The 60,948-nt window shown below is 37.0% G+C and overlaps 1 protein-coding gene across 1 annotated transcript; it reads left to right on the forward strand.

Moving 5' to 3' along the window:
* Window positions 1-22,940: 22,940 nt before the first annotated feature.
* On the forward strand, window positions 22,941-60,491 carry PCNX4 (pecanex 4). The gene is given in 28 exon segments (XM_043980238.1): window positions 22,941-23,096; window positions 23,099-23,113; window positions 23,116-23,201; window positions 23,203-23,286; window positions 23,288-23,410; window positions 23,412-23,432; window positions 23,434-23,460; window positions 23,462-23,503; window positions 23,505-23,686; window positions 29,201-29,222; window positions 29,224-29,249; window positions 29,251-29,379; window positions 29,540-29,609; window positions 29,611-29,688; window positions 29,690-29,749; window positions 29,752-29,811; window positions 29,813-29,894; window positions 29,897-30,058; window positions 30,218-30,283; window positions 30,286-30,317; window positions 30,459-30,474; window positions 30,477-30,580; window positions 43,820-43,840; window positions 43,843-44,185; window positions 46,538-46,641; window positions 48,413-49,443; window positions 57,358-57,544; window positions 59,801-60,491. Coding segments are annotated over 28 exon segments (3,531 nt in total). The 5' UTR covers window positions 22,941-22,990; the 3' UTR covers window positions 60,053-60,491.
* Window positions 60,492-60,948: the final 457 nt, after the last annotated feature.

Raw genomic sequence — 60,948 nt, forward strand, 5'->3', positions numbered from 1 at the left:
TTGAATTCTTGGGAACCACCCTCCCTATAACACTGCTTGGCACGCCTGGTGCGTACAGACTCGAACCACTTGGCACACCACTTGGTGCACTCTATGCCTATGGACTCAAACTGCTTGGCACACCACTTGGCACGCTGATGCCTATGAACTCAAACCATTTGGCACACCATTTGGCACACCTGATGCCTTTTTCCCAGGGGCAAGCACCCAAGGACAGCCCTTTCCTCCCCTTTGGGACCTAAGGTTCTCCCTTGTTCTGATAAATTCTTACCCCCTTTGTGAGCACGCTCCACCCTGCATTTGTGATATCTCCACTGAGTTCCTTGGGCTCAGAAGTCAGGGCCCCATGCTCTGGGCTCTGACAATCCTTTGACCACTGATCCTGTTGAAGAGTGTTGGAACACAGAGGGTCCCCTGCAGCTCCTTATATCTCTCTGGGGCCTCTAAATTGTGAGGGAAAACAATCCTTTTCTCAATAATTCTTGGGAACTCAGCAGCAATGTGAGAAAGGGGCACCCTAGTGTGCAGCTAGTGGGTGACAAGAATGGGGACTCACAGGTCCTGTTTTAAACCCTAGTCCCTAATGCAAAAGGACTCTCTCCTTTTTCATCCTTGGTCCAATTACTCAAGGGTTACAATCTACGTGCAAAAACTAGCTAATTCAAACAATCAGTTGCTCCTTATATGGGCATAATTCAGGAGTGGACCTTATTCTTCCTTATATGGACACAACTCAGGAGTGGACCTTATTGAGACCAGGGCTCCTTGAACCATGTGATTTTGTTAGCTAGAGGGGAAGGAGGAGATCTGAGACCTTTTCCCTAAAAACAGGTCAGGAGGAGTATGATTGACTGTTATATCCTCATTGAGAGGAGACAATCACCTGTTTTCTCACAGAGATCAATTGAACTAGCTCAAATTAATGGGTCTTTGAGGATATTGAGGACTCAATTTATGTATGCTAAATTATTTTATGAATATTCACCACTACTGTTTACTGTACTGTTGTTGTATATGTCCTTGAAGAGTGCTATTTGTGTTAAAATACTCTATATATGTATTGTTATGGGGGAAATTGGTGGGAGTTTGGGAAAGGGGTTCTTAGGAATTCCTCTTTAAAGAATTACATCCTCTTGCACACGAATTCAATTAGAATAAAATAATAGTAAATTGTGGTCATCATTTCCTCCTCTTGGTCAAGACAAATTCTGGAATTCCATAGCTGACCAAAAAGTAGTGCCCAAAGTATCAAGGATCTAGTTACCTTGTCAAAGTTGACTCAATTTATAAAGGGGTTGATTTTATACACATTTATCAACTTTGAAGAGAAATTTGCTCATAGGAATAGATAATACTGTAAGAGTAACAGCTGGGCTAGATTCAGTATCTGGTACAGGGACAAAGTTTGCAAAAGTTTAAATTAATGTAAGCACAGAACACAGGATTCTCCAGGCCATGTCTACCTTAGAGAGGTATTTTTTATCTTTTTTTTCCTCCCTGAAAGGTATTGACATAGGGGTAGGGCCAACTAGCTAAAGGACAAGACACACCTGAGAAGGAAGGGATATAAGCCCATTAGGCATGGCTGCTGCCTGATATGCACCAGGGGCCAGAGATAACTCCAGAAGACTACCTCTCCATTGGCAGGTGGTGGTCACCCCATCTATCAGCTATAAAAGCTTTTGCCTTTCTTCTTTTTGAAGAGAAATTCATCTCAGTGAATCAAGTCTCAGCCATTTTCTCCCATTGAGGCAAGTCTTTGACTTCCCTCTTGGGGTCACTTTCTCTAAGCACCCAAATAAAAGACTTTTATTCTAATTGGATTGTGTTCAATAGGGTATAATTCTTTAAAGAAGAATATCTAAGGACCTACACCACCTATTCCTATGACAGCATGATTGTTGTGGATACTGGTGATGTGCATCTGGGGGCACCAAAAGATTTAGAGGCACATCATAAATCTTATAAAATAAAAGTTATTAGGAGAGAGAAATATATGGCATGGGGACAGAATCACTATGGAAACTGTCCCTCTTGAGTAAAAGATAACCTGGTCTTTTGTACGTTTATTGCACTGGTTTTGTTTGTTTGTTTTTTCAGGGCAATAAGAGTTAAGTGACTTCAGGATCACACAGCTAGCAAGTGTCAAGTGTCTGAGGCCGGATTTGAACTCAGGTAGTCCTGACTCCAGGGCTGGTGCTTTATCCACTGAACCACCTAGTTGCCCCCATGTATGTTTATAAAATAAAGAAAGGGGACGAAATTACAAAGCAACTAAGAAGGGATTTTTGAATAATGGGGCATCAGTGAGATATGCAGCACCCATCCATATCTTGCATATCATCTTGCAGACCTTGGTATTGTGTATAAGCATACAAGGGCGAGCCTGGCAATACCCATTCCTAAAGTGGGAGACAGAGCTGCTTTTCTCTTGGGAAAGTTTAAGGATTCCTTGGGGATTGGGGTCCCTCACCCCAAAACATGATTACTGTATAATTAGTTTCTAACGAAAATGTAAAAATATGCACCTCCCCACCTTTTAGGTCATGCATGACCTTCTCCACATGTAGAGAACTACAATTTAGTTCTCTCCCCAAAATGATATCCAGCTCTCCCTCTTTCTGAAAAGTACCCCACCTTCCCCTATACCCTGAAGAGACCTTCCTCTTCACCCCTGAAAGAAGTTCCATCCTCCTTCTGGATTGTTAACTCTTGATGTTGGAAAGGTTCTTAGTGTCTCTCCAATCCAGATTCAGTTGGATCCCTCTAAACTTCTTCCTCAAATCCCACAACATCCCTTTTCTAGAAGGAATTGAGGAAATTAGGCCTCTCATTAACAACTACCTATCCTTTAGCCTCTTAGTCACCTGCACTAGTCCTTTTAATTCTCCAATCCTTCCTGTTCCTGAGCCCTGGGGTTGACAGTGGTGTCTTGTCCAAGACTTCCGAGTTGTAAATGTGTAATTCCTAGAACACCTGTGGTCCCTAATCCCTATACTCTCCTGAATCTTGCTCCCATGATTCCCCTGTTTTCACCATTGATTCGTGTGGTACCTTTTTCAGTGTGCCCGTTGATGTGAATTGGCCGGTTGTTGTTGGATTTTTTACTTTTACCTGGGTGGGCCTGCAGTATACTTGGACTGTTTTGCCTCAGAGAGCCCTTCCTACTTTTCACAAATTTTGAAAGCAGACTTTGATGATCTTAATTTTCCTTTAGGCTCCATCCTCTACAGTATGTAGATGATTTACTCCTTAGTTCCCAGATCTCCAGTCTTCAAAAGCTGATTCCATTTTTCTCACCTTCTTGGCTCAAAAGCCATAAAGTATCTTGTTCTTAGGTTTAAGTTTTTAGGACATCTGATATCAGTCAATAGTCTCCATCTTGCAGGTTGAGAGATCTCTACTATCGAAACCTGATGTAACTCTCCAGGTGAAAGAGCTCTGAACCTAGCCACCTTCCTCCCTGACCAAGAGGATGGGAACCCTGACCACACTCAGGATTATGATTGTGTTAAAATTGTTGACTTCATTTTAATCCCCCATGAAGATCTCCAAGAAACAAAGAGAAAACCCAGATTATTCCTGGTATACTGATGGTTTCTGCCCCCAAAATGGTTAGGAAATGAACTGCAGCGTATGCTTTCGCCACCACTAAGGAGGTCATTGACTCCTTCCTTTGGCTCCCTTAGCACAACAGGCCTGACTCAAGCTTGTGAATTAGCAAAAGGAAAATGAGTGAACAGTTACACAGAAAGCAGGTATGCCTTTGGGATGGCACATGATCTTGGAATGTTATAGAAATATCAAGAGTTCCTGACGTCCTCTGGCAGTTCCATGAAGAATGGGGTAAAAATTTAGAGATTTCTTGACTCCCTTTTGTTGCCAGCAGCAGTGACTGTTATTAAAATAAATTTTGGGACTCCCCCCCCCCACAAGATTCTTACTGAGGTAATGCCCTTGGTGAACTGCTTGCAAAACCCCAATCACTATTAACCTGTCTTCCTTTATATCTGCTAGGATGGCCTCAAATTAACCTTGACCTCAACAGAGCTTGCCAAATTTATGGATTATTTGAGTCTGCCAAGGCCAAAAACATTCCCCTAGTTCTTTTGAACCTTAGGACGTATTCTCTTTCACCCTTTGAAATCCATCAACTGAGAGGCAGCTAGGTGGCACAGTGGATAAAAGCACTAGCCCTGGATTCAGGAGGACCTGAGTTCAAATCCGACCCCAGACACTTGACCTTTACTAGCTGTGTGATCCTGGGAAAGTCATTTAACCCTCATTGCACTGCAAAAAAAAAAAAGAAATCCATCAACTGGAGTCATTTCTCCCTCCAGCGACTCCTTATCACCAAGATTTCCCTTCTATCCTTCCTACTGTTGGGACTCACTCAAAACTTTTGAGACCTTAACTACCTTGTTTCTCAGTCGTTTTCTAGGGACTCAATCCGGAATAAGTCTACCTTGCAGTTGGAACCCAGAGACTAGGCCCAGGTGCAAAAGACACTACCAAGTCCTGCTGACCTCTGCCTCAAAACTGAAGCAGCAAAGTTGCCAACTAGAAACATCTCTCCCTTGAAGAGAAGCTCCAAATGGATCTCCCAGTAACCAGGAAAAAGAAGCAGACAATAGCAGGGAAGACCATTTTCCCAAGACACTGGATGTGGCCTGAGAATCCTGTGTTCCTTGCCCCAGCTTACATTAATTTAAATTTTTGCAAACTATGTCCCTGTACCAGATACTGAATCTAGCCTAGCTGTTATTCTTACTGTATTGTCTATTCTCATGAGCAAATTCCTTTTCAAAGTTGGTAAATATGTACAAAATCAACTTTCCTCTCTAAATTAAATCAACTTCTACAAAATAACTCCTTGTTCCAGTAAAATATTGGACTCTTTGTATTATCTTTTGGTTAGCAAGGTAATTCCAGAATGTGTCTTGACCAAAAGGAAGAAATGACAAACACAATTTGCTAAGACTTACTGTTCCTCACCAAGCCTATGAATTGCCTGGGGCCGATCAGACTTTGTCAATTCTAGCTTCTGAATATTTGTGTGTCTCCTAAACTCTCTCCTCCCCACCAAATCACCATGGCTTCTCTGAGATAGGAACACATACATGGAAACGTGTATCATATGAAACTCCAAAATATTACAAATAAATTTCCAGGAAAGCCTCTTAGTCAAATTCTGTATTACAGCCATTTTGGTGTTCACCAAACTATTTCACAGACTGTAATATTAAATTAAATTGAAACTGAAAAAAACAACAACAACAACAACCCTGCAACTTGCCCTTTGGGGCATGTGTTAAAAACCTCTAGCACCTGTTTCACACGACATTAATGGAGAAGAGAAAGAGCACATGGGTTTTCAGCAATGTATTCTCCAGTTAACATCTTGAAAGAACAAGTGCTTTACCTAAATACAGGCAGAGCTATTTGTATAGCAGAAAAATTAGAAAGTCATGCTAAAAAAAAAAAAAGGACAAACTAATTTCAAAACAAACATCAAACTTCAATTCTAGATTTAGACAACACCATTATTAGAAACAAGAGAAAGCACAGCTATTAATAGATCCGACAGGAAAAAGGCTCATTCATTCAACAAGAATTTCTGGAGCTCATACTATGAGAAGAGAATTGTGCCAGGAGCCATTGGGAGAAGGAGGGAGATGGGGAGAAAATGAACAAAAAAGCTGTCTTTGTCCTCAAAAAGGATAAAATCTTGTTAGATAAGACATAAATAACCTTGATGCAATGTGCAGTATGACAAGGTTTTGAGTTGTACAGATAAAGTTCTATGGCAATAGGAAGGAGGAAGAAAACACTTTCCCACTAGGATGTAAGCTACTTGAGAAAAGGGATTATTTATTCTGTGAATGTCTCCAGTGCAAGCCCTGTGCTTTTCCCATAGTATTATCTATTGACTGGGGGAGGGACAAGAGGGACCAAGAAAAGCTTCAAGGAGGAAGTGTCATTCGAGCTGGTCCTTAAGGGTTGAAGAAGAGTTCAAAGGCAGAGGTCAAGAAAATAGTGTGTTCCAGATGGGAGTGTAACGGTGGATAATCAACGGGATCTCTGATTTGCTCTGAACAGAACACACACTCCGTTTTGGTATAAAGACAAAATCATCACAGGATCAGGTTTAGTCTGGAAGAGATCTATAATACTTGTAAAGAGCTTAGCACAGTGCCTAGCACATAGTGCTACATACATGTTATTGTTATATGTTGTTGGTTTTAGTCCAACCTTGTTATTTGACGGATGAAACCAAAAGAGGTTAAAAAGTGACTTGCTCAAACTACGGATCCAGAATTTGGTTAGAGGCACAGGAATCTATTTGAGTAACGGAGGAAGAATGCAGCATGTTAATGTCACAAATTAAGTGGTATTTTTTTTTAAAAAGCATTTTTTAAAAATATTGCGTGGTTATTTTTTTTTTGAAAACCACTGACAAAAATCAGGCTATTCATCTTTCTAGGCAAAGACAAGTCGTCCGCAGTAGCTGCACCGCTCTGAGATCGGTTCCCGGGCAGCCACGTGACTGGCAGTGGGAAGGAGGGAGAGGGAGGAGGGAAACGACAGGAAAAATCGCGACTTGATTGCGGGGTGGGGGGAAAGGTACCATCGGCCTTTAGTCTTCGAGGCGATAACACCCTGAAGACAAAGCACTACTCCAGGAAATGGCAGGAATAAAGAATAAGACGCCCAAAGAATCTGATCAGCAGAGGAAAGTGAGCCAGAAAGATAGGAAAAAGAAGACAAGACGGGCGCACATTTACTCCGCCCGGCCACTGGCCCTTCCCCCCATTAGGAAAACGTCGCGGTCGTCAAGGCAACGACGTCGCGGCGCGTCGGGGTGAAAGGTCAAAGCTGGCATCATCACGGCCTCCTAGCCCGGCTGCGCCTCTTCTCCGCCCCCGTAAGACACCGTGACTCCCTCTCCAACCCCCCTCCCCTCCCCGATCCCTTGGGGCGGGCGCCCCACCGCGAGGCTGGGGGTGGAGGGCAGAGGGAGAGCCGGGGGGAGGGCAAAGGAGGGGACCCAGCGTGTCTCCTCAGCCCGCGCCGCCTCTGGTCCTGGGGAAGCGCGGCGGCGTCGCCGAGCTCGTTCCTTTGGCGGGGTCTGTGGGGCGTCTCCCTGGCGGGTGGAACGGGATGGGGGCGGGGAGCTAACTCGGACCCGCGCCGGAGCGTGGGCGCGGCTTCCCTGGAGGCTGGCGAAGGCGGGGTCTACGCCAGCCCCGAAACCTGGCAACGCTTGGACGCGGGCAGGGCCTTAGAGAGGTTCAGTTGACTTGAGCTATGGAAACGAGACTACTTTTGGGCACTGGCTACAAAATTGGGGGTGTCGTTTGGAGTGTATGTCTGTGTGGAGGGGAAGTCTTCTGCAGGTTTCCCCCACTCCCCCTCCTCCTTTGTACTGCAGGTCGTTGCTACTCATCAGGGAGAGCTCCCAGCCCATCGCAAAAGTTAAAATTTTAAAAATGCAGCCTCCCGGAACCCTTGGTTTATGCTTCTTCACTAAGATGAGATGAGGTATGTTCTCTTCCGCCCACTAGGAACATACCTCTGTTGCCAAGCAGATGGAGAACCACCTTGTTCCTGCTATTTAAAATCTCTGCAATTGCATAATTTGCAGTCCCTCACCCCAAGCTTTCCTTCCATGGAACTTCATGCATATTTTACTTTTGAAAGAACAAGGTCTAGAGCCCCTTTTTCAACATAAACTCCATAACTCTTGCGGGTCAGATGAGTTTAAGTTTCCATCCCATTGCTTTGCTAATGCTAAGTCATTAATTTGTTTCTTTCAGCAAATATAAGAAAAGCTGGACTTTTGAATATCTTTTCAAATATATTCGTGGAATTTGGCCCGTATTAATTCTTGACTTAGTTACTAGATTTCTGTTTACCATTCTCTCAGTTTAGTTTACAAACTGTTCTCTCTAAACTGACTTAATTTTTCAGTTTTCTCTCCCTCTGCTTGTCTTTGAGGAGCTTCCTACTGCAACTATTCACTTTGTTACTGACTCTTCCCCTTGCAGAGCTCCTGTTTTTCTGCCAATGGCTTTTTACATCCCATTTTCCCCATTAAGAATGCTCTCCCCTCTTCTCTGTTTATTGTCCTATCCCTTTTTTTTTTCTTTGTGGAGCATTGAGTGAGTGGTAAGTGACTTGCCCAAGGTCACACAGCTAGAGGTCGTATTTGAACTCAGGTCCTCCTGAATTCAGGGCTGGTACTTTATCCACTGTGCCACTAAGCTGCTCTTCTCCTACCCATTTTTCAAGGCCGAACTCAATTTAGCCTCTGGCAGTCAATAGGCATATTAAGCACCCACCTACTCCAGCCTGGGAGCTTTGGTATCTGTTAGGGATACAGATACTGAAGTGAGATTGACTGCCCCTGCTTTAGAGAACTTTTTATCCTACATGGAGTATAATGTTCACAGATAATTAAATGCAGGATGTACACAAAATAGACCTTGACCTAGCAGGGGACTCTAAGAATTGGGAAATCATGTCTGAGGTTTACATACGCGGTAAGGAGAGCATACTCTTGTTTTGGTTTGGGGTTTTTTTGTGGAGCAGTGAAGGTTAAGTGACTTGCCCAAGGTCATACAGCTAGTAAGCATCAAGTGTCTGAAGTCAGATTTTAACTCAGGCCCTCCTGAATCCAGGGCTGGTGCTTTATCCACTGTACCACCTAGCTGCTCCCAGGAGAGCTTACTCTTAATTGACTGATCTGAAATCTATTCTTTCCACTGTTACCATATTTTTTCTGAACTCATATATGACCTTTCAATTCTGAGATTTTTGTGAACTCCCATAGCATCATTTTCTATATCAACCATTTGGCCCATACTGCTCTGTAGTATTTATTCTTTCATTAATTATTTATTAATTCTCTAGATTGTTGGCTCCCTGAGGGCAGGAAATTATGTCTTATTACTTAATTACTTATTCTTCTTGATGCCTGGCACAATACTTAGACTCAATAAGCATTTAATAAATATTTGAATTTTTGTTAGGATGCGGGCAAAACAATTTAAAGTTTAAGGACTATTGTTTTAGTACTTTAATTGTATTTCATTTGTATTCATCAGCAGTCTGTGGTTCCTGTTCTTTTATAGATAATTCTTAACAGCACCAGGGTTGTCTCTAGCAACTCTCTAGGGAACATTGGAATTTGAAAGAAGATAGGCTTTGTCTCCCAGGGGTCCTGTCTCCTTAGGCCTAGTTCTGCTCAACCTTCTTGATCCCCATTTTGGTATCTGACAGAGACCTGTTCTTCCCCATCAAAGTTTCTCTTGCTCCAAGACTACCCTTCCTTTATTCTTTTCCCTCTCAAATCAAAGCAACCTTTTCTCAAGAAGCAATATAGTATTACGAAAATAACTATTAGAAGTCTGGAAAATTTGGCTTCTCATTCCAGTCCTGCCACTAAGTAACTAGCAGCAATTAGCTTGGGCCAGTCATGTAAACTCTGTATCTCAATCTTCAAAATGAGGAGATTGGACCAAATGTTGTACTAAGTTCCCTTCCACCTCTATAATTCTGCATTGTAAAATGCCGATCTTGACTAGATAATGGAAAGGAAGTTATGTCTAAAAATAATTGACACTAAAGCTTAATCCTTCTAGAAGGTATTTCCATTTTAAAAGAACTGTTCAGTCTAGCATTGGCCTTGAACTACTTGTCTTTCAAGTTTTTGTTGGGTTGAATTCCTGATTCTTGAAATATTTGGAGGGGAAGTTATTGAATGGTTGCTGTCTGTAAATTCTATCTAGTCTGTCAAAAAAATCTAATGAGTGGTTGCCAATAAATTAGAAGCTTTAGCAAGAGTTTAGACTTTTAAGCATTTATTAAGGGAGCATAAGAATTGGTGAAGAGGGGGGAAGCTAGGTGGCGCAGTGGATAAACACTGGCTCTGGATTCAGGTGGACCTGAGTTCAAATCTGGCCTCAGACACTCTATGCTTATTAGCTGTGTGACCCTGGGCAAGTCACTTAACCCCCCACTTCCCTGCAAAAAAAAAAAAAAAAAAAGAATTTGGTGAAGAGAGAGAAGAGGCCTAGATGCCTACATCTGTATATCTCAGGGAGGAGCCAGCATTTCTAGCTCCACTCCCCCAAAGGTCCTGACGAAAGAGGGAGCCTCGCCCTTTCTTTGTTCCACAAGCCTCCTGTCTAAACTGGAAACATTAAACGTCACTTCCTGACGCCAAGGAACTGACCTTCCAAGCCACATGGCTGCCCATCAGAGGCCTTCTCCCTCATGGTGGAGCTTTCCTACAGGTAACTCTCCAGCAGTGGCGTCACTCAATGTCACAGTCCCCCCCTGTGCTTCAAGTGAAGAAACATGATTTCCTCACATGAAAGCAATAACATTACAGATGCTTATGACTAACTAAGTAAAGGGAATGAAAGAGAGAATAAGAAATTGAGTGATGCATTGACAAAGACTAAAGGGGCACTCCCCTATTAGCAGGTTGACATCACAAGCAGAAAAACTAGAGGGACACTCCCCTTTAATAACTGGACATTATAAATAGTGTATACAATGTGGAAAAGAAAGAAAATCAGGGAAATGTCCATTTAAGTCTTTTGAAGTCTTTTCTCAGATGATTCTTGGGATGTCCTCTGGGTGTAGTTATGGAAGTCTCTTCAGGCATTGATGTGTGGATACTGATAATCAGCCAGGAAAATTTCCTACAAAATTGAGCTTAACACAACTTTAAAAGAGCTTTGTCAGTAATCAAATCAAACAATGAGAGTTCTCAAAAACATGTCTAAGAGAATTCAGAATCTTAGTTATTACACATGAAACATAGGATATAAACAAAGAAATTTAAACATTCTCTAAAATTTAATATTACTACAGTCCCCCTGTGGAGGGTAAATTGAGAAGACAATTGTGATATTAATTTTTAAAAATAATTTTTATCTTTGTTTCATCACTTTTTGCATCATCTGCCTAATTATCCTCATTATGAGAAATTTTAAAATCTAACATAATTGGTAACAGATGTCAAGGCCAAATTCAACACTGTATTTATTATGACACCTGAGATAATTATGGGGGTTACCGTAAAAGAAAAGAGAAATGATGAGATGTGAGCATCCCCACACTTGAGCAATAAATACAGCCCATGCAGTATGCCAGGCATAAAATAGGTGGATGGGTCCATGCCACCAAACATAGTGGAGGAAACTGAGTCAGACTTAATCAGATGTTAATCAGATGCATGGGATTGAAATGTCCATGGCATCAGGCATACAGGAGGGGGATAGAAGCCAGGTGTAGAATATGATGTGTGGGATGAAAACTTCCAGCCAACTGTACAGTATTGTGGGGAAAGATTAAACCAAGAGAAACCAACCTCAACCTTTGTCAATAGCCATTCTCTCAGCCATACCTTGACTTCATGCATGTCTCCCCTCATGTGACAGTTCAGTGTCTGCTCTTGCATGTGTTCTTCTTGTGATTAGATGGCATCCTGGCCAACTGGCATCTGATAACTCAGAATGAAGATAATTAATGTCTTAAATCATAAGTTCCCATAATCCAAGTCTCATATGGATTTAAAAATTGAAGATAATAATGATAGCAAAAAATGTGAATGTACCTTGACTCAGAATATAATATACAATTATGCAATAATTCCAAATAATACCTTTTTTTTACTAAGTATACAATTACTTTTGTGAAAAATCAGAACATATTTAAATAAGTTTAAACAACACAATCTTAAAAGAATAAAAATCTATACAAAAATAAGCTCATATTATTGAGTTCAAAATGTTGCAATAGCATAAAAAAGAAACCCTTATGTAACATTTAAACTGGCTTTTTTTAATTAAACATTTTTTAAAATATCTAAAATACCCAAATAGCATATTATTATATTATACAATATGTCCCTATTTATGGCAATAATAAATTAGATTACATAAATGAGAAAAGGAAAAAAAACTTTTGCAAATGTTCCCCTCTTTTAAAAAAAATATGCTTATCAAAAATAATACTTCTAGAATCAATTTACACTTGCCTTGGCAACCAATTTGCCAGGGAAATGCTTTATAGGGTTTGATCAAATAATCAGTTGGAAAAAGAAAACAATTTAGAATATGGGAGCACAATACTCCCAGAGTTAACATTGCATTATGAAATCAAGAACATCTTGCATTGTTTCAAAAACAGAGATAAATAAATACAACAAAATATACATGGAAGAATAAAAGACAATGAAATTCAAACTGGGAAATCTAAATGAATATGAACTTAACATTATAAGAGTATTAAAAATATAAATTTGACCACATGACTATAAAAAACTTTTACAAATATTCCCCTTTTAAAAGCTAAGTATAAAACACAATCTTAAAAGCATGAAAATCTCTGAAAATAAACCCATACTGTTAATTTCAAAATGTAGATGTAATAGCATAGAAATCCTATGTAACCTCTGAACTGACATTATTTCTCTGAGTGAATTTAGAACACTTTTGACCCCGATATCTAAAATCCCACAATACTCAATTAATACCTTGCTTTTTACTTCTGCATTTTTGTAAAATATGTCTTCTTGAAATATGCTGATGATTGTCATTTTTATTCAGCTTAAGTTTGTCTTCTTTAACCCCTTTGTTTTCTCTGTCGGTCCTTTCATAATACAAATGCTTTATAAGGTTATTAATTAAAGACAAAAGCAGATTAACAAAATTATGAACAAAACGAGCATATCTGGAATTCAAATGGTTTTCCAAGGTTGGTTTGAGAGAACCACAGCAGGTCGAGTCAAAATCACAGCTTAGCTGGGGTACCGGCTAAGGCTGTTTGCCTCTTGTAACAGAGTAGAAGCTGGAAATGCAGGTAGAGAAGGTGCGCATGTGTAAGATCAGGACCTGAGAAAGGTGAATTAGATCTCTTGACCTCCTGGGCAGGAGGATCAAGGAGCATGGCCATGGGAGGAGTAGGAGGTTGCACCAGAGGAGGGGGAGGAGGTAGGGTCCTGAGAGGAGGGGGCAGGACCATCTCCCATGTGCTGCACAGGCGGGGAGGGACTAGGGCGATTTGAATCAGGCTTGGTTTCAAACTCAGGGCTGGGTTCCCCTTCTAGAGGCCAGGTCATTGCCTCCAAGCATGCAAAAGGAGAGAAATGCTTAGTGTTACAATTTGGGAAAGCTGCCTTCTCCTATGTAAATTCCTATAAGCTTGCTGGCTTTATTCCACAGGTCCCAGTAAATTAAATCTTTTGGGGGACTCAAACTGCAGGATTATTTGTAAAATTTTCAGTGTTAAGTAGTCAAAAGATCCATTCTCTAACCATTTGTTTTCCAGTAAGCTAGAATATTTTTTATGCCACATAAAACACAGTTTGATAAGCCTTGCTTTTGTCATGCCTGGCTGAATCAGCAGTTTGTAAGCGTCCCATGCTGCAATTATTTTCCCAAGGGGGGACCCGTGTATTATGTGGTATGTTCTAGTATTCATAGTTTTCTTAGTGTTCTTAATTTCTATAGTATCATCAGTTCCCTTTTTGTAATTCAAAAATTTCCTCACTATAATACAAAGAAAAGTAAGAATAAAAATTAAAATAGGAATAGAACATTCGAACTCATAATGACTGAACTTAAACAGGAGGTCAATCCTGACCCTGGGGGAAAAGCCAGGAGAAGAGGCTTAGAAGGGTAAAATTTAGAAGGCTTTTTTGGTCCCACAGACCCCTGTCCATTTTGTAAAAGGGAGCAAGGCTTGAAAATAGGAGGCTAAGAGTACTTAAGAGTTAAAGTATATACTTAATGGCCAATTTAAAACTTAAAGAGACAAGCACATGGGAAATCTGGGAAAATTCTTACCAAACTGGAAGATCAGAAGATCACAGGGTTCATCATCTCCTTATCCTGGTTCACCATCTGAATGGTTGCTGTCTGTAAATTCTAGCTAGTCTGTCTAAAAATCTAATGAGTGGTTGCCAATAAATTAGAAGCTTTAGCAAGAGTTTAGACTTTTAAGCATTTATTAAGAAGCATAAGAATTTGGTGAAGAGAGAGAAAGAGGCCTAGATGCCTACATCTATCTATCTCAGGGAGGAGCCAGCATTTCTAGCTCCACTCCCCACAAGGTCCTGATGAAAGAGGAAGCCTCAACCCTTCTTCATCCCACAAGCCTCCTGTCTAAACCAGAAACATCAAATGTCACTTCCTGACGCCAAGGAACTGACCTTCCAAGCCGCAAGGCTTGCCCTCAGAAGCTTTCTCCTCATGGTGGAGCTTTCCTACAGTAACTCTCCAGCAGGTGGCGTCACTCCAACTGTCAACAGTATCTTTTAGTAGAGTGTCCTTTCTAGTCTTCCTAATTCATACAACTGGCCTAATCTGAGGCTGCTTCCTTTCCATTCCATCTTTCCACTGTTAATCTGACTGATGTAAGATTTCTGGGCCTGTACTAGAATCCTCCCACCTTCCATCTAACTAAACTGGAGTCAGCAATCTATTACCTCTCTTCTGAAACAATTTCAGTCTGTGCAATACAGAGCTTAAGTAATTCCTAAATTAAGTAATCAGTTAACAAGAAAACATTTATTAAATAATTACTATATCACAGGCACTGCCAAACCTTGGGTATACAAAAAAGCACAATCCCCGTCCTCATGGAACTTATATTCTAATGGGGTAGACAACATATATATATGATATGGTGGGAAAATGGGTACGGGTTTGTGGGAGTTGGGGTTCTTAGGAATTCCTCTTTAAAGAATTACACCCTCTTGCACACAAAACTTAGTTAGAACAAGGTGATAGTTTATTTAGGGCCAAGGGAAGGGAAGGGTGGGGGGAGGGAAACCATGAAAGAAATCCTTGGACTTTTCATGGGGAGATTAGGCACAAAGCACATGGCTCAGAGGTACCAAATCTCCTCGAACAGGAGACTGGAAGGTACTTTTATAGAGGCCTGATGGGGGTGGACCATCTGCCTGTGGAAAGTTCCTTTAATGAAGGTGGATCATCCCCCACTGGTGGTAGCTGGGGGAATTGGGTGAGGAGTGGAGGACCATCCCCCACTAGTAGTGACTAGAGGAATTGGGTGAGGGGTGGCTACGGATCCCTCTTCAGGACACAAAGGCCGCAGCCACACCCAAACTTATCTCCCCAGGGTAAGGGAGACCAGAATGAAGGGTAGGAATCCCCAGCTAGCTCAGTCCAATTTGGTTCCTCTAGGCGTTATCTGTCCTCTGGTTTAGTTTCTCAAGGAGAAGATTCCTTGGTGTGCCCCAGAGAAATTCTGGGGTGCTCTGCGCCCCATGACATTTACAAGGTACATAGAGAATTAAATGGAAAAATAATCTTAGAAAAGGAGGCATTAGTAGGTGGTGGTGGTGGTGAGGTGTCCTGGAAAGACCTGCAGAAGAATTATTTGAACTGAATCTTGAAGGAATCCAGGGGTTCTGAAAGATGTAGTAGAGTAGGCAATGGCCTGATCTCACTTGTTTTTGCCCCTTTTTTCTAATCCTATACCCAGAATTTTATTTTGCTTGTAACTATTCCCTTTTCAACTCTACCTACTCTCTTAAATCTCACCCCCTTTACTTTATTGTATTTCTACACCATACCTTTTTTGTTCCCCTAACCCTTCCTTGCCTGACTCAAATACAAATGATATTCTTAAAATTCCTGTTTCTGATTGCTCCCCTTCCCTCCCAATTAAGAGAATTTCCCCATTTCCTTCCTTTCCTCCAGCTTTTCTCTTATAAACACATATCCTTACTCTGAGCTTCTTCCTTTTATTCTTCCAGAGGTCTGGAGGAACAATAGTCTCTTCTTTTAAAAAAAAACATTTTTTTTAATAGTCTCTTCTTCCTTTAAGATGTAAAGACTTCATCATCATTTAGTCCTTTCATATTGTTTGAACTTATTTATCTTCCTAGCATTTTCTCAATAGGAATAATTAGAAGTCATCTCTTCTATTAAAGACCCATTTTTTTCCTTGTACGATTTTTCCTTGTATTCTCAGCTTTGCTAGATAATTTATTATTGGTTTTAGGATTTTCTCTTTTTACTTTTCAATAAATCTATTCCTAGTTTTCCTTTTCTTCATATCAGTTGTTGCATAATCTATGAGCCTCACTCTGGTTCTTTGGTACTTTTTTTCTGGCTACTTAGTGTGTTGTTTTGTTTTTTTTTTTGATCTGAAGACTTTCAGGAATTTGTCAGTTACAGTTTTGAATGTGTTAAATTTGGGGTTTCTTTCAAGTGGTGACCTATAGATTTTTTTTTCTGTTTTTACTTTGCCCTAGCTCTTGGCAGTTTTTTCCCTAACACGTGCTATCCTGGATTTTTATTTGACTACTGTTTTCAAAGAATTCATTGATTTTTAACTCCTTGTCCTATTTTTCAGTTCATTTTTTATAGTAAATCTATCTCATGTGTTCTAATATTTGTCTTTTTCATTTGTATTCTAGCATTGTTGTATCATTGGATTTTTGAGTTTTGTTTTCATTGTTCTTTTTATCAAAGTATCTGCTCTTTGGGTTAGTTGTTCTAGCTTCTCTTCTTATTTGTTCATTCTCCTTTTTAAGTTTTTCCTCAAATGCTTTGTTTCAGTCTTGATATCTTGCTACATTTCCTCCTTTCTCTCTCTGAGTCCTTGTGGCCAATTCATCCTTTTTCTCCCCGGGGTCATACTTTTAATTATTGCTGAATTATTTTCTTCTTCTGGAATTTTATCTTAGGAGTTTCAACCCATAGTATTTTAGGTCATAGGAATTTTCTTCAGTTTCCTTATGACTTCATGTTTTTTGCTAGGAATGGTCTTTCTCCTATCTATTTTTTTTTTTAACTTCTCTTTCCTCTGCAATTTAAGTTCCTCAGTACTGCACCCAGGATGGGAATGGATAAATACAGGAAGCCACAGTTATCTCTCAGGTCTTGGAGTAGGGCAGCTAGCAAGACAGGTTGACAGTAGTTTCTTAGCCTTATATACTTCAGAAGTCTTGATCTGGAACACTGAGAGGACATCATGGTCCTGGATAAGAAGGCTAAGCCTAGGATCCTTCTTAATTTCTGTGTCCTGTCCCCAACACATTTATAGAGTGGGTCTCTATGTAGGGGAATAACTTTACCCATTTCCAGTCTCAGATGGTGTAGTTGAGCCTTGGCCCTTTCCCTGCTATAGTCCTGAATGGGTTGGAGGATCTAGAAGCCAAGGTCTCCTAGATCAGGACTCTAGTTCTGCACAGAATGGTCTTTTAATACTGATTTAGGTCCAGAGCTTATCACGTGGTCCTTCCTTTTGACTTTTTTTAGAAGAGTGGTGAATACCTCAATGGCATTTCTCTCACTAATCCTCTGCTTTATTTGGAAATATTTTCCATTTCTTGAGGTAATTCTCAAGGATCTGGGCAGAAGTTTCCCTTAAGTTATCCAGTGTTTCCTATCCAACCTTTTATAGTTTTCAATCTGTAAGCCTACAGAAAATATTTAGATTCTGATTTCATTTTTTGAATTGAATTAGGAAGAACTATAAGTTAGATATTTCTTAAGCAATAGTGAAAAGTAACATTTACTATCTCTGAACTAGCATAAAACTTTGCATTCTTTTTATAGTGTTTTAACATTTTACCTTATGTTATATATGTAGGTATCTTATCACTCTACTAGACTTTGGGCTTTATGAGGAAAGGTATAAAATCTTCCTCATTTTTGTATTCCTCTTAGAACTTTGTACATGGTAGACACTCAGTATATTTGTTGAGCAAGTAAATGCATGGGGTAAAGAAAAGAGGAGAGATGTTGTAGATATAAAAACAAGATTTGGCAACTGAATGGATACATGGGTGAAGGAGAGTGAGGAACTGCAGATAACATCACGATTATAAACTTGGGTTACCTGATAGGATGGTGAGGCCCTTAACAGAAATAAAATACCACATTAACTCATATAATTTCCTCTGTCTTTCCGTATGACCCATTAAATTAGAAAGAAGAAGAATTAAATATATATGTGCGTGTGTGTGCTCGCGCGCGCGCTGGTTTATCTTGGTAAATTTTACAAAAGAAAAAGAACCAGTAAATCATCATTCCAAGCATTTATTTAAAGTCTGCTATACGCCCAGTATTGTGCTAGGCACTGAGGATACAAATGAAATAGTCCCTGCCCTTCTGGGCGAAAGAGATTTCTTCTTTCACTCCCTACAGTTTAAAATAGCTTTTTTCTCTGTCTTCCTCAAGGCTTCTCTACCTTCCCCTATCACCTCTCTTACAAATGCGGATCTTGCCTCTTAAACTTTACAGAGAAAGCAAAGCTATTCTATGTGAGCCCCTCTTCTTCCATTTTCTTCATCTCAAAACCCCTTAACTTTATCCTCTACACTTTCCTTTTTTCCCCAATCTATGACAAAAGGGTAGCCTTCTGACCAAGGCTAACCCCTCCATATGTGGGCTTAATCTCAGCCCCCTTCTGTCTTCTCCAGCATATTGCCCCATGAATCCTTCTTTCTCTCTAATCTTTGACCTCTCCATATCTATTGGTTCTTTCCCAACTGCCCTCAGATTGCCTAATATCTTTCTTTCTCTTTAAAAAAAACTTCATTAGACTCTACTATCTTTACTAGCTGTTATCCTGTAGCTCTCTTTCCCTTGAGAAAGCTGTCTATACATAGTGCCTTCACTTCTTTTTCTTCTAAACCCTCTGAAATCTGGTTTCTGACATCATCATTCAACTAAAACTGTTCTCTCCAAAGTTGCTGATGATCTCTTTTTTTATTATAAAAGTATTTTATTATTTTCCAGTTACATGTAGAGATAGTTTTCAACATTTGTTTTTATAAGATTTCTGGTTTCAAATTTTTCTCCCTCCCTCCCCAAGTCAGTAAGTAATCTGATATAGGTTATATATGTACAATAACATTAAACATATTTCTGTATTAGTCATATTATAAGAGAGGAATCAGAGCAAAAAGGAAAAACCTCAAAAAAGAAAAAACAACAGCACCAAAAACTAAAGAAATAGTATGGTTCAATCTGCATCCATATTCCACATTTTTTTTTTCTGGATTTGAAGAGTCTTTTCCATTGTGAGACTTTTGGAACTATCTTATACCGTTGTATTGCTGAGAAGAATCAAGTCTATCACAGTTGATCAACATACAATGTTGCTGATACTGTGTACAACTTTCTCCTGGTTCTGCTCGTCTCACTCAGCCGATTATGATCTCTTAATTGCCAAATTTATCTTTTCTCGTTTTGTCACCCTTTTTTTCTGCTTCATTTGACACAGTGGGTTTTCTTGAAACTATTCTGCTGGTTCTCCTGTGTTTCACTACTTCTGTTTCCTCTGCTGGTTCATTATCCATATCATGTCCCTTTACTATGGGTATTCCCTAAGGTTTTGACCCAGGCCTTCTTTTCTCTCTCAGGAATTCTTAACTTGGGGTCCATAAACTTAATTTTAAAAAATATTTTAATTGTACTTAAATATAATTGGGTTTTATTTTAATCTTTTGTATTTTATGCATTTAAAGATTCATGACACAAAAAAGTTTAAAAAGTTTCCCTTTCTCTGTCAGAAGGAAATAAGAGAAGGGGAAGGGAATAATAAACATTTACACAGTGTCTAATATGTGCCAAGGTACTATGCTAACCTCTTTACAAACATCTTATTTGATCCTCACAATTACTCTGTGAGGTAGATGTTGTTTTTTACCCCCATTTAACAGTTGAAGAAATTGAGGCAGAGGGGCAGGAAAAAAATAGAACTCTAAGGACAAAGCTTTAGAAGATACACTAAAAAAGCAGGTATGGAAGGAAGAAAATCAAAGAAAAAAGGGAAAGTGACTAGAGAGGGAGGAAAAAAGCAAGATGTTAAGGGTGTAGAAAACACAGCCAGAATTTGTGGTGAAAACTTCTAATTTCTTTCTAAATTTCTTTAAATTTAATTATTTTTCATTTAGCAAGCATTTATTTATTTGTTTATCTATTCATTTATTTATTTATCTGTCTACTTATTTATTATTTATTTATTTTTTTTGGGGCAATGAGGGTTAAGTGACTTGCCCACAGCTATTAAGTATCAAGTGTCTGAGGCCGGATTTGAACTCAGTTCCTCCTGAATCCAGGGCTGGTGCTTTATCCACTGAGCCACCTAGCTGCCCCACCTTATAAATATTTTTGCATATATATGCCCTTGTCCTCTTTGGTCATTTTAGAGATATGAGCCCAGTAATGATAATCACTGGGTTAAAAGAATATGCACAGTTTAGTTGTTTCTTGGGCATAGTTCTAAATTACTTTCCAGAATGACTGGTCTAACATATCATTAACAAAACCATTCATTAGTGTCCCTATTTTTCTGAAGCCCATCTACATTTGTAATTTTCTTTTTTTTCATCTTCTCCAGTCGGATAGGTATGAGAAAGTACCTCAAAGTTGTTTTAATTTAAATTTTCCTGATAGTGATTTTGGGCATTTTTATATGACTATAGATAGTTTAGATTTCTTCCTTTGAAAACTGCGTATTCATATTCTTCAGCTGTCATTTGGGGAATGCATTTTGTTCCTATAAATTGAATTGGTTCTTATATAATTTGCATTTTGAGGCCTTTATCAGAGAAACTTGAAAGTATTTTTTCCAAGTTACCTGTTTCCCTTCTAATTTTAGTTGATTTAGTTTTTACTTATGCAAAAACGTTTAAATTTTATGTAACCATTAATTGTCCACTTTATCTTCTTTGAACCTTTCTGTCCTCAAAACCTCAAAATACAAATTCCCTCATTAGTCATATCTGAAACCATATGTCTTTTTTCGACATTTTAAGTTCATTATTTTGGTCAGGAGATGAATGGTGTGTTCCTCTTCATTCGTTTGGACTCATGATTTATCATTACATTGATTAGAGTTTTCTAAAGTCTTTTAAAATATATTTTCTCTATAATGTTATTGTACAAATTGTTCTTAGTTCTGCTCATTTTGCTCTGTATCAATTCATAAAAGTCTTCTAGTTTCCTCTGAAATTGTCCATTTCATCATTTCTTATGGCATAATGATATCCATTATATTCATATACCACAATTGTTTAGCTGTTCTCTATTTAGAGAATACCCCCTCCTTAGTTTCCAAGTTTGTGCTTCCCATGAAAAAAAACTATTATAAATATTTGTGTCCATATAGATTGTTTTCTTTCTTTAATTTTTTTCTGATATAGGCCCCGTAGTAGTATAGCTGGGTCAAAGAATATGTACTCTCCTGTTACATTTTTTTAAAAAATTATTTATTTGTTTGTTTTTTGCGGGGCAATGAGAGTCAAGTGCCTTGCTCAGGGTCACACAGCTAGTAAGTGGTCAAGGTGTCTGAGGCTGGATTCAGTTTTTCCTGAGTCCAGGGCCAGTAGCTTTATCCACCTAGCTGCCCCTACTATTATATTTTAAATGATATAATTTATATGTACATTTCTAGGAATACATTGCTTGTATAATGTAGGAAAAGCATTTCATTTGGAGTAATAGAACTTTCATTCGGTTTCTAACTATATAAATACATATATAAAACGAAAGGAGGTTGATTAGATGATCTCTAAGGCCTTCTCTAGTTCTGAATTTAAGAGCATGTGAATCCTTAGACTCTCTAACCATTCTGCCCCTATAAAGTACTTTTACTGAAGGGGGGAAAAAAACCCTTAAAAGCACAATAGAAAAATGACCAGTGTAAGCTAATATATTTACTTGAGTTGAATAATGGAGTTCTAACTTCGAATCTGTACTTATTTATTTATTTTATGTATAAGGTATTTATTTTTTCCGTTATATGTAAAGATAGTTCTCAACTTTTGTTTATACAAGCTTTTACAATTCAGATTTTTCTCCCTCCCCTCCCTCCCCCCCCCTCCCTACACAGCAGGCAATCTGATATAGGTTATATCTATATATCTATATGGATATGGATATGATATATACACATAATAACATTAATCCTATTTCTGCATTAATCCTGTTACAAGAGAAAAAATCAGAGCAGTGATGCAAAACCTCAAAATAGAAAAAAAAAAACCAACAGCACCCAAAACAAAAGAAATAGTATGGTTCAATCAGCATCTATACTCCCAAGTTCTTTTTTTTTTTTTCTTCTTGGATTTGGAGATATCTGTAGTTATTTAAATGACTCAATCTCATTGATGTAGTTGTTTTCTCTTTGGGTACATATTGTAACTGATACACATCTGTTCATCCTGCATGATTCTATGTTGCCCCATAGAGTTTCTACTGAGAATACATGCAACGTGGGTGAGGACTTCCTTTAGATCTTTTAACGTTTTGTGGATACTAGTACAACATTGGAGCTGTCCCAGCTATTCTCTCATTCTCTCCTCCCTGATTGTCAGACCTCATTTAAGTCTTGCATTGCCTAATACCTTCACACCACTTCTTCTGAATAGAGCACCATAGAAATATGTGCAGCAGACTTAAACCTGCTATGCTGCTCTCTGTCCCCCTCTGATATTTGCAATCATACAGCAACACTGGGAGAACATTTGTAGGTTTTTTAAAAATATATATATTTTAGGGGCAGCTAGATGGCGCAGTGGTTAAAGCACCGGCCCTGGATTTCAGGAGTATCTGAGTTCAAATCCAGTCTCAGACACTTGACACTTACTAGCTGTGTGACCCTGGGCAAGTCACTTAACCCCCATTGCCTGCAAAAAAAAAAAAAAAAAAAAAAAAGAATCTACCCTGCAATATCTTCTACCATACTCCCCACCAAAAACAAATAAAATTTAAAAATATATATATTTTAAAATGTTAAATTACTTAGTTTGGTATAATCTGAAATGATAAATATTAGTAGAAGAGTATGTAACAATAAAATAATAATTACTTTTAAATTTTTATGAATGACATTTTCAAATGTTGATCTTTTTTCTTTTTTTTTCTTCTTAGATGAGCTCCATATGACAGCGAAGATGAGACTTTTACGCTATTTATGAGTGAAAAGAATGGGTCCAGATTGTACCTTCTTGCTGAATGATTACAAGCAGGACTTCTTTCTGAAGCGCTTTCCACAAACAGTTCTTGGAGGCCCTCGATTCAAATTAGGCTATTGTGCCCTCCTTACATATATGTAATCAAATAATTCTTTTTCTGATACCATGGGTTTTAGGAGGAATAGGAACACTCTTATACCAGTTAGACATTCTGAAAGACTATTTATTCTGCAGCACTTTCAGGTGGATTGATGGTTTTTGTTGCATTTGTCATCCAAATGACAAGTTTATACGCAAGAAAGAAATCCAGTGACTATAGAACGAATGCTGAATCCAGATACCTTGACAGATGAAGATGAATATGAATCTTCAGGTTGTGCAGATGCCGAAACAATCAAGTTTATAATTCCAGGAAAGAAATATATAGTCAACAACTGTTTTCCATTCTGTACTTTGCTGGAGTCATTTGTGGACTTGGAACCATGGTATCTGCTTCCCAACAGATAAATTTTATTATATAGTAATTATGGGAGGCACTGTTATGATATTTATCTTTGGATGGGTGACAGTGTGCATAGGAGAATATTCATTAATCATAAATACAGCCACTGAGACTGCTACTTTCCAAACACTTGACAATTACGAATTTACTGCTCTCATGAGGCCTCTTTATATTATTTTCTTTATTGCCGTGGATCTTGCACACAGGTAAAAAAATTATGTTTTTTATGCCTTCAATTGCTTTAGGTAAATGTATAAATTATAAAATAACTTTCCTAAAGAGAAAATAATTTAAAATAATAATTCAAATACATTTCTATTACCATAAAATTAGTGAGGAATAATGTCTTAAAAGCATAAAACCAGTCTTCCACAGGATAATAGGTTAGGATTAAGGCAATTATCCAGGTAATCGAGGAAGAAGAGTAAAAAAACACTTGTTTATGTATGAAGTCATGTCAATTCATATACTTACTTCAATAAGATGGTTGAAATCTCTAAGAGGTATTAATGTCAGTTTAAAAATGAAAATATGAATTTTTATGGAATTATTTTTATTTTTCAAAACAACAAGTTTTTAAAAAATTAATCTGCCTAGGGGCAGTTAGGTGGTGCAATAGATAAAGCACTGACCTGGATTCAGGAGTACCTGAGTTCAAATCCTGCCTCAACACTTGACACTTACTAGCTATGTGACCCTGGGCAAGTCACTTAACCCTCATCGCCCTGTAAACAAAAAAAATAAATAAAATAATCGCCTCTCCCAATAGTCACTTTGCTCCCATTGAGCAAGTTTGTTTTTTTTTTAATCTCCTAATATCTTGCTGCATAGTCTGGCAAATATTCCTACATTAGCCGTGTTCAAAAATATATGTGTCTTGGGGCAGCTAGGGTGGCGCAGTGGGATTGAGCACGGCCCTGGAATCAGGAGTACCTGAGTTCAAATCCGGCCTCAGACACTTAACACTTACTAGCTGTGTGACCCTGGGCAAGTCACTTAACCCCAATTGCCTCACTAAAATAATAAAAAAATTAAAAAAAAAATATGTGTCCTTTTGGCATTTTAAAAGTTCTCACCTTTCTATCAGGAGGTGAGTAGAGTGCTATGGTCTTCATGCTTTTGGACTTTATGTTTTATCATTGCATCGATCATGTGTTTTCTAAGTCTTTAAATGTTGTCTTTCTCCTATAATGTTATCATTGTATTGTACTAATTTGGCTCATTTTTCTTTGTATCAGTTCTTAAAGTTCTTCTCTCACTTTCCTCTGTGGCACAGTAATCATTGTTTATGGCACAGTAATATTGTATTACATTCATATACCCCAATTTGTTTAGCTGCTTCTCAGTAGGAAGTCCCCCCTGTAGTTTCCAATGAAAAAAGCTGTTATAAAATATTTGTGTCCATTCCTCAACTAATTTTTTTCTTTTTTGGATTGTTTTTGAGGTATCAGCCTAGTCACATGGCATAGTGGGTCAAAGGATTTGCAGAGTTTGGTAACTTTTCACTTTCGTTCAAATTGCTTTCCAGAGTAGACTGGACAATTGAAAGCTCCATGTACCCTGTTTTCCACAGGGCCCTCCCATCTTTGTCATTTTCCTTTTTGGTTATCTTTCCCAGTGACAGTACTGGGATAGTACATCAAAATTGCCTTGCTTTGCATTTCTCATACTTGTTAGAGATTTTAAAGCCTATTTATGTGATATTGATAGCTAGCTTGAATTTCTTTGTAACCTGCTGTTCATATCCTTTGGCCATTTATCTATTGGGGAACAGTTTTTAGTTCTTATAAATTTGAATTAATTTCTTGATACCTTGGAAATGAGACCCTTTACCAGAGAAACATATTACAAAGTGTTTTTTCCTGTTACTTTCCTTTAAGTTATACTACATCAAATTCTTGGTGCAAAACCTTTTAATTAAAAAAAATCTCAAAACTGTCCTATTTCATCTTGTGTGATCCTCCAACTATTTAACGTTTTTAGTTTTAAAAAAAATTCTGTGCCCTAGATTTTCATAAATAATGTTTTTAAATAGATGAGATGTTAAAATCAATAAAGTAGCTAATCTAGCTCTTTGTGTTAATACTACCTCATCAAAAGAACCAAACTGAATCTTTTGAGAAAATGAGCTTTAATACGGAAAAAATGTGCTTAGTTCCCTGTAATTTTGTATGGAAACATTATATTAAATGATAATTATTTTTGCTTGTTCTCCCCTTAGCTTGACTCTTATTTCTCTGTTTCTATAGATTGCAGCTTTCTGTTCTCCAGGTTAGTATTCAGGTAGAACTATAACAGGCACTTAGATATTTTTAGTCCAGTAAAATAAAACTGACTAACCCCTAGTGTCTTTTATTTTAAAAATATTGTTTTTCTAGTTATACTTGCATTTATGAACAAGGACTGACTATACTATTTATATAGTCTTATCACCATGACAAAAATATAATATGTAATTGATGACTTCAGAAGAAACAGGTTTATATGTTGGTCTCTTTGCTGGAGGTATGATTTGTAACTTAGAGTAATCAGATGGATTGTACTTTAATACTTTAAAAAAGTTATGAAGCATTGTATTTCTATGTATATCTATATATGTACCCCTAAAAAGTTTTTTCCTTTTTTTTATAGAGTTTTTTCAGTCTCAATTTACAGAGTAGTTTTTTCTACCCCTTTGCTTATAATCCATACCTTGTGTTAAATGGTAATTACAAACCTAATGATATATAGCCTGATATTCACTTGGAAGGTCAACTCCCTGGCTAACACCTAGCAGAGGACTTTTTGAAGGAAAAGTATAACTATTACATGGTTAACTATTATTTATGCCTTTGCGTCTTCACTTATTCTTGAACTAACATTAAAATAAATGTTTGCTAAAAACCTGACTGGATTTAATAGATAAGACACATTTATTTAAACAATTTTTTAAAAATTGTTATATTTCTTTAAAAAAAAAAAAAGGGAGTTCAGGGGCAGCTAAGTGGTACAGTTTATAAAGCACTGGCCTTGGATTCAGGAGGACATGAGTTCAAATCCAGCCTCAGATAACTGGACATTAGCTGTGTGACCCTGGGCAAGTCACTTAACCCTCATTGCCCTAAAAACCAAAAGAAAACAAACAAAAAGAAATGTTTGGGGCAGCTAGATGGCGCAGTGGATCAGAGCACTGGCCCTGGAGTCAGGAGTACCTGAGTTCAAATCCGGCCTCAGACACTTAACACTTACTAGCTGTGTGACCCTGGGCAAGTCGCTACCCCCAATTGCCTCACTAAAAAAAAGGGGGGGGGGAGTTCAAAGAAAATCATAAAATATATCCTCTACCATCAATGTCAGTGGATAAGTAAAAATTAATCTAAATTTGGTCATTTCTGCTTTACTAAATAAGGAGACTAATACATAAATTAAACACAAAGATAACAAGAACAGTTATTAACCAAGATTCAAATATATACAGAATTTGCTCTTCAGATGGATATTGCTTTCTGAGGCATGTAATCATGAAACCCTTTTCTCTCCCTCACCCCCCCCCCCTTTTTTTTTACACTTTTCTCTCAACATTAGATTATAGGACAGCTGCGAAAGCTAACACAGTATCCCATCTCTTTAATATATTTTACTGTAGTCTTATTTAACCATAATAATAAGTAAGTCACTATATATTCATCATATATAATTTAATCATCTCTAAGTTTGTTTATTTAACAACAACAAAGCATAAATCTGTTCATTTTCCATGAATATTATACATGGAATTTATTCTGAAGTGTACCTCCAAATTGTTTGGGTTACATTTATGTAGAATTTTGAGATTTACAAAGTCTTTTTTCATAGCAATCAAAATAGTTAGTACATGCTTCATTACCTCTGTTACAATGAAATAACTTAGCACCCATGAGGCTAATTGGCTTAACAAGGACTAACAGTCCGTACTTGGCCTGAACCAGGTCACCTTATTCCGGTCTAAAAACATTCTTTCCGACTTTCACATGGCCTTGGTTTGATACTTTTTTATTCACCAAGGTTAATAAATTTCTCCCTTTCCCAAAACATCACGAAATATTTTCTGGTAATGAATAAAAGTAAATTTAAATATTTTTACCCAATTAAAAAAAAGAAAGGCTGACTTTACAAATATAAAATTACAAAACACTGAATTTCCAAAGCAGTAGACTAAATTACTTTGCATTAGTCATAAAACTACTCCTGTACCATATGTAGAGATGATCTTTCCATGATTATTTTTTTCTTTGGTCTTAATATAAACAACAGTGGATTGTCATGATTTGAATTAACATATATGCAGAATATCGACATTTTATTTATTAGAATAGCTTTGAACAATATAATGTAAGAGGACATTTCATTTTTTTTTCCACAGCTCTAGTCTTTCCCTTGGCTTGTTTTAGATGATAGGATGGTGTTTTTTGTTGGTTTTTTTTTTTATAGCCAAGTGTTTTCTTCTTAGAACTAAATGAAATTGGTTTTAAAAGTTAGCACTGATGACTGTACCCGTATAATCTATACCAAATTGCTTTCCTTTTTGAGGAGGGAAGGGAATGTGGGAGAAAATTTGGAACTACAATTTTAAAATACAAATATTAGGGGGCATCTAGGTGGCACAGTGGATAAAGCACCAGCCCTGGATTCAGGAGGACCTGAGTTCAATCCTGCCTTCATACACTTGACATATAATAGCTGTGTGACCTGGCAAGTCACTTAACCCTCATTGCCCTGGGGGGTGGGGGGTGGATACAAATGTTAAAAACTTTTGTTTATATTTTTAAAAATTGAAAAAATATTTAAGTTCTTGTTTCCTTTTTTTCTCAGAAAATATAAAGGCCATGTATTCTAGTTCAGGGGAAAGGATTCTATCACTGTGCTCTCTGTCTCGTTCGTCTGGTTTTTGTACATTACTTCTGATATATTGCTATGTATTTAGTTAGTAGGGTTATCTTGGCTTTCATTATTTCCTTGACTTTATTCATTGAGCTCAAATTCTTTATAAACTCTGCCTGTGGTTCACTTGTCATGTTAGAAAACTGGAGGTAGAGAATCTCTTACACAGGTTGTTAGCATCTTTGCCTCCTAATTGAATAATTTCACTTAATTGACTTTAAGGGTATAATTTCATGAATAATTCATGTAGGATTCTTTCTCCTGCTTAATATGGAATTGTGCTTTATGTGTAGGTTTGGGCGACCTGTCTACAATTATTTGTATGTGGGATTCTTTTTCTGGAAAGAACCTTCATTAGTGCACCATAGTCTAGGAGAAAGCTCACTGGAAGATTAGAAGTCAGGACCTGGGTTCTAATTCTAGCACTGCCATTTACTGGTTCTGTGATCTCTATTAAATTATAGGCTAATTGAGATCAGGGACTTTTTGCTCCTCTTCTGTATTCCCAGGCCTATACTAGTGCCATGCACGTAGTAGGTGCTTAAAATATGTTTATTGAATGAATGAATGTACTTTAGATAGGTCAGATAATTTCACCAAAGAGGGCCTTAGTCTCCTCTTCTCTGTAAAATGAGAGGGTTGGAATAGATAATTCCAGCTCAGTTCAATTCAACAAATACATAAGTGTCAACCACATTCTGGGCACTGTGCTAGAGATACAACGAAAAATTCAAAACCATTCTATCTTCAGGAACTTAGACTGTACTGAAATACCCCTGTGATAACTTATTTTTGTGTAATTTTGAATTTTTTTCTTGTAGGTTTACAGTTAATATACCAGCCCCTAGAACAAATCAATCATATTTTGCACTCTTGTTTGTATTTTGCCCATTCTATGGGCAATGGGGACTCTGCCCCCACCTGATGCACTTTTTCTGTGGGGAATGGAGCAGGTTTTGGAGTTTGCCCTTGGAGGTTCACCTATGTCAAGCCACCTAAGGTAAATTTTTTTTTTAAAATGTTTTTGGAAGTGTTATAACATTTTTCCTTTTTAAATTTTATGAATCCTTTCGCTTTTATGTTACCATTAATTTCCAATAAATATGAACCTTCCCTTGTCACAAAGGTTACATCAATCTTTTTTTTTCTTTTCTTCACAGGTTAATAGTAATGTTTCTAGTTTCTGCTGGAACCGCTGTAGCATCCTATTTCATTCCCAGCACTGTTGGATGTGGTCCTTTTCATGACTGGATTTGGATTCCTACTAAGTCTTAACCTAAGTGTGATTGGTCATTCTGTGCTTGAAGGCAAAACTCAGACAAAGAGCTCCAGCCAAATCTGAAACTCTACATGATAGTTCAAAAAAACAGTTATTGGGTGGCAGGAATGCCTTTTTTATTTCATTTTACTTGTTTTAGCACTAATTGAAGCTAAGCCTTCTGCATTTTTATGCTGGTTTTTCAGCCTTTTCCAAAACCAGCCCCCAGACTATTGTTAGTTATGTTTTGGTGGTACTATTATGGTAACATGGCTGCTGAGGGAAATTCAAAGTGTATATGTGTTTGGAATTTTCCAAAACCCTTTCTACCCAAAGGATACAAGAACTGTGACTGTCTTCTTGGAGAAGCAAACAAGACTTATGAAAGCTGGTGTTGTCAGAAGAATATTGCTAACTCTAGGTAGGAAAATATATTTTACTAAGTAAAAAATGGTTTTAGTATCATTAATTTTGCAGTCAGTTTACTGAAGTATGCAGCTATCTCAATTTTACCAAATTAAATTATGGTAGAAAGCATTCACCGCTAGCAAAATTTAATTTTTGTTCATTATTATTTCAGTGTCACCTTTTGCTATGATCGCATTTCTTTCACTTGACAGTTCCTTACAAGTACTCCACTCTGTATCTGTTGCATTGGATTCACAAGAGCCTTTAGAATGGTAACTTTTGTGTGCATTTAAACTATTTTACTATTTGCCATATTGAGGAAATGTTTGACTTTTTGAGGGGTTGAGGGGAATATAATTTTGCTTGGAAGATGTAACTTCTTCCCATTAAAATTGTCTCTGTATTTATTACAGGTATGGCAGAATACAGAAATGCATTATTGGAAATGGTAGTTGTATCATTGATGCAGTTACTTATATTCAATAAAGACTTGTGGTGGAACAGAAGCCTGGACACAGGAATCAGACTTTTATTGGTAAATTTAATTGATTTTAATAACCTAATGCTTACCCCTTTTCTTTTTAAAATTTTTCTCAGTTTGGTAGTAGTCATTCAATCATTTGAACAATCCTGTCTTTGGTTAGACTCTAGGTTATTTACTTTAATATTGGAAGGTTAAAAAGGTTTGGGAATTAAAACATTAAATATTAAACCAGTGTAATGTGGAGTATATTGAGCAAAAATGATGTATTGGGAAATGTTGAAAAGTAAGAATATTTGTAAAGTAAAAAAAAAAAACAACCAGCCTACTTTCTACTGTACTTTCCAGGCTCTAGCAAACCTCTTTATACTAATGTTCTCCACCCACTCAGAATACCAATTTGAGGTCTTGAAATACCCATTGATCATTTACAGTAGGATTATTATGTATATAGGCTGGAAAGCTGGAAGCATTTGATTATCATCAGGCTAGAAGCTAGAAGTATTTGATTATCATTCGATGCAAAAACAAAACATAAACATTATCCTTCATGCAGAATAAGTAGACATTTGTACATAGGTCTTTTAGGGATTAAAGAGGGATGTCTTTGTGAAAATCATATTAGCCACTAGAGATAAGTTAGAGACAATAGTGAAATTGCATCCTCACTGAAAAATTCTTTTGAAAAATCAGAAATATTTTTCAGAAAGAATTATTAAAAACTTATTAAGGGGAAAGAGATGGAATATTAATAAATTCTATTTATTGATATACAAGACAGTAGTGCTGAACTTGTTTACATATTTGCATCTCTTTTCATATACATGTATATTTATAACACAAGTAAGGAGCCTTTTTAGACTTAAGTCATTAACAACACTGTTGTGTGTTTCCAAATTAATCAGAAGAAAGAAAGGGAGAAGAAAAATTATGGGGAGAGCTATGATGAGAAATAATTATGGGGAGAGCTCTGATGGGAAATAGTAGGAAGACTCGTCATGTATGCCACTGTGCAGGATTCCTTTGTGTAAGGATTGGACTAGATGGCCATTGAGGTTCTCTTCCAACTCTCAAATTCTTATTCTGTAAACCTACTATGTGTCAGGCATTGTGCAAGGCAACAGGGATATGGTGGCAAAAACAAAAGTGTCTCCACATAAGTTTCTATTCCATTAAGGAGACAGCATGTATGTACATAAATAAATACGTTCAGAATATATACAGAGTAGATTAATTTGTTGGGAAGGCTCTCACAGCTGAGGATGGAGGGTAGTGCAGGAAAGATTTAATGTAGGATATGGTATCACAGTTCAGTTTTGAAGGGAAACAGTATTCTACAAGGAAGTGAAGTAGGAGTGCATTCCAGACATGAGGGACCAGCCAGTGCAAAGACATAAGAGATGGGAGATGGAGAGTTAGCATAAAGAATGAGGAGGACCAGTTTGTCTGGACCAAGGGGTACCCAAAGTGGAAGTAATATGTGATTGGGTTGAAAAAGTAGTTTGGAGCCAAGTAGTAAAGTACATTGAAAGAAAGGAATTTATATAGAGAGGCAGGTAGGGAGGCTACTGAGTTTATTGAACTGGGTTTACTGAATAAAGTCATCGTAATAATTGGAATGGTGCCACTGCTGGAGACTTACTGTAGAAAAGCTCCGCCATGAGAAGGCCTCTGAGAGGCAAGCCACATGGTCAAGGTCCTTGGCGTCTGGAAGTGACGTTTGCTCGTGGGTACTGTCTATCAAGGCTACCAGCCAATCAATTTGAGGAGCCTCCCATTTCTAGGAGGAGGACACAAAGTAGAAAGCAGATGCTGGCAGAGGGGTTCTTGATTTTTTTTTTGTTTCCTGACCTCGTCATGGTGGGTCGGATGATAGGGTCTCTTAGAAATAGTTAGATTTTTACCTTTCTCTCTGATCCTAATGCTCTTTAATAAATACTTAAACATTTAAATACTCTTGCTAAAGCTTATAATTTATTGGCGACCACTCATTAGATTTTAGATAGTATAGCTAGAATTTTACCCCTTACAGTTTGGCAACCACGAAGGGACTATCTCTTTAAGAAGAATTTTGGCAACAAAGGCAGCTGTGGCTTGGGGGCTGGGAAATGCCTCCACCCACCAAGTGAGTTGATCAAATATAACAAGGCAAAATTTATAATGTCCTGCCTTTGGCATTGTAATATAGTCAATTTGCAAGTGCTCAAAGGGTGTATATGCTAGAGAATGTCCTCCATAAACTTTGGCCTTGAAAGCATGCTGATTATAGGATTGACATGTGGAGCAGCCCAAGCTGATTTGAGATGCTGTGTTATCTAGGTCTCTTCTACAATGCCTTGTGTACCAAAATGGCCTTTGTTGTGAATAGAGAGGCATACCTGGTGGTAGAATTTCCGGGAAAGAAGTGGCTTACCTTCTGGAGACACCCAAATGCCATTGATCTGTAGTATTTGTTGTTAAGGATATCAGGGGTTTAGTGAGCTCCCCAAAAGAAGGGATTCCACTTGTCTGCAGCAGTCCATAGCTCCCAAAATGGCTCTTACTGTTTCTTAGTAGTGGGGGCAGAAAGTTGTTGAATGGCCTGACTCTCTTAGGAGAGACAGAGCAAGTTCCAGCAGCCAAATAAAACCTAAGTATTCTACCCTGGGGAAAACACCATTGTACTTTTGACTTGGACACCTTGTGGCCTCTTCTTGTTTAGCTCTAATAATAAGTGATGGCTATCTTCCAACAGGTTTCAGGCATTAGGTGAGGCTAAAAGTAAGTCATCAACATATTGTACCAATGTGGAGCCTTTAAAGGTAATGGAGGCCAGATCCTGCTGTAAAATTTGGGAAAATAATGTAGGACTGTCTACAAATCCCTGTGGGAGTCTAGTCCAGGTCCACTGTGTATTTTTTCCAGGTGAAAGCAAATAAATATGGAAGTCATCATGCACTGTTATGGAGAAAAGCCACTTGCTGGAGACTTACTGTAGAAAGCTCCGCCATGAGGAGAAGGCCTTTGAGGGCAAGCCACGCGGTCAAGGGCCTCGCTGGAAGTCCTTCAGAGAGCAAACGTCACTTCCTGACGCCAAGGCCCTTGACCGCGTGGCTTGCCCTCAGAGGCCTTCTCCTCATGGCGGAGCTTTTCTACAGTAAGTCTCCTGCAGGTGGCGCCATTCCAATCCTTACATCATCTTGGCACTTGTGTGGAAGATACATTAGGAAGTAAAGACAGGGAGGCCAAGAAGGAATCTATTAAAATAGTCAAGGCTAGAAATAATGAGGACTGAATTGGAAGTAGCGGCTGGATAAATGGAGATAAAGGGACAGATATGAGTGATATTGTAGGGATAGACATGCCAAGTTTTGACAACTGACTCAATGTGCAAGGTCAGAGAAAGTGAGGAGGTGAAATAATGACAAAAATTGCAAAAATGGGTGACTAGAAGTGAGTTGGTGAGCTCAACAGAAGGTGAGTATGGAGGGAAATATAATGCACAAGTTGCCCTTAATGAATTCACATCATTTAGTCCATATGAACTATACCTTGGCTATTAAAAAACTGGCAGATGTGATTGTTGACAATGAAAAATGGGGTTAGGGGGCCCACAAGATTGGAGAAGGAAAATGTACCTACTTTCACAAAAGGTAATAGAATAGTCTAAAAAATATAGGCCATCAAGTTTGACTTTGATTCTTGAGATAACTCAAGAATGGGTATTTAAAGTTAACCTTTAATGGTTAATTGGCATCTCAAAAGGGAAAGAGATCATTCCAAAGAGTCAGCTTGACTTCATCAAAGATTAAGCAAGACTAACCTAATTTTCTATACACATCTCTAGTACTTAGGACAGTATGTGATACATAGTAGATGTTTAATAAAATTTCATTCATTGTAAAAATATGTTCTGAAATCTTTTTGATAGGATTACTAAACTTGTAGTTAAGGAGAAAATTTGTAGATATACTTTATATAGATTTTAGCATATTTCATGCAATGAATCAATAAACTTTTATTAAATACTATGTACCATGCACTGCCCTAAGTAGTAGAGGTAAGGATAGAAAAGCAAGATAATATTTTCTGCTGTCAAGGAACTCATATTCTAATTGGGAGAGATAACACATAGAAGGTTTTGTGCCTCACACTATTCTTGAGGAGATAGAGATATGGATTAGATGATGATATAATTCATTGGATTTAAAGCTGGTTGGGTGGGGGGCAGCTAGATGGTGCAGTGGGATAAAGCACCAGCCCTGGATTCAGGAGGACCTGAGTTCAAATATGACCTTAGACACTTGACACTTTTAGCTGTGTGAAACTGGGCCAGTCACTTAACCCTCATTGCCCTGCCCCCCCACAAAAAAAAAAGAGAGAGAGAGAAGAAATAAGGAGCTCACTTGGGTTTAAATATATACTCCTTTTTTTTTTTAAGGTCCATTTATGGTGGGCAGCTAGGTGGTACAGTAGATAAAGCACTGGCCCTGGATTCAGGAGGACCTGAGTTCAAATTTGGCCTCAGACACTTAACACTAGCTGTGTGACCTTGGGCAAGTCACTTAACCCTCATTGCCCCCCCCCCCCACACACACACACAAAAGGCAGCTAGGTGTCACAGTGGATAAAGCACTGGCCCTGGATTCAGGAGGACCTGAGTTCAAATCTGGCCTCAGACACTTGCCACTAGCTGTGTGACCCTGGGCAAGTCACTTAACCCTCATTGCCCCCCCCCACACACACACACACACAAAAGGCAGCTAGGTGTCACAGTGGATAAAGCACTGGCCCTGGATTCAGGAGGACCTGAGTTCAAATCTGGCCTCAGACACTTGCCACTAGCTGTGTGACCCTGGGCAAGTCACTTAACCCACATTGCCCTGCAGAAAAAAGGGGGAGGGTGTCCATTTATTCCTATTACATTTCTTATGTAATTATTGTGGGTTGTAGTTGCTGTTTTTAACAGAAATGGGCATTATATTTTGTTGAAAACTTTTTCTGCATCTATTGATATAGTCATATGGTTTTTGTTACTATTACTAATGTTACTAATATTAGTTAGTTTTCTACTATTAAACCAACCCTGCATTTTTAACATAAATTTAACCTGCCCATAGTTTATAATCATTTTTATATGCTGTTTTTGCTTCTTTGCTAATATTTTATCTAAAATTTTTGCATCTATGTCTATGAGGGATATTGGTATATAGTTTTCTTTTTCTGTTTTGATTCTCTCTGGTTTATGTTTATCATTTTATTTGTTAAGACCATATCTGTGTCATAAAAAAGAATTTAGTAGAATCTTTTGCTATTTTTACAAACAATTTATATAATATTAGAATTCATTTCTTTGAATTTTTTATAGAATTCACTTATGAATCCATCTGATCCTGGACATTTTTTATTTGGAAGTTCATTTATAGCTTGTTTTATTTCTTCCTATGAAATTGGGTTGTTTTAAATTCTCAGTTTCTTCTGTTAATTCAAGGGTTTTTTTTGCTAAATCTTCATTTATCTCATTTAAGTTGTTGGTATTGTTTGTATCTATAGTTAGGAAGAATAATTTCTAAGAATATCCTTTATTTCTTTATTTTTTGGGAATTCTTTCTAATTTTTTTACTGATAACTTGGTTTTCTTTATTCTTCTTTTTAATCAAGATAATTAATGGTTTCTCTATTTTATTAGTTTGGTCCTCTCCCCTAATATTCAATTCAGGGCGGGGGGGGTTAGTTATGTTAATATTTTAATTTTCAAGACTCCATTTTTGGTGTTTAAGTTTTTTTAATTTGTTCATTTCTTGGTAGTTTTAGTTGCATTCCTAATTCATTAATCCATCTTTCTCTTTTTTGTTAATAAAACAGTGTTTACGGATATGAAATTTCCCCTAAGTACTACTTTGGCTACATCCCAAAAATTTTGGAATGTTGCCATTATTGTTCATGAAATTATCTGTAGTTTTATGATGTTTTTGACCCAACAACTCTTTATGTGAGTTATTTAGTCACCAGCTGATTTTCATTGGCCTTTTATTTAATATAATTTCATTACAGTCTAATCAGCAAAGGATGTATATAATATTTCTGCTTTTCTTCATTTATTTGTGAGGTCTTTATGTGTTAAGACTTCATTTTTGTAATGGTGCCATGTATAGATGATAATATTTATATATGTGTGTATGTATACATATATATTTATTTTTACAGATAGATTGTTACGTGTGTACACACACATACACACTGCTTTTTAGTTCCATTTAATAATGTCCAGAGGTTTATCTTACCTAATTTTGCTAAAATCAGGTAATTAATTTCTTTCCAATTTTTTTTTTCAGTTAAATGTATTGAGTTGAGAGGGGTAAATTGAGCTCCCCCATTATTATAGTTTTATTTTCTATTTCTCCTTGTAATTCACTTAGTTATTCACTTAAGTATTTAAAAGCTATGCCATTGGGTGCTTATATGAGTTCATCATCTCAGTTAACATTTCAGAAAAATCTAGTTTCCCCTTTTATTTCTCTTTTTTGCTGTTGCCTTGTCTGAAATTATTACTGCTACTCCTTTTTTTGTATTTAGCTGAGGCAAAAAAGATTTTGTTATTTTAACTCATTGTTACTCATTATGTTTCAAGGGTGTTGGATTTTTTTTTTTTTTTTTTTTTTTTTTGCAGGCAATGGGGGTTAAGTGACTTGCCCAGGGTCACACAGCTAATAAGTGTCAAGTGTCTGAGGCCGGATTTGAACTCAGGTACTCCTGAATTCAGGGCCGGTGCTTTAACCACTGCGCCATCTAGCTGCCCCCTGGATTTTGTTTTCTAACCCATTCTGCTAACCTTTTCTATTTATGGGAAAATTCATCCTATATCAGTTATGATAGTTAATTGTTTATTTCCCTCTATTCTAATCTCTTATCCTTTTTCATCTCTGTATACCTCTTTCCTGTTTTATTTAAAGTTGTTGCCCTTTATTTTTTTCTTTTTATCTTATTTTCATCTTCTCTAAGCTTAAAGTTTACTTATGACTAATAACTTTCTGTATTTTTTGTGTGTGTGTCAATCTCATGACCACATTTGGTATTTTCTTGGTAAATATACTGGAGTCGGTTGCCATTTCCTTCTCCAACTCATTTTACAGATGAGGAAACTGAGGTGTAAGAATCAATTGTGATTCAGAACCCCATCTCTGGCTAAAATTAGAAAGCCTCAGGGGTGCCCCAGCTTCCTCTGCCCAGCTGAGATATGCACGGAAAACTCCATGCACTGACTCCCTCTAGCCAAGCTGGAGTATGCACAGAAAACCCAAGCCCCAGCCAGCCTTGAACACCACCCTGGGAGGTGCCAGCAAATTGGCTTGGGGTGTGTGGGTGGTCGACCCTGGGTTTCCTGGGAGAGAAGTGTTTTTGAAGAGGAGCGGGAGTAGTGAAGAAGGAGAGACATAGAGGAGACAACAGAGAAGGGGAGATGAAGACAGGAGACGAGAGGGAGCTATGGAGTAAGGAGACTCAGGGAGATGAGGGGGAGACAAGAGGAAGTGCAGGTGGTGGCAACAGGGCAAGCAGCAAGCTAGGGAGAGGCAGGCGGCAGTAGCAGCGGCCAGCCACATCCACAGGTGAGAGATGTACAGGGGGATAGGAAGCAGTTAAGTCTGTTGGCTGAACGTTACAGGTCATATCCTGCTTTTCTTTGTCCTTATTTCTAAGTTTATTCCACATCAATAAACCCTGTTTTTTGCTTTTATTGAAAGTAGGCTTTTTAATCTCGTTTCTTGTTAGTCTGGGAGAAGCAGTTGGGGAGGGGGCAGGCCCTTACAGATTGGCCCACACGGGGCTTAATGAACCTGGGGGATCTTTTAAAAACCCCCTTACAGATTAGAAGCTCTAGCCAGGAGTTTACAGATTGGCGAGGCAGATAAAGGCTTGCAGAGGCAAATAGGGTTAAGTGACTTGCCAGGGACATACAGCCAGTAAATGTTGAACTGTGTGATAAAATAATGGAATTTGGCAGATGCCCAGGGGCCCCACCTGATTGATTTAGTATTGTTTGAATTGGGTGAGAATGAGAAACTAAGTACCTACTTAGGGATGATTGGATGGAGGGCACACCTAGCCGACCCCAAGTGACATGTTGGTGTGCTGCTGATGTCAGCAAGAAACCACTCTTGGCCAGTCAGCTTGAGGGACCTCCCCTTTGAGGGGAGGGAGGGAGGAACTAGGAAGGGAAGAGACAGTGATTCTGCTGAGAGAGAGAGAGAGCGAGAGCGAGAGCGAGAGCGAGCGAGCTTTGGAGCAAACCAGAGAGGGTCTGCACTGCTGACTTACATTGAAGAACTACGACTCCCAGGTGGTAAGTTGGTGGAAGCAAGGCCAGCTCTTCGAGCTAGCTGAGCTGGAAGCAAGTTTGGGGTTTGAGTCAGTCTTTGTTAGAGCCAGGGAGCTTATTCATTTTCTCTTCCCCTATTCCCTTGTCCCTGGCTTTATTAACTTCACCTTTGTTGTAAATTTTGTTCCCATTAATAAAACCTGGTTTGTTTGTGGAAAAGAGGCTATTAATCTCCTTTCTTATTAGCCTGGGAGAAATAACTAAAAAAGGCAGTTTGGAAGGGAGGAAACTTTGGACCTAGAAGTCTCTCATTTTCTGAACCCCAATATTATGGTGAGCCACCCAATTAACTCTCTCCATAATAAATTTGGCCCTTACATGTCAGTCTTCCAGACTCCAGGCCTGGTACTCTATCCACTGTGCTATGTAGTTGCCATTCCTATATTTACCCTCACTCATATTCCCCTTTGTCTTCTTCCTGTTCCTGTCTGTATCCCTGTTGAATTGAATGTATACTTACATAAACTCTTTGTATCTATGTGTTCTGCTCTCTTTGACCAGTTGAAATGAAAATGATGTTCAAATGACACCTGTTCCTTTCATTTTTTCCATGTTTGCATATAGTTCGGCTTACTTAACCTAGTTATGTGTCTTAAGTTATTCCATCTTTTTTCCCATTTTTCCCTTAATGTATCCTTCCCTTCCCCATCTCTCCCAACACCTATTCTTATATCTTCAAAACTGAACAGAGGGGCAGCTAGGTGGCTCAGTGGATAGAACACCGGCCCTGGAGTCAGGAGTACCTGAGTTCAAATCCGGCCTCAGACACTTAACACTTACTAGCTGTGTGACCCTGGGCAAGTCACTTAACCCCAATTGCCTCACTAAAAAAAAAAAAAAACTGAACAGAACTACAGGTATTTTGTTATTCTGTCTCCCATGACTATTTCTATGACTCAACTAATGACATTGAGATTCTAAATGAATACTCCTTTAGTATTTCCTTTCTCCTTTAGAAGGTAATAGTTTATCTTTCTGATTGTTGACTTGTAGTTACTTTTTTTGTTTTTTTTCTTGACTTCTATTATTTATACTAAGTTCCTTTTCAGCTCTTGTTTCTTTATCAGGAATATTTGAGAATCTGTTATTTCATTGAAAGTCCATTTCTTTCCTTCTGGGATTATATTCATTTTTACTAAATATGTTATTTGTGTTTGTGACCTTTGTCTTTTACCTTATGGAATATCTCATTCCAAATTTTCTGCTCCTTTAAAGTGATAGCTGCTCCTTCTTATATAGTCTTGATTGTGCTACTTCCTTAATATTTAAATTCTTTCTGACTGCTTTTATTATGTTTTCTTTTGTATGGAAGTTCTAGATTTTAGCAGTAATATTCCTGGGAGTTTTCATTTTGGAATTCCAGGAGGTGATGAGTACATTCTTGGGCGGGGGGAGGGGGGGGCAATTAGGGTTAAGTGACTTGCCCATGGTCTCACAGCTAGTAAGTGTCAAGTGTCTCAGGCCGGATTTGAACTCAGGTTCTCCTAAATCTGAGGCCTGTGCTTTATCCACTGCGCCACCTAGCTGCCCCCCAGTACATTCTTTCTATTTTTATCTTACCCTCTTTTTCTAATGTCTGGGCAGTTTTCTTTAATGATTCCTTGAAATAAGATATCTAGGTTTTGTGTTGGGTTTGGGTTTTTTTGGTGATATATTTCATGTAATCCTCTGATTCTTAAGTTATCTCTCCTTGACCTAATTTTCTTTTATCTAATTTCTGATTGTTTTCAATGCAATATCTTATATCCTCCTGTTTTCTCATTCTTTTGACTTTTAAAAAATGCTTGTTTCCTGGGGTCATTTCCATTTGGTCCATTTTGATTTTTAAAGAGTTTGTTTTTAGGGTAAGGTTTTATACAATTCTTTTGTTAAGCTGTTGTTCCTTTTTCCAGTTCTTCCATTTTTTAAAAAAATATTTATCATTCTTTTATAGCATATTTTTTTAAACTCATGCATCTTTTCTTCAAAGAATTCCATTTGTTCTTTTGTTTGTTTTTGGGTTTTTTTAGTGAGGCGATTGGGGTTAAGTGACTTGCCCAAGGTCACACAGCTAGTAAGTGTTAAGTGTCTGAGGTCGGATTTGAACTCAGGTACTCCTGACTCCAGGGCCGGTGCTCTATCCACTGCGCCATCTAGCTGCCCCCCATTTGTTCTTTTGGGCAAACTTTTTTTTCCCCTTTGAGATTTTGATCAAAGGTTTTAAAGTTATTTTTCTCTTCTAGGTCATCCCTGGCATCATAAAAGTCCTTTATTATTTTTAGTTGTTGTTTATTCATTTTCATTGCTGAGGCCTCAGGAGTTAAGTTTTTGATCCCCCCTAATCTCAGAATCAAATCAAGTTAAGGACCTTTATCTGATGAGTCTTTCATTATCATGAACACTAAAATTCTCCACTCTTTTTATCAGATTTAGATGAAACCCTTCGATTGAGAACTTCAACTGGCCATTCACTGCAGCGAGGAATTCCTTCTCAACCTGCCATATAAACTCACTATCCCACTTTCCACAGCAATGTTTCCAAACCTTTTCTTTCTTCAGACTTCCCATAGTTGCCTCTTCCCCCACCTGCCCTCTCAGCTGGGAACCTTGCTTCATATTTTACAGAAAAAATTGAGGCCATTCTCCATGAAGTTCCTTTTCTCCTCCTTCCTCATCTGTCACTCAGACACCTTCTCTTACTAATTCCTTCTTTATCCCTGTCTCAAGTGATGATGTGGCCTTACTCCTTAACAAGACTGACCCATCTACCTGCTCAAGCAATCCCATTCCATCCCCAACTCTTCCAACAGAATTCACCATTTATTATCCCTATCTGTCACTTATTTTCAACCTCTCATCGTCTGTTGGCTACTTCCTACAAAGTGACTTGTCTACTTCCTACAAACATTCCCATGTCTCCCTCTTCCTAAAGAAACCCTTGGTCTTTCCATCCCCATTAATTATCATCCTCTATCTCTTCTGCCCTTTGTGGCTAAATTGAAATAGCCATCTCCAATAAATATCTCCATTTTCTCTTTTCTAACTCTCTTCTTAACTTCTTACAATATGGTTTCTGACCTTATCATTCCACCAAAACCCTCCCTTCCAAAGTTACCTGTGATCTCTTAGCTGCTAGATCCAATGTTCTTTTCTCAGTCTTCATTCTCTTCAGCCTCTCTGCAGCATCTGATCCTGTTGAACACCTTCTCTTCTCTGCAGTTTTCAGGACTGTATTCTTTTTTGGTTCTCCTACCTACCTAACTATTCCTTCTCATTCCCTTTGCTGGATCCTCATCCAGATCAGAACCTCTAACTATAGGTCTGCCACAGAGTTGTCCTGGACTTCCTTCACTTCTCCCTCAGTACTCCTTCACTTGGTGATCTCCTCAGCTCCTGTCCATTTAATTACCATCTCTGTGCTGATGATTCTCAAATATATCTGTCCTGCTCTAATCTCTCTGCTGATTTCCAGTCTTACATCTCCACATGCCTTTTATACATGTCAAACTGGATGTTCAGTAGACATCTTAAACTAAAGAACTCCTTATCTTTTCTCCTAAATACTGCCCTCCCCCCCTTCCCTATTACTATATAGGTCAATACAAGTTCTTCCTCTTAACCTAGGTGTCATACTGGATTCCTCACTATCTCTCACTTCCCATATGCAGTCTGTTGCCAAGGCTTGTTGATTTTGCCTCTCCAACATCTCTTCTATATGCCCCTTTCCTGGCTGTGACATTGTCACTACTCTAATGCAACTCCTTATCACCTCATGCTTGGACTATTGCAGTAGCCTGCTGGTGGTCTACCTGCCTCAAGTCTCTCTTTTCCAATCCGTCCTCCATTCAGCCACCACAGTGATTTTCTTAAAGCACAGGTCAGACCATGTCACCAGCTACTCAAAATCCATTAGCTCCCTATCACCTTCAGGATTGTAAAAAATTATTTAAACTGGTGGTGGGCCTAATCTGTGAACTCCTGTCTGGCTATCTGACTGTTTTTAGCTGGTAAAGTCTATAGCTGGGCTATTAGCTGCCTAAGCCAGTCTGCAAGGGGCAGTTTAAAATGCCCCCACTGCTTCTCCCAAATTGATAAGAAACTTATTTCGAAATGCTTGAGTTCTTTTGAGTGGGGGAGTGGGAATAGAGGGGGAAGAGAAGTTGGAACACAAAGTTTTAAAAAATTGATGTTAAAATTTTGTTTTACATATATTATGGAAAATAAAATTCTATTCAGAATAAAAAAAAGATGGGAAGGCCTCTTTCTTCAATTAAAGCACAAGATTTATTATGACATAAATGTAAAAGATAAGGGTAAAGAAATGCAAAGTATAGCAACTGAAACCTGACCAAAACAGCCTCTCCACTTTCTCTTTTAACTTTCTCTCCTGCACCTGCACTTCTCTCACCTGAGGGTATATGCTGGGGCGGCAGCTGCTGCTGCTGCTGCTGCTGCTGCCTGCCTTACAACCCCTGAATGACCGCTCAGTGTCTCTGCCTCCCAGCTATATAACCCTTCTCTATCTGTTGCAGTCCCCTAGCGTCTTTACTATGTCCCATTCCTGTAGCTTTCACTCTTTTGTCCTTCACTCCAGCTCCCCTGCGCTGCTTCTCTCACCGACCAACTCTTCTTTCTAGCATCCTCCCTTTACTCCTCCTAGCATCTCTGTAAGCATCCTCCTCCACATTCACTGTCCCGCCCCATCCACTACCTCCACTCCTGAGTATAAACCCTTCTTTCTCATTGACACTCGGACCACACTGTGCCCCACACAAGACCAAGTAATTTGCTAGCCGCTCCCGAGCAGGTGTCCCACCACCTAGCATAGAAGAGATGCTTGATAAAGACTGATTGATATGTTGTCCTGCTTTGAATTGGGCAAATGTCTCTGATGTCTCTTCCTGTCTGAGATTTTATTGAAATAAATAGAAATATTTATCTTGTTTTTGTATTTGCAGGTTGGTATTATTCGTGATCGGACTGCTTCAGCATATCACCAAAATTACAGTTTGCGGTAGCTGTTCTCTTGACATCATGGACAGAGAAAAAACAGCGTCGAAAATCTACTACCACTTTAATTACACTCAATATAGTCTTCTTCCCAGTTGTAATGTTCTTCATAGTTCTTTCTACACTACTTTCTTCTCCTTTGCTTCCCCTCTTCACCCTTCCTGTGTTTCTGGTTGGGTTTCCAAGACCAGTTCAGAGTTGGCCAGGACCAGTAGGTGCAACAGCATGCATTTGTCCAGATACAGTTTACTATGAGCAGATGGTTCCAAGTCTGAGTGCTGCACTTGGATCTGCAATGGCAGCTGGAAGTTTAGGTAAGTGACTTAAGATGTATTTGAGGCATTTTTAACTCTAAATTTAGTATAGAAAATATTTTGGAGAGATTATCCTCAAGAAAAAAACTTGAGCCTTTTAATTGCACAAATATATAAAAATTAAATTTTTAAAAATATGACAGACCAAAAGCAAAAAACCAAATTTACCTTCATTCCTTATTGAGATGAATAAAATTACTAAAGTGTTCAGAATCTTTTTTTTTTATTAACACAAAAAGTGAGAGTTAACAAATTAAAGGGTTCATCTTACTTATTGAAAATGAGATGTGAACACTATCTCAGTTCAGGGTTCTGTCTTGTAATCAAAACAAATTTTTTTAAAGACTTTCATGAATCTGAGGCAATGATAAATAGAGAAACTCAAGTACACAGGATGAACTATGTTTTTAAAGAGAATCTGCATGGTATTGAAGATTCATTCATTCAGTCAATAAACATTTATTAAGTACCTACTATATGTTAGGCACTGTGTTCTAAGTGCTGGGTGTATAAAGAGGCAAATGCCCTCAAAAAATTCACATACCAATGAGGAAGACAGTAAGCAAACAAATATGACCAAATACGCTACATACAGGATAAATAGGAAATAATCACCAGACAAAAAACATGAGAATTAAGGTATTAGAATGTGTAAAGGTTTCTTATAGGAAATGAAATTTTAGTTGGGGTTTAAAGGATGCCAGAGTCTTGAGTAGGGAGAGTATTGCAGGCATAGGGGACAGACAGAAAAATTGCCCAGAGGCAATAGAGTGTCTTGTTTGTGAATGACCAGGAGGCCACTGTTACTGGATTGAAGAAATGTGGTGGGGACTAAGGGGTAAGAAGATTGGAAAGATAGAGGTGGCTAAGTTATAAAAGGCTTTGAATGCCAAAGATCACTCTGGGAGGCAACATGGTCTGACCTGCACTTTAGGAAAATAAATTTGGTAGCTGAATAGAGGAAGGATTAGGGAAGGGAGAGACTTGAGGCAGGCAGATTTCACCAGCAGGCTATTGTCCAGGAATTTGATGATGATGGCCTATACCACAGTAGTGTCAGAGGAGGAAGGCAGCATTTTCAAGCGATTATTAGAAAGGTAAAATTGACAAACATTAACAACTTGGATATGGGGGATAGGGGGTAGGGGTTGGCAGGGTGAGAGACGGTAAGGAGTGAAGAATAACTAGTAGGCTGAGAGCCTAAGGGACTGAGAGGGTGGTATTGCCCTATACAATAATAGTGAAAGTGAGAATTTAGGGGGAAAGATGACAAGTTTGGTTTTGGACTTCAGTTTAAAATGTCTACTGCACTTTTCATTTCGAGATACTAGAGGTATGAGATTGGAGGTCTGCAGAGAGATTGGAGCAGGACAGGTAGATTTGAGAATCACCAGCATAGAGATGGTAATTCATGGGGGCTGAAGAGATCACTGAGTGCATATAAGAGACAAGAGAAAAGGGTCCAGGTGTCCTGAGACACCTATGATTAGAGGAAGTGTTCTGGATGAGGATCCACAAAGGAGAACAGGAGTGGTTAGATAGATGGGAGGAGAACCAAGAGAAAGGAGTGTCCTGAAAACCTAGAGAAAAGAGACTTTTGAACTGGGCCTTGAGGGAAGCCAGGAAATTAAGAGATAGTGAAAGGTGGTAGGAGAAAGCTTTCATGTCATAGGGGATAGCCAGCACAAAGGCACCACATAGGAGATAGAGTATCATGTGGAGGGGGCAGTAAGGTGTAAGAAAACTGTGATGGTTGGGAAAACCCAGACAATTAAGAGCTTCAAATGCCAAATAGAGGATCTTATATTGGATAATGATGGTAACAGAGAGCCATTAGAGCTCATTAAGCAGGGCAAGACACACTCAGAGCTGTACTTTAGAAAAATAACCCTAGCAATCACCCTAGAAGATTGATTAGAGTGCGGAGAGACTTAAAGCAAGACCAACCAGTTAGAAGATTATTCTAGTACTTCATGTGAGAAATATTGATAACCTAAACTGGCGTTGTAACTGCAAATGGAGAGAAGGGGATGTATATAAGAAACGTAGTTAAGAGTAGAACTTTGATACAGTTGCTTCTAGGCTTTTTTTCCCTGGGAATTTAAAAACACTTTCATGCATAGCACAATGGTAAATTAAATCATATTAACAATCTAAGTTGTTGAGCTTTTTGTGTTATAATTAATTTTAATGCCTTTCCTTGTGCAAAATAGTGTTTTCCTTTCTATTTTTAACAAAAGGATAGCAGGAATTAAAAGTCAGTCTTTAAAATGTTGTGAGATCTGCCAAAATACAAATGAGCTATCTAAATTCAACATTTTTTAAAAATCACCTTTTTCTACTCTATTTTAGGTCTCGTTTTACCTGGGTCACATTACTTATGTCGTTTTCAAGATCGACTTATCTGGATACTAGTTCTAGAACGAGGATATACTTATTGCTGTATTAACATTAAGGTCAGACTACTAAGTTTCTCTCTAGAGTAATATATCAATATTACATGTAAAAATGTTTCTATGATTTATGCTCTCAAATACATAGCAACTTGGAGTAAATCTATTTTTTGTTACATTTGAAAATACATAGTTTTTAAAAATCTAAACATTCAAAATAATATATATAGAGATAGATAGACATTGTGTAGTCTGTTATCAGATTATAGCAGGCAAAGAAGCTATCTATAGCCCAGTCACCTCTTTTCTAAGTTCTATTCTTTGTGCCCTTGTCCAGCCAACCAGCCCCAAAGTATTACAGAGTAATAGTGTTTGACTTAAATAGTGAACAGTATATGGAGAACAGTCTAGTATGAGATTTCTTAAACATAACACAATAGATTGAAATTGTTGCTGGTTAAAACTTTCACTACAACCTCATAAGCAAGAAAAAGCAGAAAATTCTACTTCTTCCTTCTTTGCTGTTAAGCTGGTATACAGTATTGAAGCATCATGTAATATGCCAGTGGGCCCTTCTAAATAGCATTTCTTTGGCCTTTTTTTTTTGCCAAACAGATAGCTATTTATATGTTTTTTGCATATGTGTATGATTTTTTAATAGCAAAGTTAACTGCCATTAACATTTCCTTAAACAAATAGTATGCTTAACAGAAGGCATTGGTTGTTTTTTTTTTTTTAAGTGAGGCAGTTGGGGTTAAGTGACTTGCCCAGGGTCACACAGCTAGTTAAGTGTTAAGTGTCTGAGGCCAGATCCGAACTCAGGTACTCCTGACTCCAGGGCCGGTGCTCTATCCACTGTGCCACCTAGCTGCCCCGGCATTGGTTGTTTTGAAGAAAAGACTTCCAGGTTTATATAGAATGCTCTAGAAATTGAAGTTATAAAAAATACAATTGTGGTCTTTCAAGTGTAATGTTCTATATGATTGTCATAAAAGTAACATTGCTATTAATATTTCTCTAATATAGCACTCTTCAATTGCCTATGATGTCCTACATACAGTTGAAGAAACTAAAGTTGAGAGATTAGATGACTTGCCCATGGCCATAGAAGTACTAAATTGCAAAGCCAGGATTCAAACCCTAGGTCTTCTGACTCCAAATCCATTGTTCTTTTACCATACCAGGCTGCTTCTAGGTTTAAAAGATAAGGTATAGCTCTTAATTAAGAAGAACTGACTTTTATTTGACATATTTTTATTAGGGGAGAACACATAAATATTCTTGTATGAGGTATTTTATTTTTTCCGTTACATGTAAAGATAGTTCTCAACTTTTGTTTATACATGCTTTACAATTTCAGATTTTTCTCCCTCCCTCCCCTCCCTCCCCCCCTCCCCTAGACAGCAGGTAATCTGATATAGGTTATATCTATATATCTCTATACATATACATATAGATATATATATACACACACATATATATACACATAATAACATTAATCCTATTTCTGCAACACATATTCTTAAAGTTATTAACTTTCCTATGCGTAAGTAATTATAATCAACCAATGAACATTTATTTAGAATTTACTGTGTGCCAGGCACTTGTTCTAAGTGCTGAAGATATAAAAAGAGGTGAAAGACAGTTCTTGCCCTCAAGAAGTTTGCAGTCTAATGGGGGAGACAACAAGCAAAAGCAAAGAAATACATACAAAGCAAGCTATAATACAGGATAAATAGGAAAAAATAAACAGAAGGCACTATAAGAGAGTTTGGGAAAAGGATTCCTATAGATGGTAGAATCCACTCAAGAAGTTATTTATTTATTTTTCTAGGGATTAGAATTACAAGAAACATCGTGCCACACTGTGGAAGCTAGAAGAGTTGATGAAGTTTTTCAAGCAGCCTTTGAACAAGAGGAATGTGCAAGAGCACTTCCACTCAATGAGCACTTTGGAAATATCTTAACACCCTGTACAGTTCTGCCTGTAAGACTATATTCTGATGCCAGGAGTGTTTTATCTGGCATAATTGATTCTAATGAAAATTTACAAGAATTTAAAGGTGACCTCATTAAAGTACTTGTATGGATGCTTGTACGATACTGCTATAAAAGAACCAAAACACCAAAGAAACTTGATGAAACTGAAAGTAATGGTGTACCGCCTCTAATCCGGCAGCCTGAGTGGAATAATTCACCGTATCCACAAGTCCCCAGTGATACAGATAGTTTAAATTTAGAAACACTTGATGAATGGTCTGATAATGACTTTTTTGATGATGAGTCCACCACCAAAAAAGAAAATGGGAAGTTAAAAGTTTTGCCAACTACATCTTTACCTATTCCAGGATCAGTGGAATCACGGAGCATAGATGGTAATTCAGAAGAGACTATTTCAGAAGATAAACTATATAAAGCAGTTGCATTAGGACTTCCTGCTGTTGACAAAGGGAAGCAAAAAGAGATGACACACTTTCCTCTGTTGGAATTTAGTTGTTCTCATTCACAGCTGTTAAGCATACCAGAAGAATGGAGGTCTAGTTGTTTACCCAAATCCAGAATTAATGAGGTAAAGCAATTATTTCCAGAAGATTGGTACCAATTTGTTTTAAGTCAGTTGGAATCTTTTAATACAAAAGAAAATTTTTCAAATATACTTGAAGAAATAGCAAAGGATGAAGTTTTGAAAGATTTATATATTCATGCAGTGATGTCTTGTTATTTTAGTTTTTTTGGAATAGACAATATGGTCCCTAGCCCTAGTCACGTATTTAGAGCTTACAATAGTGGCATTCCTTGGTCACTTGGTTTGGACTGGCTAACTGAAAAACCAGAACTGTTCCAGCAAGCACTGAAAGCATTCAGGTAAGAAATAATTTTTTTTGTTTGTTTTTTTTTAGTGAGGCAATTGGGGTTAAGTGACTTGCCCAGGGTCACACAGCTAGTAAGTGTTAAGTGTCTGAGGCCGGATTTGAACTCAGGTACTCCTGACTCCAGGTCCGGTGCTCTATCCACTGCACCATCTAGCTGCCCCCAGTAATTTTGATTCTTTATGTCACAGTATTAATAGTAACCTTCCTTAAAGTCCTACTTTGATATGTTATATTTTGCAGGTAGCCCAGTTTTTTTTTTCCCATTAATTTCTTAGAAAAAAAGGTTTTTATATTTTTTGGTTTAGCATGAGACACTTCCCACTAAACACCCCCAATTCCTAAAAAAATACAGCCCTTGAAAAAAATTTAAGCAAAACTGCTTAAATTTAAAATAGTAATGTCATTACTATTGACTTTACAAATCATTGTCCACTTTTAGAGTTTTCTCATTGTTAGAGGAAAGGAAGGGCATGTGCTTGAGCTTTGGTAACATGGACTAAATATCAATACAGGAAAATCCAAATGGATGAAGAATGCCTATTGACATGATATGCAGCTGACTGGACAAGCTATAAAGTATGTCAGTCATTAAATATGCCTTGGACAGATACTGAAAATTGATAGCAAGCTGAACATACAATTGTACAGGAAGAGATGGGCAGGACATACTGCTTTGAAGAAGTTGAACCATATTCTCAACCTGTATCTAAAACCAAAAGCAAGCATCATTTCTTTTAGGGTTATACTAGAAGCTTTTCCATTAAATACAAGAGTAAAGCAAAGATTCCTACTCTCTACTATTATTTGATAGAGTTCTGGAAATGCTAGTAATAACAATGAGAAGAGAAAGATAGAGAAGAAATAAGATTCCATATTTGCTGATGCTGATAGTTTATTTAGAAAATGCTATTAACAAAATTTTTATAGAAATAAAAAACTGGAAAAGCTAATGTAATATTTATTGCTCATGTCTGTCATGCTAATATACTAAAAATGACAATACTACCAAATTTTATCAGTTAATTGAAAATTTTAATGTTATACCAATGAAACTCTCAAAAAAATATAAAACAATACAATAATAACAAAATTCGTGTGGAGAAATAAAAGATTCAGAACATTAAGAAAATGAATAAAAGAGATATAGGGATGAAAGGGGAATAGCCCTTCCAGACCTCAGACTATATTAGCATCAGTTAGCAAAATCATCTGGTACTGGTTAAGAAATAGAGAGGTAGATCCATGGAACCGACTAGAGAAGGAAGAAAAAGAAACCGTGAAACTCAACAGCTTAGTGTCCAATAAACCAGAAAACACAAATTACTTAGGAAAGAACTTCCTGTTTGATTAAAAACTACTATTTTTTAGGAAAGCAGTTTGGCAGAAATTAGACTTAGACACCTTGCACCATGTTCCACAATACATTCCAAATGATAGATAACCTTAATATTAAAAAATAGTACTATAAAAAAAATTGAAGAAAAGCAGATCAAATGCTTTTTCAGAGCAAAGTATTGTGTATTGCACTTTTTTGGGGGGTGGGGCAATGAGGGTTAAGTGACTTGCCCAGGGTCTTACAGCTAGTAAGTGTCTGAGGCCTGATTTGAACTCAGGTCTTCCTGAATCCAGAGTCGGTGCTTTATCCATTGTGCTACCTAGCTGCCCCTGTGTGTATTGCGCTTTTAAAACTTTTTCAATGTATTGATCTTTTTATGCTTTTTTTTTTACTTTTTTAATTTCAGAAGAAAACTTTTTATATGGGGAAGCTCTCTGGGAAGAGATACTAGAGGAAATTATGGTTGTGTTAAAAAAATAAAAGATATCAATAAAATTTATTTAAAAGAAAGGCATGTATTGAATTTTTTTTTAAGCTTTGAAAAGCAAGATCTATATGATGGGGATTCAAAGTTTCATATGAAATCTCCTATTCTAGACTGTATAAGAATATGTTCATTTTATTTGGTTTTTAAGTTAAGAACAAAAGTAGAATGGAAAGAAAGAAACTGTGAATTGTGTAAAGGATGTGATTACATAAATATGTAACCAAGAAAAAAAAAAAAGAGGCTGGTCACACAGCAAGAGTTATGGACAACCTGCTGTTAATTAATCGTTTTTCACTTGTGTTCAACTCTTCATGACTCTATTTGGGGTCGTCTAGGCAAAGATACTGAAGTAAGTTTCCATTCTCTTCTCCATCTCATTTTACAGGTGAGAAAACTGAGGCAAACAGGAATGTGACTCCAAACCTAGTACTCTATTCACTGTACCACCTTAACTGTTCTACAGACAGCCTATGGGCCCTTAATTTGTATTTGTACAATGTGAAGGAAGGCTCCCTCCTACCACATTGAATATATCCCCTTTTGTATATTCATGAGAGGGCATAGATAGTCGTTACATAGCCTAGACAATGTTAAAAGTTAAAACTTTAAGACTAAGAGTGGAGTGGTCTGTTAAGAGTTGATGTAACTAACTCCATTTTGTTCTCTGTCTACCACTTTAATAAGGTCAAACTGTTTACTTCTTAAATGTGATAACATTATCTGTAACTCTTAAGAATACTATCATTACTAGGGTAGTTTGAAAGAGCATACAGAGATAGAAAGCTTGGGAATGAGTTAAGTATGATGGGATGATTCCAAAGAATAAATAAAATTTGGTAGAGAGAGATAAAATGGAGCAATTATTTCATATAAACAAGGCATGACTGAAAGAACTATTATAGTGGAGGGCAGGAGAGGGTAGAGGGCTGGTAATGCTAGATCCCTGTTAGGTTCTCATCAGAACTGGGTTAAAGAGGGAATAACATATACATCTAGAAATATATAAAAGTCTTCTTAACTTACAGAGAAATAAGAGGACAAGGGGAGAGGATAAATGAGGGACTCTTAGAAGGGCAGAGGCAGTGCAGATTAAGCAGTAAGAAAGCAAAGGTATAAGACAAGGGAGGAATTCTTAGAAGGGTATGCAGATCAGGAAATAGGAGGGGAAGGGGAAAGGATAAGGGAGGGACTCTTAGAAAGGTAGGTAGATGGGGCAGCTAGGTGGCGCAGTGGATAAAGCACTGGCCTTGAATTCAGGAGGACCTGAGTTCAAATCCAGCCTCAGACACTTGACACTTAACTAGCTGTGTGACCCTGGGCAAGTCACTTAACCCCCATTGCCCTTAAAAAAAAAAAAAGAAAGAAAGGTAGGTAGATTAAGGAATTGGAGGGCAAGGGGAGAGGCTAAGGAAGAGATTCTTAGAAGGGGTACATATTAAGGAGACAGTGGTCAGAAATAAATTAGACTGAGGAAGGATAGGGTAAAAATAGAGGGATAGAAAGATAAACAGTGAGGAAAAATAGGATGGATGAAAATATACAACTAGTAATTATAACTTTGAATGTGAATGGGATGAACTCACCCATAAAACAGAAATGGATAGCAAAATGGGTTAAAAACCAGAATCTACAATTATTAAAGGTTATTTTGTTTACAAGAAATATATTTTAAAATGAGAAATAACACATAAAGTAAAAATAAAGGGCTGGAGTAGAATTTATTATGCTTCAGCTGATACAAAAAAAAAAATCAGGGATAGCAGTAATGATCTAAAAGTTAAAGCTAAGGGGGCAGCTAGGTGGCGCAGTAGATAAAGCACTGGCCCTGGATTCAGGAGGACCTGAGTTCAAATCCGGCCTCAAACACTTGACATTTAACTAGCTGTGTGACCCTGGGCAAGTCACTTAACCGTCATTGCCCAACAAAAACAAAACAAAACAAAAAAGTTAAAGCTAAAATAATTTGGGGGGGGGGGGGAGGAGCAATGAGGGTTAAGTGACTTGCCCAGGGTCACAATAGCTAGTAAGTGTCAAGTGTCCGGGACTGGATTTGAACTCAGGTCCCCGTGAATCCAGGGCTGGTGCTTTATCCAATGCGCCACCTAGCTGCCCCCTGCTAAAATAAATTTTTAATTAAAAGAGTTACAGGGAAACTACATTATGAAAAGTAACATAGATAATAAAGTAATATCAATACCAAACATATGCACCAAATGCTGTAGCATCTAGTTTTTAAAGAAAAACTAAATAAATTACAGATGGAAATAGATTGCAAAACTGTAACATTAGGGGACTTTACCTTCTACTCTCAGAACTAGATAAATCTAACCAAAAGAAAAAAAAATAAGAAAGTCAAGGAAATGAATAGAATCTTAGATAAACTAGATATGATAATTATCTGGAGAGAATTGAATGGGAATAGAAAGAAATATGTCTTTTTCTCAACAGTACATGGTACCTTTACAAAAATTGACTATATATTAGGGGCATTAAAACTTTATAGTTAAAATGCAGAAAAGCAGAGATATCAAATGCATCCTTTTGAGGTCATAATAAAATAATAATTATATTTAATAAAGGGTCTTGGAAATACAGATGAAAAATTAATTGGAGACTAAATAGCCTTATCTTAAAAAATGAGTGGATTAAAGAAAGTCATAGAAAAAATAATTTTGTTAAAGAGAATGATAATAATGAGGCAACATAGCAAAATCTATGGGATGCAACAAAAGCAGCAATTAGAGGAAAATTTATATCTCAAAATGCTTACATCAATAAAATAGAAAAAGAGCAGACCAATGAATTGGGTATGCAATTTAAAAACTAGACCAAAAATTTTAAATCCTCAATTAAACAGGAAATTGGAAATTCTAAAAATTAAAAGTGAAATTAATAAAATTGAATGTAAGAAAATTTCTGAATTAATAAATAGAACTAGGAGTTGATTTTAGGGAAAAAAACAATGAAATAAACCATTGGTTAATATGATTTTTTTTAAAGTATCAAAAATGAAAAGGGTGAATATGCCACTATTAAAGATAAAATCAAAGCAATTATTAAAGGTTATTTTGCCCAATTATATGCCAATGAATTTAATAATTTAAGTGAAATGGAAAAATACTTTAAAAATATAAACAGCCTAGATTAATAGAAGAGGTAATAGATATCTAAGCAAACCTATTTTAGAAAAAGAATTTGAACTGGCCATAAATGAGCTTCCTAAGAAAAAAAGCAGCAGGACTAGATGCATTTACAAGTGAATTTTACTAAACATTTAAAGATCAACTAAATCCAATATTAAATAAATTATTTGTAATAATAGGCAGAAGAGTCCTACCAAACTCCTTTTACAAAACAAATATGATGCAAAGAAATATATATAGACCAATTTCACAGATGAATATGGATGTAAAACTCCTAAAGAAAATACTAGCTAGAAGACTACAAAAATATATCACAAATACACAGTGTGACCAAGTAGGATTTATACCAGGAACACAGAGGTGGTTGAACACCAAGAAAATTATTAACATAATTGATTATATCAGTAACAAAAGTAACAGAAATCATTCGATTAATCAATAAATTAAAAAAAAATTTTGACAAGTTATAATAATCATTCCTATTTTTTAAAAAAACAACACTTGAAAGCATAGGTATAAATGTATTTTTTCTTAAAACAGTAAGCATCTACCTAAAGCCATCAGTTAGCCTTAGTTCCCATTAAGATCAGGAGTGAAACAAGAATGTTTATTATCACCAAATGTTATTCAGTATTGTGTTAGAAATGCCAGCAATAGTGATAAGAGGGGAAAAAAAGAAATTGAAGGAATCACCATAGGCAATGAGGTAATAAAACTATCTCTTTTTGCAGACCATGTGATAATATACTTGGAAAATCCTAGAGATTCAACTAAAAAGCTAGTTGAAATAATTAATAATTTTAGCAAAGTAGCAGTATAAAACCACATCAGCATAACTATATATCACCAACATAACCCTGTAAGAAGAGATAGTAAGAGATAACCTATTTAAAATAACTATAGACAGCATAAAATACCTGGGAGGCATACACCTGTCAAGACAAACCCAGAAACTCCATGAGCATAATTATAAAACATTTTTTATTATACAAATAAAATCAGATTTAAATAATTGAAAAAATATTGTTTGTGGGTGGGCAGAGCCAATATAATAAAAATGATAATATTACCTAAACTAATCTATTCAATGTCATTCCAATTAAATTAATTTTAAAATTATTTTATTGAGCTAGAAAAAATAATAATTCATTTGGAGGAACAAAAGGTCAAGAATATGAAAGGAATTAATGAAAAAAATGTAAAGGAAAGATGTTTAGCATTACCAGACCTTAAACTGTATTGTAAGGCATTAATTATCAAAATTATCTGGTATGGGCTGAGAAATAGAAAAGTAGATCAGTGGATTTGTGTTTGAGAAATGTAAAAATTTAAGCTTGTGGGATAAGAATTCACTATTTGGTAAAAAAAAAATGTTGGGAAAACTGGAAAGCAGTCTGGCAGAAATTGGGGATAGATCAGTATCATGTATCATTTACCAAAATAAGGTCAAAATGGATACATGATCTAGATATAAAGGGAGATGTAAGTAAAATAGAAGAATATTAAACATATTGCCTATCATTATGGGTAGGAGAAGAATTTATGAATAAACAGGAGAGAACATTGTGAGATGTAGAATGGATAATTTTGATAATGCTAAATTTAAAAAAGGTTTTATATAAATAAAACTAATGTATCCAAGATTAGAATGAAAACAGAAAACTGGGGAAATTTCATAGTTTCTGGCATATAGGTCTCATATCTCAAATATGTAGAGAACTTTGTTAAATTTAGAAGAATATGAGTCATTCCTCAATTAATAAAATGGTCAAAGGATATGATCAAACAGTTTTTCAATGATGAAATCAAAGCTATTATATAGTCATTTGAAAAAATGCTCTAAATTATTATTGATGAGAGAAATGTAAATTAAAACAACTTTGAGATACCATCTCACACCAGTGAGATTGGCAAAAATGTAGAGGGAAAAAATTACAAATGTTGGAAGGGATTTGGAAAAATTGGGACTTTAATACACTGTTGGTGGAAATATGAATTGATCCAACCATTTGGGAGAGCAATCTGGAATTATGCCCAAAGAATTATAAAACTGCATATCCTTTGACTTATCAATACCACTATTAGGTCTGTTTCCCAAGTTGATCAGCAGAAAAGGAAAAGAATCTTTACGTTCTAAAATATTTGGCAAAGAACTGGAAATTGAGGGAATGTCTATAAATTGGGGAATGATGGGATTCTGTTGTGCTGTAAAAGAAATGACGAGAAGGTTGGTTTTAGAAAAACATGGAAAGACTTGTATGAAATAAAAGCGAAATGAGCAGCACCAAGAGAATGTTGTATATGGTAACAGCAATATTGGTCGAAGAGTAACTGTGAACAACTAAGTTATTCTGAGTAAACTCAAGTCAACTACAGAGAATTTATATGGGAAGATGGTATCAACTCCAGAGAAAGAATTGATAAATAGAAATATGCATAGTAAGATTTTATGTGTGGTTTGTGTGTGTGTGGGGAGAGACAGAAACAGAGAAATGGTGCTCTGATCTGGTGTGGGGTGGGAAAGGAGAGAGGGAGACAGGTCAGAACTTAAAATGTTAACAAAAGAAATAAATTAATTTTTTAAAAAATCTGCATTGTTAGTAGGAATACCCACATCACTGAGATCACAGTATTGTTATAGTAATGGAGTTGAAAAAAAGTATTTCCTCAGGTTAAAAGTGATTAAGTGGTCAGATTCCTTTGATAAAATTTCATTTAACTTGTACTTCCATTTTGGGTTATATGAAAACTTTTTTTTTTCATATGGCCTAATGTAGGTTTTGTCATTTTAACCACAGATAATTTAGATAAGTTCTCTCCAACCTATTGGCATGAAGTGTATGTAATTCTATTCTATCCTTGAAATGTTGGACTAAATTAATTTCATTAATAAGCTTGATCAAAAGTATATAAAATACCTTTCAATTCTGTCTTTTTCAGATACGCCTTTAAACTTATGCTTGACAAAGCAAGTTTAGGTCCAATAGAGGACTTCAGAGACCTGGCTAGCTACCTAGAGGAATATGAACATGACTGGTACATTGGGTTAGTATCTGATCAAGAGTGGCAAGAAGCAGTTCTACGAGAAAAGCCATACCTTTTTTCTCTGGGGCATGATCCTAATATGGTAAGAAAGACAAAATTTCAGAAATTTTTTTTGCCAAAGTCAAGCCTCACCCCAAGAATCAGTTATTTTAAATATTATAATTAATTTTTATGGAGATTTAGCATATTCTAGCCACACCCACTTGTATAATTATGTCTTTTAAGAATCTCATTGTGGGCAGCCAGGTGGCACAGTGGATAAAGCACCAACCCTGGATTGAAGAGGACCTGAGTTCAAATCTGACCTCAGACACTTGACAATTACTAGCTGTGTGACCCTGGGCAAGTCACTTAATCCTCATTGCCCTGGGGGAAAAAAAAAAAGAATCTCATGGCTTTATGCATGGGTAGGCCATTTAATTTTGCCTTCTTAATAACAAATTCAAATTATTGTAAAGTTAGTCATTTTTGGTAGAACTAGGTATTCATTAAAATAGCCAAAATGATCTCAACTATCAGTTAATCAAATATTATGTGTCAGACACTGTGCTGGGAATACAAATACAATAAATAAAACAATCCCTAACTGTCACAAAACTCACCTTCTAAGGGAGGGTAGATTAGGGAATAGAACATGAATAGGAAATAGAACCTCAAGAAGAAAAAGGAGAAAGTAGTTGGCAAGGTAAATAAGAAAGGTAAATGAACAATTAAAACAATAAAGCCAGTTGACAGCAATGGATTAGTAGGTAGGACAGATTGAAGAAAGGAGAGGAGATTGGGGCTAGGTTGGAGGGAAGAAGTGGGGTTGTGGAGTTGAGCCTAAGGAAAAGAAGTTGAAGGGACAAACAAGTTATTTACTTAGAAGTTATAAAAGTTTTAGCCAGGTACTTTGGGTACAATACTTGTATTCCTTACCTCACTATGTAATGAGGAGATGATTTTGTAAACTGTTAAGAATTATAAGCAAAAAAAATAAAGAATTATAGAAATACACATTGTTATACATAAAAAAGATCCTCTGCCATAGATTCATATCCCAATTTCTCCACACCTTAATAGATGGTCTTCATGCATTACTATTGAGGGATATGGTAGAGGGAGGGATTGGAGCCAGTACCTAGTGACTAACTTATGAGCTTCCTTAAATTTTGCTAGAAATTTTTAGGTCACACCTTGTGTTTCTAAGCCTGTTATCAAAACTTTTCCAACTTGGTAGACCTGCCCAAATTTGCGCTCTATTAGCAAAGCCTTTAAGAACCCAAAGTCTCTTACATGGCTCAGTGAAGTATCAGAGTAGGGTGTTAGTGGAAGGAGTTATTGTTAATAATATATGTTAATAATAATGATGATGCAGTATGGTGACTATTGGACTAGAATTCAGGAAGACCCAGGTTCATATCCTGTCTTTGACAATAGCTCAGGGAACTCTTTTACACCAAGTTCTAAATGAGTTAAGATCTACATAGGTAGAAGAAATTTCCACCATAGGAATTCCCAAACAGCAAATTCACCCATTTCTCTTATATTAATATGAAAATGAATAAAAACTTACAGAATGTTTGTTTTGATACTCACATGTAGATGTAACCTATATTCTTATGACCACTTAAAGTTTAACCTATTAAATTCTCACAGCTTAAAAATAACAATTTAAAGGATCTGTACCATAAACAAGTCTTTTTAGAATTTATGCTAATGCTAATTTAAAATGTGTTTACTAAAAGAAAATGTATTTTAGTTATGTATTTATGCCTTTTGCTGACAAATTAACTCCATGATAACATGCCAGCTCAGACACATATGATAAGTTATTGATTTGTTAAGTGTTCATAATAAGATTCCCTTAAACAAAAAACTACCTAATGTGACCTTCAGTTGAATTCTGGATAATTGCAAGATCATTGAAGGTACCCAAGAAAACCTCATGATGAAATATAACTTCTCTGTTATGCAGGAAAGGCAGAGGATGACTAAAATACACCATCTGGTACAATCAATCACCCTGTTTTGCTTATTTCTTTTACTTTGTAAAAGTAAGGGATTTGATGTATGAGGTTCAAGTGACTGTTATTAAAAGGAAAAAAAATATAGCAATAAAACATTTTTTTAATGTGAGTTTCAAGGATGACCTATGTTACAGTGGGAATTCTTGTTTAAACATGGGTTGGACCAGATTAGACTGCCTCTGGTGTCCTTTCCTGTTTTGAAATTCTTTGATCCACTATAGAAAATTTGATGTACATTCTTAAAAGCATATTTATTGCCCGTATGCTTGTATGTATCATTAAAATTCAAAATTAGACATTTTGGTTTTTTTTTTTCCTTTCCTTTAAAGGGAGTGTACACTGGGAGAGTACTTACTCTTCAGGAATTGTTGGTCCAAGTTGGGAAGTTAAATGCTGAAGCTGTCAGAGGGCAATGGGCCAATCTTTCATGGGAACTGCTTTATGCCACAAATGATGATGAAGAACGTTACAGCATACAAGCTCATCCAATACTTTTAAGAAACCTTACTGTACAAGCAGCAGATCCACCCCTGGGATATCCAGTTTATTCTTCTACACCACTCCATGTGCCTTTGATCTAAAAGCTCCTTTTTGGACTTGCAATTTTAATATTGTCAAGGAAATCTTTTAATATTTTAATCTTAGAAGCAGCATGGTTTAGATTCCTATAGCTTCATTGGAACTTTTTAGAAAATTGTCTGAGAAAAAATAAGCTGCATGAAGTTAGTTCTTTGCCCATAGAAATGATAAAGAGCTTCATGAGCTCTTTTTTTTAAAATTTGGAATTTTGAATGATTTACCAAAAATGTGTGCCAGATAGACTCTGGTAGTCTTTTTGTAAAATATGATGAAACCAATCTATGTTTTCTAGAATAACAACTTTCTACTAGATTAGATAATGAACTTTTTTATGCTTTCTTAAATGTGACAGGTAACTTGCATTTCTGAGCAAGCTACAGCTATATCTGTATCAGTGTTTCTAAATAATAATGGACCCTATAGTAGGTGACCAAATTGTATATATAAAATTTATTTAAAATAAAATTTTGATATTTTATTACTTTGCATTGTGTTTAATTTTAACTTTTTGCTGTATTTTGCATGTTTTTACATGAGAACTTTATGCTTTCATTTAATAAGAATCTTTTCTATCCTCACTAAAGAATCCTTTTGGTAAATGTGAAAAAGAGAATAAGTGTGTTTTATTCTGGTAGGTGAATACCTACAAAATTAGAAATAACTAATGAAAGAAATATGCAAATTCAAAGATATCCAAAAAAAGAGAAAAGGATCTATTTCAACAAAAATATTTAAGCAGTTCTTTTTGTGGTAGCTAAGAATTGGAAATCAAAGGAATGTCCATCAATTGGGGAATGGCTAAACAAGCTAGGATATATGATTGTAATGGAATATTATTGTGCTATAAGAAACAACAGGCAGGATGATTTCAGAAAGGCCTGGAAAGACTTACATGAAC

The sequence above is a fragment of the Dromiciops gliroides genome, chromosome 2, assembly GCF_019393635.1.
Source record: "Dromiciops gliroides isolate mDroGli1 chromosome 2, mDroGli1.pri, whole genome shotgun sequence".
NCBI classification, from domain to species: Eukaryota; Metazoa; Chordata; class Mammalia; order Microbiotheria; family Microbiotheriidae; genus Dromiciops; species Dromiciops gliroides.